The sequence below is a fragment of the Epinephelus moara genome, chromosome 17 (genome assembly GCF_006386435.1).
Source record: "Epinephelus moara isolate mb chromosome 17, YSFRI_EMoa_1.0, whole genome shotgun sequence".
Lineage (NCBI taxonomy): Eukaryota > Metazoa > Chordata > Actinopteri > Perciformes > Serranidae > Epinephelus > Epinephelus moara.
In genome coordinates this window covers 28,087,861-28,150,265 of record NC_065522.1, presented here as the reverse complement: position 1 = coordinate 28,150,265, position 62,405 = coordinate 28,087,861, and the positions used below count along the sequence as shown (strand labels likewise).

The 62,405-nt window shown below is 42.3% G+C and overlaps 1 protein-coding gene across 1 annotated transcript; it reads left to right on the top strand.

Annotated features, from left to right (window-relative positions):
• The first annotated feature begins 35,370 nt into the window (after positions 1–35,370).
• LOC126404579 (GRB2-associated-binding protein 1-like) lies at positions 35,371–61,316 on the top strand. The gene is made up of 13 exons (XM_050067924.1): positions 35,371–35,908; positions 45,563–45,691; positions 46,054–46,219; positions 46,715–46,901; positions 48,686–49,344; positions 54,139–54,221; positions 54,317–54,426; positions 55,117–55,412; positions 55,784–55,855; positions 57,580–57,676; positions 58,214–58,346; positions 58,669–58,803; positions 59,138–61,316. Exons 1-13 carry the CDS (start codon positions 35,834–35,836, stop codon positions 59,321–59,323), a joined length of 2,328 nt encoding a protein of 775 aa, XP_049923881.1. The 5' UTR covers positions 35,371–35,833; the 3' UTR covers positions 59,324–61,316.
• The last annotated feature ends 1,089 nt before the right edge of the window (positions 61,317–62,405 follow it).

Sequence of the window (62,405 nt, the reverse complement as noted above, 5' to 3'; positions counted from 1 at the left end):
GGGGGGGGGGGGGGTGTAGAAAGAGAGACAGGTGAGGTGGAGCTTCTATTTAAAGTCAGTACTGTACATTTGGATCAGATACTCAGACACAGCAGTCCACAGGGGAGTACGATCGGAGACAAACACTGATAAGGTTGGTGTTCTTTTTTGTATCGTCATGCCATCGTCTTCTTAAATCCACATTAGTGTGGACAACTGCAGCAGAGGCGTTATCCCTCCTCTAGGATTGATAGTCATGTATTAAATGTAGTTTATACATTTTCTCCATTTGATTGCCTTCATCTTTTCCAGACATGGCTGTAAACTCTTCCTCCTCCAATGACTCCCTTCTTCCTTCTAACGCCACTTGGGACAGCTATTGCCTCTTCATCAGACCAGTCTCTTTTATCTTCACTGGGTTCAACATCACGAGGTTTCTCCTCCTCCTCCCTCTCTGCATCTTCGTCCTCTACCTGGGTCTCCAACGATGGCAGCGACAGCGCTCCACCTCCACAGCAGCAATGAGTCACTCAGACATCTTCACCTACCACATGGTCGCCGTGGAGCTGGTTGGTCTCTTAGGGTGCATCTTAAGCTGCTGTGGTGTTTTTTGGGAACATCTTGATGTATTTACTGTGGGGTACTATCTTTGGGCCTTCACCTGGTACGGGGAGATGTTCTTCCACATCCTGACCTGTGTGGAGCGCTACCTGGCTGTCGTTCATCCCATCACCTACCTGAGCCTGAGAGGAGAGAGAGGGATCAGAATCAGAAATATCAGCATTGGGTGTGTGTGGCTGCTTTGTGTTGGAGCAACAGGTCTGGTAACTTTAGAAGATATTGCTATATTGTGGGATTTCTGCCTCTTAGGTTTCTCCTTGATCATCGTGTCCTTCTGCAGCCTCTCTGTTCTGTACGTTCTGATTCGTCCAGGGCCAGGGGAACAGGGTGGGGACAGGGAAAGAGTTGACCAATCAAAGCGGAGAGCTTTCTACACCATCGTGGCCATACTGGGAGTGCTGCTGTTGAGGTGCTGTGGGAATATGATGTGGGCTGCTCTTATTGCGTTGGAGAAAAGTGATGAGTGTGCGGTAATGTTAGGTGACATCTGGTTTAATGTCCCCAGCAGTCTGGTGTTACCTCTGCTGTTTCTGCACAGAGCAGGAAAATTACTGTGTTGTAAGACAACACCTAATGAGAATAAGAATTAGATTTCCATGTGGGAAAAATCCGGGAAGTAAAAATATTGAGGAAGAGTACACTTGCAAGATAAATGTGACACTTTCTAACGTCACAATGGAGGGACAACTACAGTTTCAAAACGAGGTGTGGCTCCAACTAGAAAATGATGTCCTGAATGTGCATATTAAGGCAGTACAGGAGGAGGTGCACATTAATAATCCTCCAGGACTGTAACATGCTCATGTTTAACCCAAACAATGTGTCATGTGACTGCAGTTGGTTCAGATCGAGTTCAGATTCTCACCACAAACGAACCTCACCAGAGTTCATTTGTAACCGGACCGAGACCACCTCTTCAAGAAGGTCTCGGTCTGGTTGCTTTGGTGCGCACCCAAGTGCGATTGTTGTGTTCACACCTGCCCAAATGAACCGCACTGAGGGGGCAAACGAACTTGAGTTTGATCGACCCTGAACCAAACCAAACAGGGCAGGTGTGAAGGCACCCTTAGAGGCTGGGCAGAGCTGCAGAGTTTGGTGACAATCCTCTCGGAGAAATTTTAATCATTGTTAATATTTAATTTGTTAGTATTGCCTTAATATTTCATATATCAAATCAGAGGGCTTGCTCTAGTGCTGTGCAATTATTGCTGAAATCAAATTTTCCTAGCTTTTGCTCAACTTCCTGCTATCTGTATCTATACCAGAATTTTTAATCTTAGCTTCTAAAATTTGGTCTTTATCTTTATATGTAGTTTCATGAATGTGGATGAGCAATGACCATGGCAGAGTGGAATATGTCTCTGGATATTTACACCAGTTTATATTAAAATATTTTGTGTGTTTTTTGTTATGTCTGTTGGGATTCACAGGACCACAGATAATTTATCATTTGGTAAAATCTAAACTGTAGATTTAAAGGCTTTTTCCTCTGCATGCTCTTTGTTCTCCAAACAAAGAGAGCTATACCGACTCAAGGATCGGTAATGTAACCAAAGAGAGCTATACCGACTCAAGGATCGGTAATGTAACAACTGGGCATAGCTTATCACAGCTTTATAGGCTAAGCAAGACTGTTTAACTTGTTGTACGTGATTTGGCTAAGCAAGANGCCAAAGCTAAGTGTTTAGTTTGCTAATACTGTTCACAAACAGATTCTTGCACACAACTAAACAATCTCTGCACTAATTCAGACTGTTTGCAACACACGTCACATTGACACAGACTCATTAACAAACAGGCTTTCAACAGAGCTACACCCAAACAGGCATTTCAAAGTTCCCGCTTCTTTTCCTTTCTCTTTGTCCTGACCACAAGGTCAGACAAACACCTCCCCCGAAAACTGAAGCAGCCTTGATTCTGCCATTTTGGTAGTTCTCTGTTGTCAGCCATTTTGTTTTGTAGGCCAAACGCCTCTTCGATCACCACACCCACACACACACATACACTCACCAAGCTTGTACATAGTTAGTTATTTGTGTGTTTTGGTTTGCTTTGCTAATTTGTGAATAAATATGATTCCTTGGAATCATGCCTGCTGTTTGTTTAATGTTACACAAGAGTGAATGAATAGTCAACCTCTGCTGCGTCAAGAACTCCTAAATCCTTCAGGCATTACTGTTAATTTTGGTTGTTGTCATTAATTTATTTATTAATCAAACTCCAAATGAATAGTTTAGCGTATTTTATGAGACTGATATCTTTAACTGGCTATCATTTTTCCCTTTACGGGAATGGTGCCCCACGAGGTGATTTAATGTTAATGAAGTCACATTATTTAACATGATTATTAATTATTGATAATAATTATTAATTATTTCCGATAGCCAATTAAATCCCAACATATTTGGTGCCGCCGTGTGAAGCCCGAATTTATGTTCCCAACATTTTTGGTGCCTCCGTGTGAAGCTTAATGTGTTGACCCCAACATGTCTATCTGATAAGTTACCATAAAACTTCAATTAAAAACCTAGTCCCATTTAAAGGGCCAGTCCCGTTTACTAGCCCAGTGTGGCTACACATTTTGACAAATAAAGGCCTGTCTCAATAGAAGCCTGGTCTGGTTGCCAGGCAGCTCATTTCTATAGAAGTTCTTTGGATGCATAAAACAGGTTGTTGACTACCCACTTGAGCAAACATTAGTTAGCTGTTTGGATCGCACATATAAATATAAATGTTTAAACTTTTGTTAATATGGAGATGCTACACATCATTAGCTTGGATAGATTCTCCACAATTCAATCATCCATTCCTTTTAGTCCCTAAGAGTCCTCAGATGAAAAGAATCAAAGGGATTTTTCATAAAATATGATCCAAGTTGTGAGTATTGTTTTAATAGGGTAAAGTGCTGTGTCATCATGCCAGTTGCCGCAGTCCTCGAGTGCCACAAAACAAGTGTCACAACGTTGACTCTCTCTGATGCGCTGTCTGATAAATGATTCATGACTGATATGTTATTTGAAGCCTAATTTTTATACAAGTAATATTCATACTGGTTCAAATAAACACTTTGATTGTATTTCCCATCTTTGCTGAGCAACAGTTTTGTGGAAAAGGAATTACAGGCCTGTCCCAAATATAAGCCTGTTGAGTGTGATTAGGAAAATAATAGCCCAGGTAACTAATTGGATTTTTACGGTAACATGTTGTTTTCTCTTTAATCAATTCAAGTTGCTGTATATCTTGGATTTCCAGTTTTTAAAAAAATCAGTATAATGTTATTTTACCTCTGTTTTTCACTAAATAATCTTGATTAAACCAAATTTTAATGTGGTTTACATGGTTTTCTTTACATTTCTTACCACACGCCAGGCAGAACACAACTAGCTATTTGCACTCTTCTATGATTTTATATTGTTTGACTGGTTGTTGACAGTTTACATTGGTTTTTGGAGTTGTTCCTTTTTGTGTATTGCAGAACAGCTCTCCAAACAATGTGATGGATAGTTAACATGGTGTACCAAGTGATGAGCTGCTGAAAAAAAACAATTATAATGACTGCCTGAATGAATGAGCAGCAGTAATGTACCCAAATCCAAAGATATCATTCGGGAAAGCACAGATAATGTGGTAGAAACAGATATTAATTCTACCCAAAGTTGTCCGTCATTGTTCAGGGAAAAAAAGAAATCATGATTGACATTTTTGTGTTTGTCTGGTTGTAGATTAAGATTTTTAAATGTTTTCTGTGATGTACTTGTAATTATTGGATATAAAGTTATAGATTTAGAGCTGTGCATTAACTTTATCTCCAAGTACTTCACGAAATACTTTTGTGTTTTAACATTTCTGAATATGGTGAATTAAAAAATGTATATGATACTGAGATGCGGTAGAATGTGTGATGATGTTGTCGTTTGTTTTGATGACATGTGACTGGCTGTAGATCCTGATAGCGTCTTGGTTTGTTTCGGGCCTTGAAAGTGTTTTTTGCTCAACCTAATGCTGTGGCATGATTATCTAACCACTGTCAGCTGTGTGACTGTGTATGTAACTGTGACTCGTCAACCTGGTGTGGCATGATCATCTCATCGTTGTCAGCTGTGTGACAAAGGCGTGGGCTCTTTAACAGATCAGTGTAGCTATGTCTCAATATGTTTGTTGATCTCAAGGCCGAAATGTCATCAGAATAAAAGAAATGCATATGGAGCCAGAGTTTTCTACAAACATGTTGGTGTTTCAGCCATTATTATCATTGCGGATGACCACAAGGTGACTCATTCTGTTTGCAACAAAGGACTCTGATTACAATTTCCAGTTATTTAATTTACTACACATCTGTTACGGCCTCCATACAAACAGACAAAAACCCGGCTCAATAGGGGCAGGAGGCTGCAACATATAAAAGAGGGCGCCACACCAAATAACAGTTTTACCCACCAGCTTTATTTTGTAACCCCAAAGCATTAAACAAAAGCACAAACTAAAGGCAAACAAAAGGGACTGGAGACCCCGGCCAAAAGGAACAAAAGGAGGGAAGATGCTTGGTCAACCACACAGTGGGCCATCGCTCCCAGCATCTCCCCCTAAACTACCTAAAACATGAATTAAACTTAAAGAAAACAAAAGAGATGAATAACGTAACTACACAACATACTAAGACAACAAAAACCCCTAAATGAGCATGGGGGGAAAGAACCTGCTTGGGGAGAGTAAAAACAAAGGAGGAAGAACTATTGCATGCAGTCTTTTTGTACAGTTTTATTTACTGGAAATGCTGCTTTGTCACTTTTGTACCCCAGGACTGGCAGGTAGGTTGACCCACAGTGCATCATAGTTCCTGACTGTCACTCGAGAAAACTTGAGAGAATCTACACAAAAAGCCTGGTGTGACAGCTACATTTCTTTCAAACCACCACAACCAATACAGCAAAATGAAGCTTTTAAGCTTCAAAAACTATGGATTTTAACTTGTAGTCTTTAGCTACAGTCTGTGTTCATTTCCTCTGCTTAAAAAACCCAAATAAGTAACTATAATAAAGTAAATAAATAAGTAAAGTTTATTTATTTAGCGCTTTTCTCAGACATAGGTCATAGGTTGAAAGGGTAACAGAAATTAAATTTCTCGGAGTAATAATTGACAGTAAATTAAACTGGAAGCCACACATAAAGCACATTAATGCCAAAATATCCAAATCACTTGCAATAATGAATAAAGTCAAATACCTATTAAATCAAGCCTCACTATATACATTGTACTGTTCCTTCATACTTCCATACATCAGTTACTGTGTGGAGGTATGGGGGAACACTTACAAAGCAAACACACATCCAGTATTCATCCTGCAAAAAAGAGCAATTCGAATCATTAACAAAACCACATACAGAGAACCTACAAATTCACTTTTTATCAAATTAAAACACTAAAATTCCAAGATCTGGTTGACTATAAAATTATTCAAATCATGCACAAAGCAATAAATCATCAATTACCTGTCAGTGTCCGAGAGTTCTTCCAACTGAGAGAAAGTAAACATAACATCAGAGGAATCCACATATTCAAGAAATCACCAATCAGAACAACTGCAAAACTTCACTGTCTTTCAACCAAGGGTATAAACTTATGAAACAGCAGTAACAATGAGATAAAAACATGTGAAACCTTAACTAAACTAAAAAACCTTTTCAGAAAGAAAGTATTGCGCAAATATGAGATGGAACAGTGATTTTTGTCTTGTTATGTTAATTGTGTTTTGTCCTGCTGGAGGGTTGTTTGAAAATTCTGGTGTATTTGTCTATTATTGTATTATATCTTGAAATTCAAACTTTAAGTTTGGGGTTTTTTTTGTTTGTTTTGTTTTTTGTATTTTTTTTTAACTTAAATTGCACACATAAAATATAAGGGGGTAGGACTAGAAAAGTGTTTTTTTTTACTTCTTCTTACCCCTTTTGAATATGACCAATATCATTTATGTTGGTTATTATTTGATTCTGCTTTGCTTGTTTTGTTTTGTTTTATGTCGTATGCTTTATTTTGTTTGATTTTTTGTTTCTTTTAACATGTTCAATAAAATCGTTCAAATCAAAAGGTGCTTCACAACGGCAATATACAGCAAGAAAGAAATCGCAAAGACAAAGCAACTATGTGAGCCGTGTAGTAAAAAGAGCACAACTAGCTTAATTATGTGCACACACACAAGAAAAGTGAATGGATTTTAGAATAGGGGTATTACGAGTGTTTATTTGATCTAGTTAGTCGTCTGGCAGAAGCATTCTGGATTACTTGCAGTCGAGCAAGAGCAGACATATTCAGTGAGCAGACACAGTACATTACAGTAGACAGTGCAATAAATAAATAATGCAAAAACAATGTAATAATTAAATGCAAACATAGCATCCATGGAATTTAAGATTGTTACCTTCAACAGACAGATATATTTTTAGGCAGGCCACAATATGGAGATGTAGAAATATAATTATATACACACCAATATGAAATCAATTTGACACATTGAAGGCACCAAAATTACATTGCCAATACATACTAGGTTTAAAAATACAGCATTTGCCTGATATAACATGACTTCTGATATAAACCACGCCCACTTCTAGTCTTCTATCCACATGCTGATACAGAGACAGATGATCATGTCTCAGTACACCTAATTGGCAGTTTGCTGAAACGAACATTCTTGATAACTTCAATGTCTCAACCCGGTCTCACTCTGAAATAACTCAGTGCTAATTTCTTATTTGTCGTATCTAATACAGGGAAGTTTTTCTACTCTGTGCAGAAACAGCAGCGGCAGCACGTAACTGCTGGGCAGACAGAACCAGATCCCTGTTATACGCACCACACAGCCGGCCCTAGAGCTCAACACAGACGAGGTAAACAGAGACATGCAAACCAGATTCCCCCCAAACCTCACCAGCAGCACCGCCATGATGGCTGTGATGGTGACGAACGCCTTCTGCTTTGATTTGTCAATCTTCCCCCTGTTCCCGCCATCATCCCCCGGCCCTGGGCGAATCAGGATGCGGAGAACAGAGAGGCTGCAGAAAGAGCTGACAATCAAGGACAAAGCCAAATTGCAGAAAAACAGGATCATGTTGAAGTTTTCATTGACAAGAAGCCTTAAGGCAATCAATCCGGCGCACAGCAGCCAAACACACCCGATGCTGATATTTCTGATCAGGACCCCGCCTGTCTTGCTCAGGCTCATGTAGGTGATGGGGTGAACGACAGCCGTGTAGCGCTCCACGCAGGTGAGGGAGTGAAAGAACATTTTCACACACGAGATGATGGCAAACATGTTACACCCCACCCTGGTCATTTTCACGTCATCAGTGAAGCCACCACAGCAGCAGACAATGGATCCACAGATGCCAATCAACTCCATGGCAACCATGTGGTAGGTGAACACGTCAATGGGATTCATGGTTTCGCTGCGGCGCTGTTGGCACCAGTGCTGAAAACCAAAGTAAAGGATGTAGATGGAGAGAGGGAAGAGAAGGAGGATGTTGGTGACGGTGAAGGTGATGAAGATGGAGGAACCGGGAGGGGAGGTGAAGCAGTTGCTAGAGACATTTTGGGAGACATTTTGGGAGGAAGAGGTGTTGGCATTCATGTCCATGGGTCTGAAGACAAGAGAAACACAAGGAAGGAGAGAGGAAGTGACATAATCATGAAAACTGTGAGAGAAGTATAGAAGCAGTGCCAGACATTTGGCGCCCTCGGCAATGATAGGAAGGCAATCCAGGTACTATGAAAAAAACTATATAATCATGAGGAAGGAGAAAAAAAAGCTTTTACCATAATGGCTAAATCATTAAAAGAGCCAACATGTTTCGACCATTGCAGGTCTTTCTCAGGGCTTTTAAAACATACAACAATGACCTCATGTATATAGTGGCAGGAACCAATCAGAGGCCATCACATGACCCAGATAATGGCATGACAGGTGAATTCAATAATGCAAAAATAACAAGTAATTAAAAACACAGAGTGACATGAGATAAGATACCCAGAAAAAATAAATTTAAATACATACACACTTATCTTAACCCTGAGGCTGTGAGAAAAATGGGAAAGCTTGTAGAGAGTAATGACAAATCACAAATACCATGTGAAGTCTTTATCTGCATTGAGACCAGCATCCAGTCAATGGATCCAAAAAGCTTCCCTTTGATTGAGTTTCTGTAGTCTGTCGTCCCCCCGACCAAAGGGGGACATGTCCCCCTCAACATTTAGATCATGTTCATTTTTACCCCCCAATAAAAACATTAAGTAGCAAAAGACATTTACTTTCACAAAATTAAAGACATTTATGCCATAAATTGATGCAGAACTGGCACAAATTGGAGCATTAAACTTCAGCAGAAGGCAGAAAATTAAGTGTTCGATGCTCAAAATTCTCTGGCAGAGGCCCCCCAACCCACAACTCAGAAATATGAAAATGCCTATCTTGGTTCAGTTAGACAATCTGTGGGGAAAACTAACACAGTTTATAGGATCTGAAGTTTAAATTAAAAAACATTAATGACTAAGAGTGTCATAACATTATAAGGGTGCCAACCTTCTAAGGAGCGTTTGTCTCTGGTCCTCTTCTCTGTGTCTCTTCAGAATCACTCACTGCTCAACACTGGCGTCTTGTCCAAATATTTAAACTTGTGTGCGTGTGTGTACACGTATTTGGTATGTGAATGTGTGTGTGTGCACGCACATATGTGTGTGTGTGCACGCACATATGTGTGTGTGCGTGTTTCTTACATGGCGTTTTCCTGTGGGCTTTTTGCATGTTTGAAAACTAATGTGGTATTTACTTTGTCAGCATTTAGAAGGCAAATTTGGGTTCAGGCTCATCTGCAGAACAGCAGCACTAGTAATGATTCAGTGTCCTGCTCAAGGACATTCCGGCAAAGCAAGGAGAGGCAAATTTATTTGTATGCACCTTTTAATAACAAGACAATTCAAAGTACTTTACATAAGGCACAGGCATTAAGACAGGCATTAAGACACAGGCATTAAGAGAAGATACAAAAGAAATACAGGGCAAAGACAAGATAAAAAAACACATACATATGAATTGAAAAAATTCTGTTGTCGTAAGCCCTGATTTAAAAGAGCTGAGAGTTGTAGTAGACTTCAAATTTCCTGTAAGATTACAGTACAGTCAGTCTGAAGCTGAGCACTGACTTCAAATCAGATTTTAACACATTCAATTGTTGATGTGTTTGATTCACTTACTCAGTGTTTGTATGGGGTCAGAGTCACCCGGTGATTTCATTATATAAAGATGTGTGTCATCTGCATAATTATGACAAGACATTGTATTTTTTTCTATATTCTGAGCTAGTTTGAGCATGTACATGTACAACAGAAGAGGCCTGAGAATAGAGCCTTGGGGTACTCCACATGTCCTTTTCATATGCTCAGATAAATTAAAGTCACTCAGTAGTGAAAAAAGGTTGAAAAGATAAAGATAAAAGCTAAGGCCTACAGCTCACAGTGTAAAGGTGAACCATCATATCACCTGGTGACAGGCCAGCCATCAGCAAATAGGGACAGGGGGACAACATTTTTCTGTGTATCTGTGTGTCATCCACATACATATGCTTGTGTGAGTGTGCCTTTGTTTTGCATGTTTTGTATGGTTATTATTGTGGTGTACTATTAGGTACCTCATTGTATTTGCTTGTTTATTTCTATTGACCTGTTCAGCACTTTGGTCAACCTTGGTTGTTTAAAATGTGCTTTATAAATAAAGTTTGAGTTGAGTTGAGTTGAGTTGAGTTGAGTTGAGTTGAGTTGAGTATAACCAATGATGACTCATTTATTTTGCGGTGCATTACACATGACATGTTATGGCTGCAGCTCAAGGACACTTCAGCAGGGCAGACTGTCATTGACATGGGGGTTTGAATTGAAATGGAGCTGTTTATGGAACCACTGGGTGTCACAAAATGATGCATCCTTTTAATGTTTTAAGCAGGGGTGTGTTCTTCTTCACTGCCGCTTAGTGAGATATATTGTACTTTTTACTCCGCTACATTTATCTGACAACTGAAGCTGATCAAATATTTTTACTCCTTGTCCTGAAAAAAGAACCAAGCATGTTTCATCCTGACAACGTTTGTTGTTCAGACCGATTCAGTTCAGACCGATTTCTTCCTCTGAGACATGTCAGTGAATTCAGGCTCAGTGTCTGTATAACACAGATGGGTTCGTTAGGCTCATTCAAGACAGGCTTGTCACAATTAGAGACCCACTGTGAAACAGTCCTCTGAGGGCTGACAGAAGGAAAACACAAAAAGCACAGGAGAAATTTGAAGTTAGATCCTTCGGCCTGTGGAGAAGTTTCACATCCAGCTGAGCTCTCAGGACTATGAGATGACATGTTTAAATTAAGGTGCAAATTTAAAGGGTGGCTCCACATATTAATTAATTAATTTGAATTATATGTTAAAGCTTCATCATATGGTGTTTATGTTGTTCCCCATCTTCATGTCATAGTCATACAGACACATTTTTGTAGTTATTTTGAATTTAGGACAGGGTCTATGCCATCCTAACACTGGAATGTAAGGATGGTTCTGTCAAAGCTAAATTCCTAAATGAGATTCTTTAATACCAAAAATCCTAAATGTTATCCTAAACTGAGAAAATGTTGAGCTTAAAAAGTATCTGTAATGATGCATTAGAAAATGTCCTATTATTCCCTGTCTCTGTCACAGATTTGCACACAAGAAAACTGTATTGCTTTATGAAAATATTTAATTTACTTGCAGAAAATACTTTTGAAGCGACTGTATAAAAAGCGGCTTTTTGGCACCAAATGCGAGTGTTTTGTAGGGACTTGTCACTGTGTGTCTAGCTGCTTTCTAAACATTAAATTTGTATGTTTTGTTGTGATCCCTCGCTGTTTTTTCAGCAGATTTTTAGGAATGGAAAATGGGTGTTTTGTAGCAAAGGCTCTGTGTTTCCAGCAGCTGTTTAGGCACCAAACGTATGTGTTGTGTTGCAATCTTTGGCCGTTTTACCAACTGTTTTTAGGCACTAAAAATGGGTGTTTTGTAGCAACCAGTCACTGTGTTTACAGTGGCTTTTTGGGCACCAATCGTGGGTGTTTTGTAGCAACCAGGCACTGTGTTTCCAACAGCTTTTTATGCACCAAACATACATGTTTTGTTGCAATCCTTGGCTGTGTTTCAACTGTTTTTAGGAACTAAAAATGGGTGTTTTGTAGCAACCAGTCACTGTGTTTCCAGCGGCTTTTTAGGGACCAGTTATATGTTTTGTAGCAACCAGTCACTGTGTTTCCAGCTGCTTTTTAGGCACCAATCGTGGGTGTTTTGTAGCAACCAGTCACTGTGTTTCCAGTGGCTTTTTAGGGACCCGTCATGTGTTTTGTAGCAACCAGTCACTGTGTTTCCAGCTGCTTTTTAGGCACCAATCGTAGGTGTTTTGTAGCAACCAGTCACTGTGTTTCCAGTGGCTTTTTAGGCACCAATCATGGGTGTTTTGTAGCAACCAGCTACTGTGTTCACAGAAGCTTTTTAGGCACCAAACTTGTGTTTTGTCGCAATCCCTGGCTGTTTTTCCAGCTGCCTTTAAGGGAACCAGAAATGGGTGTTTTGTAACAACCAGTCACTGGTCACCTAACCATACATTAAACACAGTGTTTTTTAAACGTAAATTTTCAACATTTCCACTACATAACAACACGCAAATGTAACTTATCTGTAGTTTGCAGGCACATATATTGCCAAAAAAAAATTCTGGTGATTGTGTTGAGTATTAACAGTCCAGTAATATCATTTATAAAACAAAGTGGTAGCGATATTACTATTCTACTTTTACTTAGTAGGGTTTTTTAGAGGTTTTTTTTACTATGAATAAATATATGTGTGTATAAACCATCATTGTAGTGAAGAAACATCAGCACCCTTCATTAGTCCTCTCTGTCCATAAAGTGGATAAAAGTAGATTCAAATGAGCTGTAACTTAAAACTGGTGCTTATTCAAATCCAGCAGAGTCACTAAGGCCAGGACACAAATCTGTCTGCTTCACTGTGTCCTTTGTCATTTTCATACCTGAACAATTTGCAAATCAGACCCAGTCATAATTTGACAGTCTAGGCCGCAGTTTGCCACCATCATTCTTTTGCTAAAACCATTCCACTTTAATTATCATGCAAGGATTCACATTTTGTACTTTAATTTTCTTGCTGTTTTTATATGTGCAGACTTTACACTAAAAAGAGAAAATAAAGCTGGATGCACTGACAAAATGTTTTAGTGTAAGGACTTGTTTTGATCTTAATCTTAATTTTGTCCGCTCTGATGTCTTTCTACCTTCAAGAAATCTGGCAACTTCGAATTTTAAAAATTTGAAAATAAGAACAAATATGCAAATACATAAATCTCAGTAAAAATCAAATTAAATTAATCTTTAATCTTTACCTTACAGGATTCACATTTTTTCTTGACTTTCTATGACATGACATAACAACCCAGTCTCACCCCAACTCATCAAATACCAACTCTTGGTCAGTGGCCCTTGGCGTCGGATACCAACACATTGAATCATCCTTTGGCAGCGGAATAAGTCACAAAGGATGGCTGTATAAATAATGAGAAAGTCCATATAATGGGTGGGTCAAATAAACTCTGGACTTTCGCACAGGAGACCACTGTGTGTGTCCCATGTAAAACCAAAATTCAGTTGAGATATTTCAATTACAACCTATTGTGCAGAAGTTAAATTTGCAAAGACACAGCGCGTGTTATGAGTGGGTGCGTATCATGCCGCTGCTAAAGGATGCCCCTGTGCATCACGATCTGAAGCCGATGGCCACTGACAAAGCGCAGGTATTTGGCGAGTTGGGAGTGAGAATGCGTTAGACATAATTTGTGCTTATGTTGAGACAACCACGTTTACTGTAAACATTTGAGTTTGTGACACAAATTCAGGACAACCAACCAGTTTATAAACATCATTAAAAGTTAACAATGAGAATTTTATATAGTACACAAAATAAATAAATAATGATGATTAATAATAGGTAATTAACTCAAACAACAATAAATTACAGAATGTATGCTACTTTACAATAACCACCTGTTAGTTTACAGACTGATTTACTTTATCTAACCCAATTGTCCAACAGCCTGTTATCCCGAAAACAAATGTCCAGTGCTTCAGAGGAGCATCCCTTTGAAATACACACTTCCAAACAGGTTATCTGACCTTCCTGGGTGCCTTTTTTACCTACACTGGCGAAGGCATGACCATCCCTACTCTGCCTCTGATTGGCCAGTATTCACTGCCTTCGTTGGTTGGGTTAGTTAGGTTTAGGCGAGAGAAGTGAGATTGGTTAGGGTTAGGGTAAGAATATCAGGGTAAGCCAATCAGAGGCAGAGTCAGGCAGGTCATGCCTTCGCCATAGCAGGAAAAAAATAATGTGGCAGGGTCAACTGATTACAGGCCATGAATCTTTCGAACTGACGGTAAAGTATTTTCAGAATAAAGGGCCTCCCAGGGCAATGGGCAATTGTTTTCGGTATAACGGGCTGTCGGACAAAGGGCTTTTTGGTCCAGTGGGAATTGTTTTTGGACTATTGGGGTGTCAAAATAAAAGATTGTTATTCCTTCTCCTCTACTCTGATCCTTGTCCTGATTCAGTGTTGTATTTAAAGCATGGCAGTTTTCTTGCTTGTTTTAGAAACAGCAGTGGTAGAACATAACTGCTGGGCAGAGACGACCCCACCCCAGACACCAGCATCAAGCATCTGTCTCTGTAGCTCACTGCTGCTAAGGCATCCACCAAAACACTAATCAGCTGCCCCACAAACCTCAACAACAGAGCTCCTGTTATGGCAATGATGGTTTGGAATGCCCTTCTCTTCAACTGGTCCATCATGTCTCTGTCCCCACCCCCTTCCCCTGGCCCTGGACGAATCAGAGAGAACGGAAAGGCTGCAGAAAGAGGTGACAATAACGGAAAAAGCCAAGACAACAGCAAACGGGGTTGTGGGGAACACTGGGCTGTACAGAACTGTTATCCCCACCCATCCAAAGGAAATAACCCAAACACACCCAATGCTGATGTTGCTGATTATGACCCCACCTGCCTTTCTCAAACCCAGGTAGATGACTGGATGAATGACAGCAAGGTAACGCTCCACGCAGGTGAGGGAGTGAAAAAACATCTGTCCGGGTGTGACTATGGTGAAACCATAGACCCCCACCAGCCTCATCTGTGGTGCATCAGCATAGGTGCCATAACAGAAGAAGCAGCTCCCGAGTATGCCAATCAGCTCCATGGCAACAATGTTGTAGGTCAAAAGATCCAAGTTGCTTGTCCCTGCAGCAGAGATGGAGTGCCGTTTGCGCCACTGTTGATGACCCAGGTGGAGGGTGAAGAGGCAGAGAGGGAGGAGGAAGAGGATGTAGGAGCAGAGTAAAGCGGTGAAGATGTGAGAGACTAGTATAACATCAAAGCACTGGTAGATGGGGAGGGTGGAAGAGGAGTTTAATGAGGAGGGGGGAGGATGGAGTGATTGGTTAGAGGAGGAGGATGAGAAGCTGCTTGCCAACATGTCTGGTTGAAGTCAAGTCTGAGGAAGTGGCTACAAGAGGGGGACAGAAAGAGAGGATAAGAAAAGTTAAACACAGTAAAAGCTAATGTGCATGTTAGCCTGCTTAAGGTCCCTGAATACCAATATTCAGCTAACTTTTTTAAAAAGGTAACTTGGGTATTTTAAAACCTGGACCCTTCTTCTTCTTTAATGCATTGTTAGTGGATCGCACCCACCACACCGGAATATATAAACCAGGATTTAGCTTAGGTTATTGCAACCTTCCAGTTTTGTGTCTACTTAACAGGAACAACAATTATTGGAAATGCACCAGTATTGATCGCAAAACAGGCTGCAATATAACCACTCAGGGCAATATGTAAATTTTTGTCCTCAACATTGTTTTTGCCACTGACAGGCTCAGGAATCCTACAGGATCTAGAGAAATCCTATAGAGACAGACCTATCTCAGAGTGAGATCGATTTTTTGTTTAGCCTAAGGCCACGCTAAACCCAATGGACTCAATTGAGGTGGTGGTGTGGTGGTTAGCACAGTCGCCTCAGAACAAGAGGGTTCCCGATCCCGGGTGTGGGAGCCCTTTTGTGCGGAGTGTGCATGTTCTGACACGTGTCAGCGTGGGTTTTATCTGGGTACTCCGGCTTCCTCCCACAGTCCAAAGAAAGACTGGGGATAGGTAAATTGATGACTCTAAATTGTCCGTAGGTGTGAATGTGAGCGTGAATGGTTGTCTGTCTCTATGTGTCAGCCCGCCTCTCACCCAATGTCAGCTGAGACAGGCTCCAGCCCCCCCGCGACCCTCAAGAGGATAAGCGGTTAGAAAATGGATGGATGCATCATCATGAAACCATAGTCTGTAAAAAATAATGGATGTAGCCACTGTGATGTCACCCATTTGTTTTTGGACACCCATTTTTAAGTCTTGTGTTTGGCATTTCGGCCACCTCCATCTTGGTTTTTTTGGAGCCAGAAGAATTGGCATACTCAAAGTGGCCCACCCTTATTTATATGTAATTTTAAGCCTGCCCCAGCTGCCACTGGGCAAAAGGCGGACTACACCCTGGACAGGTTGCCAGACTACCAAAGCTGCCACATTCACGCTCAAGTTTACACCTACAGGCAATCTGGAGTCTCCAGTTAACTGCATGGTTTTGGATTGTGGGAGGAAGCCAGAGTACCCGGAGAAAACCCATGCTGAAATGGAAAGAACATGCAAACTGCAGTTGCAGTCTTTGAACCTGGAGCCCTGTTGGTGTTTATTTAAATGGAGTCTGGTGGATTTCACATTAGCAATTTTGGGGTTGGTTCTGATTGCACAAAAAGGTTCTCACTCTTTAATATAAAAGGTCTACCTTTGGAGGAGTTCTTTTCATAATGTTGTCATTACATAATATAACATTCTGAGCCTTTTAGTGAACATACATTGATGGTGTATAATTGTCCCAAGTTGTTAGATAGTAACCTGTTTCACCCCCACTGGCTGCTGCCCTCTTACTCAGTACTAAACCAGTTTTTAAAAACTGTTGTTCCCATTCGATATTTAGGGTGCTTTCAGAACTAGAGTCGTCTCCTTTAGTCTGAATCAGGGACTGATTTTGTTCCAAAGTTGTAGAACTGCCTAGAGTTGGTTCATGTTCTCACGGCAGCATTTACAATCAGACCAGATCAAATGCCTTGCGCAAGAAAGTTGCTCTTGATTGGTCAGAATTTCCATGCGGGAAAAATCCAGGAAGTAAAGCAAACGTTGAAGAAGAGTACACTTGCAAGATAAATGTGACGCTTTCTAATGTCACAATGGAGGGACAACTACGCAGGTTGATTTTAGCGCTGCTCATCGTGGACTATATTGCTGTGATTGTTCGTTTTAGTCAAACCATACAGTTTGAAAATGAGGCGCGGCTCCAACTAGAAAACAATGTTTTGATGCATTGGATGTGCTGAATGTGCATATTAAGGCAGTACAGGAGGAGGTGCACATTAATAATCCTCCAGGACTGTAACATGCTCATGTTTAACCCAAACAATGTGTCATGTGACTGCAGTTGGTTCACATCCAGGTCGGAACACGTTCTCACCACAAACTAACCGCACCAGAGTTCGTTTGTAACTGGACCAAGAACTTCTTGAAGAGGTGGTCTCGGTCTGGTTGTTTTGGTGCGATTGCTGTGTTCACACCTGCCCAAACGAACCGCACTTAGAACTTGAGTTTGATTGAACAGAACCAAACAGGGCAGGTGTGAAAGCACCCAAAAGCATGGTAAAAGGAATCTAACTTGAACAATACTAAAGTCACACTGTAATCATTACTCTAAGTCAGTGGTTCCAACCTTTTTGTGACCATTTAAAACAAAACTTATTCAATTTGCAACCTGTCGTCATCAGTCGCAAGGCTCGACTTTTTCATGTTAATTCAACAAAAATAGCAGAAAATTCTGTTTTGCATTTATAGAAGAAATGTAACAAAGTGCTTTAGACAAAATACAGCAACACATCATATGAAAATCCAACATTAAAAAATTGATAGCAACCTCTGTTGGCATGCTATAATCACAACAGTACGATATAATGTCTTAAGATATTAGTTACTAAACAGGTTAAAGTTGATTAAAGATGCTCACTTTTCCAGGAGTGTTGATTCTGATCTTTCTTCTCTTGTGTGTCTAAAGCCACTGGACTGTGCAGGAATCTCCGCTTGAAATATTACATGAATATCAGTTTGTGTATTGTCCTCTGTGTTTATGTGTGTGAAAGACAGATGAGAGTAGACATTGTGAGCTATTTGCATTTTGCAAAATACATACTGATACACTATCCTGCTGATTGTGCTATGCAAATTATGTTTGATTGATGCCCGATTCCCTTTCTCTATTGATGTCTGAGCACACGGTCAGCTGCACAGCAGTAGCACTGGTAGGGATTCAGTGTTTTACCTTGAACATATGAACCAGCCAGAAATATAACATCCAGCTTAAACAACATGAATACATCTTAAGAGTCACAAATTAAAACACTGACCCTGTAAAGTTTACATGCAGATTTTAATGTTTTTTGAAGCTGTTCAGCTTTACACACCAAACATTCTACTGTAACAGCATAGATACAAGAAGCATTTACAAATGATGAAATTATTAGAAAAAGAGTTACACATATTGCATTCCAAGGCAACAGCTGATGTCATTCCAATACACGAGTAAGATAGCAGAAGTAGCAGTAAGCTAGTTAGTCCCACTGGCTACTCTTGGTGGCTAACGGCCAACGCTGGTTCTTTTCCAAAGTAATTTGCCTTCAGTTTAGCAATCTGGGCCATTTTTGGGGGATAAAGACATAAAGACAAGGAAATCCAGATGCCGCGTCCCTAGCAAATTCAAATTTGCACTGCACGGGAATCTGGCCCCGATGAGCCCTAGAAGCCTTCGTTTCCAGGAAGGATATTTTTGCCATTTTGCCAACGGGATACGGCAAAAGTATAATACCAGTAAAACCAATGGGGCTTAGTGCAATGAATACGTCACCTTGTTTTTTGCTCTGATTGGCCATCGTGCAAGAAAAAAATAACTAAACACTGAATAAGATTCAAAACACAAAATGTACTATCAGACACAAAGGTGGGCGAACGTTATGTGTGCATGTCATTTTCACAGATACGGGTAGATTAAGTATTAATGATTAGCGTAAGCTGTGTAAGCATTCAGTTAGCATCACATTAGCTTAGTTTGTAGATCTAAAGGTGCTGTACCCACCTGTTTATAAACCCAAACCCAACCACGTGCGTTTGTTGTTGAAGGGAAAAAAGCGATGCATGTAACCAGCAGAACTTGACATGGCGTCCCAGAACGCCAGCAACCAATGCACCCAGGGTACCTTGCTCGTCATATCTCGATGTGGAAAGTCCATGACAAAACATCAATATGTGACGAGGTTGGAGTGAGAATGTGCTAACGTATGCTATTCTCCAAAAATGGCAGTGCTGCCCCAGAATGTTCTAAAATTTCCATCTCAATAAACGTTAACATGTCCGGGCACCTTCGATGGTAACTTAACAATTCCTCCAAGGCCAGGGAGCATATCATTAACTAACTAGGTTGAGTGCAGAAATAAAAGGGATAAAGGGATTAATCAAAAAAAATCTGTTCAACTGTAACCCTTGATTAATGTTTAATCAATTACAAAGTAGGATTCTCTTCTCCAATCCTTGTCCTGATTAACTTCTGTTCTTACAACACAGTGGTTTTCCTGCTCTGTGTAGAAAGAGCAGAGGCAACACCAGGCTGCTGGGCAGACTGAACCAGACGGCAGCCAACCACACAACGCACCCGGCATCAGCCTCAGTCCGTTGTGGTGAGGCATACACAGCAGAAATAATCACGGTCCCCCCAAACCTCACTAACAGCACTCCTAGTATGGCCATGATGGTATAGAATGCTCTCAGCTTTGATTGGTCAACCTGTTGTCTGCCTCCACCCCCTTCCCCTGGCTTTGGACGAATCAGAACACAGAGAACAGAGAGGCTGCAGAAAGAGATGACCATCAAGGTGAAGGCTAGCGTACAAACAACTAAGATGCTGATGGAATTTTGGTCTCCCACTGACATGACACCTATCACTAAAATGCACAGCAGCCAAACACAGCCAACAGTAATATTTCTCATTCGGATCCCTCTCTCTCCTCTCAGGCTCAGGTAGGTGACGGGACGAACGACAGCCAGGTAGCGCTCCACGCAGGTCAGGATTTGAAAAAACGTCTGTCCAGTTAAGTTGATAGAGAAGAGGTAAATACTCAGCTCCATCATTCCTGGGAGATCAGTGAGGACACTACAAGTGGAGAGGATGAACCCTACGACACTCATCAGCTCAAAGACGGCCGTGTTGTAGGTAAAGAAGTCGGAGAGGCTCAATGCTGTCATGGAGCCCTGCTGCCGCCATCGTTGGAGACCCATGTAGATGACGAAGATGCAGAGAGGAAGGATGAAAAGGATGCTGATGATGGTGAAGGCGGTCATGTTGAGAGCGCCGACTGTGGAGGTGACGCACCTGCACATGAGATTAAAGGGGCTGAAGCAGGAAGTGAGGGAAGGGCAAGGAAAAGAGGCATTGGGGGAGGAAGAAGAGTTGACTGACATAACTACGGGCAAGGATCAGGAGCAGGGTGAGAGAGAGAAAAATACGGAGAGTGAAAAACAAAGTCATAGTGAAATTATGTCGGCTTTATTTTATCACTACCAGCAGTTCCCAATTTGCACAGCCTTGGGGTCCAGATTTAGTCATTAGATCAAGGTCCATACAGTTAAATATATTCAGCGTCATACTCGCATGTGGCCATGTCGTCGAACTGTCTGTCTGTTGGTCACTCACTCTACAGCAAGCACCTCGAAATAAAAGCTCTGTGCCGGAAATTAACGGTGCTTCGAAATAAAGTGTGTTTTTTTACAAACTTGCAAATCACTTGTGGTTTGAGAATGGATCTGCAACCCACTTTTGGACCTTGACCCACCGGTTTTGTTTGTTTGTTTTTTGTTTTTGTTTTTTTCACTGATTAAAACTGCACTAAAGATCTGCCTTCTTGTTGTTTATAAAAAAAAAATGCTACAAAGAAAGCAATAAATGTTAACTTTTCTTCTGTATAGTCCAAGTTATTAAAAATCACTTGAGGGTCAACCTGGGCAACAGTTTTGTCTTTTATACACCGGACATGTAACATCTGTGCAATCTATTGCTTTAAGGTTACCTTGACAACCCTTTTTAATATCCCACAAGAATAATAATAACTAGTTCTTTTTTAATTATATGTCACTTTAATATGTAAGATTACATCTCTCATAAGATCATTAAATGCACTCACCTTTTCCGTAGTGTTTAGGCTCTGATCTCTCTGATCTCCTGTCTGTGAGTTTTTGTTTTGCATGTTACATCACCACTAAATATGGCTTCAATACTTTGCATTGCTTGTGATTAGCAGCTTTGGAGTGCAGTTCATCACCTGTCTCCTTCACAGATGCAGAATAGCACCATTTCATTGCCGTGCTGTCTCAGAGTCATTATTCATTACATTTACTCCATCATCATCATTTAAAGCCAAATATACACTGGACAAATATATAAAAGCAACACTTTTGTTCGCGCTCCTATTTTTCACCAGTCAAAGATTCCAGACTATTCTTATGCACACAAAAGGCTTTTTTTTCTTTTTTGCATGTTAAAATCTGTGTTAGTGAGCACTTTTCCAAGATAATCCATTCACTTGACAGGTGTGACTCGGGATCCTCACAGTAACAGGCCGCTAAAACAAATGCGAACAAAGGAGAGTGAGATGGATCGGCGGTTTGTCAGTGATGCAGGCGCTGAGCCAGACTGTCATGGTGAAGAGAGAGCTGAGCCAAAAAGCAAAGCTTTCGATCTCCAGGTAATGACTCAAAGAATGAGATCGCAGAGATGCAAACGGCTGAAATGAGATTCCTCCATGGGGTGACTGGGCTCAGCCTTAGAGATAGGGAAGGAGTTCGGACATCCGGAGGGAGCTCGGAGTAGAGCCGCTGCTCCTTCGCGTCGAAAGGTTTAGTTGAGGTTGGTAGGGGCTGGCATAAGCATTAGCTAATACAGGTGCATTTTATTGATGGAGATTTTGACAATATGACAATATCCTGAGAGCTATTATCGTGCCATTCATCCACCACCATGACCTCACGTTGCAAGGATCTGTACACAGTTCCTGGAATTCATGTGAAATCCTGATAAAAATTTCCTGCCCATTGCGGTTTTGCTAGCTCCCTTGTAAACAATGTAACAATATGGCCGTCTTACTTTTGATATTGTCCTCTTTTGCTATTGAAGTTCCTTGACATGTGTAGGTTGTTTATAAGTGAAGTAAAATGATAAATAGCGAAATGTGCTAAAGGGGTTGTGGAAAGTTATGTGATTGTCTCCAGTCGCTCATTCAGGTCTTGGTCAAAGTCAGAGTTAAAGACGTACATATGTTGTAATGGTATTTTGGTAATTTAGAATAACCGAATGTGTCGTGCAATTACTGTATGTATGGTTTATGTTTTGTAATGTGTTAGTGAAAGCAGGTTCAATTACAGTGTCAAGGCCAATGGTTAGATACAACAAAACCTTGAGACTGTATTTGCTGACGTAGATACTTCTGGGTAAAGGCAGATTTGTACATTTATAAGCAGTTATGTTATTTCAGTGGTGTACTTCAAGGACCTATGTGTGTTTTAATGTAAACACCGAAGTGTGAAACTGTAAATATGAAGGATTATTTTGAACTGAAAGACAAAGTTTGGGAAACAGGTTATTGAAACAAAGGCAGGAAAGAAAAGAGATACATTTTGTTAATAAAGACGGAGAACAATGTCTCCTGTCTGCCAGATGGATTATCATGCAAGGATACGACTTCTCATGATAACAATTTTAACAAATTTGTGCACACAATTTGAGAGAAATAATAATTTTTTGTGCATATAAAAAGTCTTCTTTAACTTAAACTCATGAGAAATGGGCACAAAAACAAGTGTTGCATTTTGACTGATTAATGTACATACAAACATTATCGTATGAAGATGAAACAGTAAAAAGTTTATTTCATGCTTGCACATTTCTCATACTGTACAACTATTATGCCATCAGAGGGCCTTAAATAATCAACAAACAACACAATAAATAAATAAATAAATAAATAAACCACTTTGGTCTGTGATGTATGTATGTACAAAGTATCTCCAGGTTTGTTGGCTTTTACATTTTCAGCTGAAGAGAAGGTTTACGATATGTGCTAAATAATGTCCTTACAAAATCAGCTAGATCAAATTATCAAATTAAAAATGCTTATTCACCTCATCTGTCAAAACACTGTCACTCCTAACTAGTCAACTACTGACGCTTAGTCAGTGGCCCTACACGTCAAACTAGGACGCTCTAGATACCCCACTAGCATCACTTTTGGACGCTTAGGGATGGCGTATCAATCCTGCTTGTCACATGCATTTTCGTTACAAATTAAACTTCTGTGTTTACAGTTTCTAATCCCTAAATGCTTTCTCTTTTTAAAATAAAATTCCAGTGTAAGTTTTTAGGTTTCATTCTTTCGGTTTCGGCAACAAAAGTACATGATCAGGTTTGGAATAAAGATCATGGTTTTGGTTAAAATAAGTACGTCCTACTAATGTCACACAGGCTGTTCTCATGCAGTGGGGGTGTGTATACCTTCAAAAAGTACCGCACCACAATTTATACACAGCGCACATAATCATGAGTCAGTAATTCTTGTATAACCCACGTAATGACCAATGTGCTGACGGGAGTAAAGAAGAAAGTGGTATAAAGAGTGAAATTCTACATAAGGAAGTAGGTTGGGCTTGTAGATGGATCGAAGACAGGACTAGTGTTGGGGACAACACATTCTCACGCCAGCCTCATCACATATTGACGTTTTGGTCATGGACTTTCCACGTCCACATACGACGTGTAAGGTACAATGGGTGCGTTGGTTGTTGATAATCTGAGACACCATGTCAAGTTCCGTTTTCACAGGAAATTAACATTTACATACAGTCTCTTTCAAAATTAACGCACTACGTTGGTACGACACCATTTTTTTCCTTCAACAACAAAAACATGTGGTTGGGTCTAGGAAAAAAAAAAGGGTTTGGCTTTAGAATTCTACAGAACATGAACACTGCTCTCCCGGGTGAAAGTCTATGGTTGTTGGCTCCATCTACCACCCCTCCCGCCTGCCCGCCCCAGTTGGAATTTTGTTGCCTTAACTTTAATCTTTGTCCCATCGCGTCTTCCCCATGACACCGCCAGGCACCATTAAACTATAAAAGCAACCTGCCGCGTATCATGCCGACGTTAAAGGACGCCTTTTTTCGCTGGTTTCTGACGCCGAAAGTCACTGCTTAAGAGTCGGATTTTGATGACTTCGGAGTGAGACCAGGCTCTTCAGGACCATACGTTACATTTCACTGTGTTTCTTTTCCTAAACCCAGCCCACGTAACTTTATGTTAAGTACTTAATGTGACGATAGCATTTGTGGGGCGCTAGTTTGTTTATGAAAATACGCAGTGTAACGTATCACATACGTCACGTGAAATACTACGCTTTGTGGTTAAAATAACTCACCATTCATTCTTGTTTTCAAGAGGACACACGCTTCTGGGTGAAAGTCCTCAGTTTATTTGACCCATCACCACTCCTCCAGCTCTCCCTACTTGGACTCTCTCACTCTTCATACTACAGCAGTTGCACAGATCAGATTATGAAGCGACCTGATGCATCACATGCAGACACTAAAGGGTGCCTCTGTGCATCACTTCTGATGCCAAGGGCCACTGACCAGGGGTCAGTATGACAAGTTGGGAGTGAGGATGAGTTCCATCTGTGATCAAGTGGATGCTTGACAGGATTCAAATGATCTGTAACTTAAACCGGTGCCTATTCAAATCAAACACCTGTCTGTCTCTGTGTCCTTTGTTATTTTGATGCCCAAACAATCTGTAGAGCAGACTTTAGTCCAGTCTCTATGTAATAAATGTGGCTTTATTATTTCATACTGCAGTTTGTCCATCACCTTGACCTTTTTGTTTTAGTATTTCTCTGATATTGGTCATTGAAAGATACAAACAACACACACGCACACAAGCACATATATAAGATGCAGATGTGGAGCCTTAGGACGCAAAAGCAGAACGGGATACAGTGTAGGTATATGAATAGAAACACACTGGACATGATAACGCACACGATCACCGGCACCCTTCTATATGGTAGCGTATAATGAATGACATGACAATGTGTTACTTTTTTAACGTGTTACCCCCAACACCGTAGATGAAGAGGTTTCTGTACAACTCTACTTAAAGCCAATCTATTAGCTGTAACTTTTTGTTCAGCGAGTTTAATCAAACTGAACTTGTCGTGCTCTATTCTGATCCTTGTCCTGATTCAGTGTTGCTCTTACAACACAGTAGTTTTCCAGCTCTGTGTAGAAACAGCAGAGGTAACACCAGACTGCTGGGCAGACCAAACCAGACTGCAGACATCACCAGCCCACAGCTGACACGCTCACTCACCACTGAGGAGGAGTGGATCGCTTGAACAACCAGCTGTCCCCCGAACCTCATCACCAGAGCTCCCATTATGGCCATGATGGTGTAAAACGCCCTCATCTTTGACTGGTCGACCCTGTGCCTGCCCCCGCCCCCTTCCCCCGGCCCTGAACGAATCAGAGCGCAGAGCACAGAAAGGCTGCAGAAAGAGACGACAGCTATGGAGGCGCCCAAGGTAAAAAGATAGGGGACGCTGCTGTTTGAAAACACAATGATTAGACCAAACAGTCCAAGAAAATGCAGCCAAACACACCCGATGGTGACATTTCTGATTATGGCCCCGCCCCTCTTCCTCAGTCCCAAGTAGGTGATTGGATGAATGACAGCCAGGTAGCGCTCCACACAGGTGAGCATGTGAAAGGGAATCTGTCCATATGTGGCAACTGAGAAAAAGTACACACCCACCATCATGAACCACGGGTCCTGAATAGAGACGGCGTAACAGTAGAGGCCAGACCCAAAGATCCCGATGATCTCCATGGTGACCATGTGGTAGGTGAAAATGTCAGAGTGACTTGCGGCTGTGGCTCGCTGTTGCCGCCATTTTTGGAAACCAAGGCAGAGGACGAGGATGCAGAGAGGGAGGAGGAGGACGATGCTGGTGACGGAGAAGCTGGTGAAGATTAAAAGACTGGGTCTGTAGGTAAAGCAGACGGCCGAGTCAGGGAAAGGGGAGGAACTGGAGGAGAGGTGAAGGGAGGCGTTAGAGGAGGATGAGGCGTTGAAGGACATGACTGTCTAGATGAAGATGGGACGAGGAGGTGAGGAGGAGGGAGGAGATGAAAATGAAAAAATGAGATGATGGATGAGGAGAGAGGATAAAATGACAAAATCTTAATGAGACATGAGGAAAATATCAGAAAAATGCAGAAAAATAAAACTTAAAATGATCATAAATTACATGAGAAAAGGTTTGAGTGCAGTCGGATTATGTTCATAAAGGTGTAATATCATTTATATATATAATTTACAAAGTCATAAATACAGAGATATGATAACAGTAAGTTTTAAAAAATAGACATTCACCTTGTTGCAGAGTCTCTCCTTGAACTTGTCTGCTGTGTCTCTGAACTGGACTACAGAGCTCCAGTATCTCCTCTCTATATATATATTAACGCTTGTGGCATGTATTTGTTTTTTGTCATGTAGAATGACAGACTTTCTTTGCATGTCAGAAGTCATTGTAAGTATCATGTTTATGTATAATGAAACTCTATACTGTAAATCTCAGTAGGCAAATGTCCCGTTCAGGTTTTCCTCCCACAGGCTGACTGTATGCCGTGCAAAACTAGATCATACACACTACCACACAGAGACACGCTAAAGCTTGAAAGATCGTCAGCTTTTTTTAATGAACGCACACTGTTGAAGATAGAACTTTACACCAAGAGTTCTACTTCACAACATTTACAAACACAGTCAGTGTATATGTCTCGTCTTCTTTCAAAACACACTTCCGTTTTCACAGGAAATGTATTGATTACATACAGATAAACGCAGGTGAAAGCTGGTGTTTGTTGAACCCATCCACCACCCCTCCCACCCGCCTTAATCGGACTATCGCCGCCTTGACTTTCATTCTTGTCCTGCCACGTTTCCCAAACGCTGCGCTGTTAAACTATAATGGCAACCAGCTGCGTATCATGCCAATGTTAAAGGATCTGACGCAACAAGTTAATGCCCAAGCGCTGGATTTCAACGACTTCGGAGTGAAAGAGGCAACAGATAGGATTTGTTTATTTTTAGCCTGGCACAACCTAGAGTCAGTGGTGTTGTGTCGCACTGTCGCAACAACCAAATTGGCCGTGGGGATCAGAGATTATCAATAAAATGTAGGCTGTAAAGCCACCAGTATACCTCTATGTTTATGTAGAATGAGAAGGTGTGTGGACACCATACTAAATAAATGAGTAAAGAGACCGAGCAACAATTATCAGATTTATCTGAAGAAAAAACAAATAGTAATGCAAATAATTATACCAGAATGCACAGTACCAGTACAAACAGCTCACAGTAAATTATACCAATATGCACATGTAAACAGTCCTGAAAATTCAGTGTTCAGTGTTTAGCTGGGCGATGTCCGTGGATAGCTGCCTCCGTGAGAAGAGAACAGAAGGAAGGGAGGGGCGTATCACTGTCCGAGGGCTGCCGTAGAATGGCAACGAGGATGTCAGCCGACCAGCACTCGCTACCCGATCCCTGGTTGCGGCGATTTGCGATGCTGGCCAGCTAGGAATGAACTAGCAGCCAGTACAGTACAGTCCTCTCCGGTCTAGCTAACATTTAGCCGTGTTACTTACTGATCCATTAGAAAGAAAGCTAGCTGGACGTGGGTTTTGAAGCCTCTTTGGTCACGGAGCTCCCTCCATCTCTTGAACGCCTGACTGAGGTTTACTCTTGTTGTTCCTCTTCTTTTATCACTCTCCTTTTTGCTCTTCTTTGCCTCCTCACACAGAGGAGCTTGTTTTCTTTCGCTAGGCCGTTTTTCACGTCTCCAAACTTTGTCCGTCTGCCAGTGTGCTCGTGACTCAACTATCTCATGCCCAGCTCCTCATAAGGACCAGCTCCAGTCCCTGATTGGCTGGCAGACCAATTTCGCAATACATGACGCGTTTCCTGCCGTAAAGCAGATTTTTTTTCTGTGAAATTTCAACACCGGTGGCAGAAGCTTATTACAAAGATTGCAAAGCCACTAAGTAACCTATGTAAACGCTGATAGTCTGATTTTACTGCCACTACCCTGTGCAACCCACATTATTTTCATAATGATATATTTAGGAAAAGATTAATCTGACCTGGGCCCTGCTGTTCAGACATAGTGTGATCGGATTTCGGCTATCGGATAGGATCAAATCCTGAAAATGAGAACGTGTTGGATATGTAGTCCCATCTACAGCAGTAGTTAACTGGATTTGGTATTCTCGAAAAGTTTGTATCTGGTTCAGGATGATTCAGTCCAGAGCACGTAGGATTCTGAGCCAGATTATATTTGGAATTATACCCAAACCTCAGACATGGGACTATTTCATTTTAACTCTCCATTTATATGACAGGATTTGACACTAACGTGAAGCTGCTTAACTGGTTTTAATCATGAAGAAAAGACCTCTGCAGATTGTTCAGCTCCTGGTAAAAACCTCCTGAACAATGAACACAAAAGGAATTCTAACCTAACCTTTAGACAGTGTGACAACAGTGATCACATAAGTTTATGTCCACTTAAGTTGTATTCATTTTACTCAGCCTGCCCCTCTGTCCCTGTCTGCTGACACTTCTCACTTCCCCCAGGCCCACCATGCACGTCCAATGAACTCCCTGGACTTGCCATTCCCCATCCGTCCACCAGATGTCCTCAGACTTTGCTACCAGTCCCATTAACCTGACTCTCTCTATCACCTCCTCACCTGTTTCCACTTCCCCTCATCAGCCCTGCAGTGTATAACAGGCCCTTTTTTCCTCGGTGTTGCTGTGCGCCTTTGCTTTATAGCCTCTGAGCACTGTTACCTGACCCTAGACCCTTGTGTTTGCCTGCCTTCCTACGCTTTTCCCAGCCATCCTGCTCCCTGTAGACTACTTCTGTTTGGACTTGCCGTTAAGCTTATACAAGTAATGCCTAAACTGGCTTGCATTATCTATATTTTTCTGCACTTCTTCTACAATTATAGGATATTAGCTTCAATATTTATCTTGATGCACCAGCTCCTAATATCTAACACGTCCCAGTCACCAGAATAAGTTATTGATGTTGCACATTTCTGCAAACCACAACTACATTATATTTGCACATTTTATACGTCATATTAGCGTCAAGTGATGTAGTACATGAGCTGGCTTCGTCATCAGGAAAAGGTATGTCACCTTGATAAGTCATTTGTCAAGCTGCAGACGATTGTTTGAAACCAACAAACAAAACCAGTTGCCGGATTCTTTTTAGCCAGAAAATGTAGGTAATTTGTAATGACCCATCCCTGTTTTTCCAGCTGCCGTAGTGCCACAAATGCACTTGTCTTTTCACAAAGACATTACTCCGCCGTGTTGGTCTTACAACATGGTAGTTTCCCTGCTCTGTGTAGAAACAGCAGAGGTAGAACCAGACTGCTGGGCAGACCGAAAAAGTAACTCGACTCAGCCACCACACACCGATCACTGTTGCTGATCAGCGATGAGGAGTATAACCCAGCACAAACTATACTCCCCACAGACCTCAACAACAGGCTTCCAAATATGGCTGTGATGGTGTAGAACGCCCTCTGCTTTGACTTGTCAACCCTCGATCTGTCCCCGTCCCCTCCCGCTGGCCCTGGACGTTTTAAAACTGCGAGCACAGACAGGCTGCAGAAAGAGACAACGACTAAAGAGAAAACCTGATGCATGAAATACACCACGAAGATAGCATAAATAGTCTTTTCAGCCAGAAGACCCATCTCTGCACAACCCAGCAGCCAAACACACCAAATGCTGATATTTCTGATAGTGATCCCACTTCCGCGCTTCAGGTGCATGTAGGTGACAGGGTGAACGACAGCCAGGTAGCGCTCCACACAGGTGAGGACGTGAAAGGATATCTGTCCGCACACAGTGATTAAAATAACATAACACGTTACCACCATCATCCTTTTGAGGTTAAAACCGACACCAATGCAGTAGGAGATGGATCCAAATACACAGATCATCTCCATGACGACCATGTGGTAGGTGATGATGTCTGAGTGACTTGTCGAAGCTGAGCGCTGCCGCCGCCATCGCTGGTAGCCCAGACTGAGGATGGTGGTGCAGAGAGGGAGGAGGAGGACGATGTTGGTGACGGTGAAGGAGGCGAAGATGATACTGCTGTCTCTGTGGCCGAAGCAGATGGAAGAGAAAGGCTGAGGAAGATCAAGGGAGGAAGAGGAGTTGGCTGACATGTTGGAGGCCTGGAGAAGAGAGAGAGAGAGGAAGAAAGTTAAAAGTCATGTGGCGGTCAATTGTGTCACATGATGACAACTAAACGTTATTAAGGAAAATCAAAAATTGAAAGCATTGACGGTGTCCCTTCTTGTAACACACTGAAGGCAGCAACCCTAGGAAGGCCAAACGTATAACTGCTGACGCCTCACATCTATGACACTGAGAGTTTGAGCTGCTTCCATATGGGCGTCAATTAAGGACCGGATTAACGCCCGGCGACACGAAGAAGAAATAACAATGGCAAAACTTTTTGAAGAAAGGAATTCTCCGTCCTCCAGTCGCGATGTATTTAACGGCCTCACCGACCATCGCCTCCTACAACGCTGCCTCTGTTTTTGTCTTTTATGCAAGAGGTGCATTATCAATATCTCCTCCACAGTCGCCATGTTTGTTTTTGAGTTTGTTGTTGTCATAAACTTTTGACTCTGGGCTGCCTCCTGGTGGATATATTGGTTAACATCCATGCTAACGTAAAGGACGCATGGAAGTATGTGGGCAGTGACGGTAACATCGTTTGAAACGGACGTATACATTTTCATACATAAAGGGTGCATAAATGGGCCTTTAAATAGTTTTAAAAAAAAATAATTAGCAAATCATACGATTATATCTTATGTAAGTCAAAGGTTTCGATCGTCCTCTGTCATGGCACCAGATATGTTTGCTTGGTGTTTTTGGTGCCATTAATCTCAGTTTCTATAACCTAGAGTAGAGATGCACCGATCCAGCTTTTTCAGTTTCGATACCAATCCCGTTGCTGTGGCTTTGAGTATCAGCCGATACCCGATACCGATCCGATACCATGGTTGACCTAAAAAGCTATATACCTTTACAAATGAAACAAGTTGAAACAGATTAATGCAATGATGAACTATTTATTTTTAACAAAAATAAACAATTGACCTATGGCTAAGTCCCGCCCTCAAACGCGATGAGCCAATCACAGTGCGTGTAGCCATTCCCATACACTGGGACATTCTCTGCCTGGACGTTCATTGAAATGCATTACAGAAAGGCAGTTTTGTTCGGTTTTATGAGCTTTTTCTGAGATTTGAAGTTTAAAAATGTTCAAACAGTGTGCATGGGGTACATGCAACTCTGACACAAGGTATCCTGAGAGGCTGGGTGACCAGGTGTATTTTTTACACTTTAAACCACATCTCAACCGAGAAAAGTGTCTCCTTTGGATAAAGTTGTGTGGTAACGTTAGACCACAACATCAACTCAACGTGAATAAGATTAACAATGATGTCTACATCTGTTCTAAGGTAAGTCAACATTGTGTTTGAGGCAACATATTGTCACTTTGCTGGAAAGAAATATAAAGTTATCTTTAACATCTCTAGCTAACGTTAGCTAAAGTTAGCCTAACGTTAGCTCCTAGCTGCGTTGTTCATCATGTCACCTTGTTTGCTGGGAGTTCATTAGCCTATTTTGTTCTAGTTTTGTACTTTGGTGATCGTACATCATTGTTAGCTGTTGTCCAAAGGGCTCTAGTTAAGCTAACGTTAACTTCTGGAGCTTAGCTTCATTAACTTATCTGTAATGGCAGAGATAACAAAGGTTGGCAAACGTTATGCTGAATGATTCAGTGTAAATACTGTAGCACCAAACTAACGGAGAGACACTCTTGGTAAAGATGGTAAAAAGGCCGTTATCCTTTTCTCATATTCTGAGCCAAAAACCTTAACTTCAGTGGCACTTTAACTTGTTGTCTTTGATGGTGACGGCAACCAGATGCGGTTCACAAGCGTACACTGTGACCTGTAAATTTTGGCTTGTAATTTAAGCTTTTCATCGACCTTCTCAACAATAAAATGATGAATATATCCCTCCAATGCGTAGTTTAGGCCCTTTTGGTTACTTCTCAATGACATCTGATCGTTATGTCTCCAAAAATCATCAATTGCCTCCTGTGAAATGCCGTGTACTGTGACACCTGCCATAGCGCCGGTCACTGAATGTTGATAGTTTGTCCGAGTGAGTGGAGGGGGGCGTGGCTTAGCCATAGGTCAATTGTGCAACAGCAGTTGAAATAGTGTGAAATACCTCCACACAGCAGATTCTCTCCTTCGCTCCATGACGCATGACGATTTATAGGGAAAGGATCGCCTCAGGTAGAGGTCGCCTCACGTATAGGTTGCATTTTTCGATACCCGATCCATCTATTTTGATGATATCGGGGCCGATATTCAATCCAGATATCGGATTGGTGCATCCCTAACCTAGAGCAGGGGTTGGCAACCTGTGGCTCTTCAACTCGTCAACTAAAATGGGAGTCATAGCGATGTCTACAGCCTGGCGCCTTCTCTCTAAATATTGCCAGACATTCAAGAGTGGTGGCTAGACTTGAGTGTCCTTAGCGAAACTAGCCGTGGATTCCAAATCCAGAAAGGAAAAGTCTTAGAGTAGTGCGTTACTTCTCCCTCCCTTGCAGATCTGCCCAGGTGTGCTGCATTAGTTAACGTGGTGCAGCACACCTGCCATGGAGGAGGTGCTGAAGAGCTCCTGTGCCAGCAGCAGAGGAGAGAGTTCTCGGGTGTGTGGACTGCTGGTCCTGCTGCCTCTCACAGTTTCCATTCTAATAAATCCCATGGATTATTTTGGGTCAGTGTTGGAGTCTTGTTCGCCCCATAGGGCCGCCTAAGGGTGGGGTGTAACAAGTGCATAGACAGATTTGTTTGCTTTCGCTGCAAGGTACCACATTTTTATGAATCCCTGAGACCTGTTATTTTGATATGCTCATTTAGACTTACTCAGGCTGTGTTACCTTTATTATAATGCTCAAATATATGTTCAGACAGATTTAATTAATTTTTGGGGACCCAAAATGACTCTTCTAGCAGTAAAGGTTGCTGACCCCTGACGTAGGCTAACAAAATTTCATTATAGAATTAAATATGTATCAAGGAAGTACTTTTGGGGCAATAACTCAATGTGTTTTATTAAGAGGAAATATAGAACTTATTACATTAACACAACACAAACAACAGTAAGAACACTGCTCACTGATTGTATAATTTCATTGATATAAATTAGAAAGCACTATTGATTAGTTTGGTAGGTACAATGTAACTTTAAATATTTAAATAGCTAGCTTAGCAACAGAATTCTGATTTAAAAGTAAAGTACAGTAAAACATAAAAGGACAGTGATTTTCAAAACTATTTATAGAGCTGAAACAATTAGTCAAATAACAATCAGCAGCTATTTTTATAACCAATTAATAGTTTGTTATTTTTCAAGCAAAAATAGAGTGTTATTTCAAAAACATTTGAAGACTTTTTCTTGGGTTCTGCAAAGTTTTGACACATTATGGACTAAACAATTAATCGATTTGTCAAGGCAATAATAGGCAGATTAATCGATAATGCAGATAATCATTAGTTGTAGCCCTACACATTAATAAGTCAAACATTTCAGGATATTTTTAAAAGGACACCTACCTTGTTAGTCAGGTTTATTTCTCACCTTCGTCCTGCAGTGTTTCAGCGTCGGCTCCAAACTGATATCTGATCCAAGTATGCAGTATATTAACATATGCGTGCTTATGTACAGGTGTGAAGCAGGGCTGCGAGGGGTTTTTATTTGCATGTCGCGAACCAAATCTAGACTTTGTGAGAGTTTTTATACGGTTCATTTCTGTAGGCAAATTTCCTCGTCACGTTCTATTTTTCCACGGACACCAGAGCACAAACTGTGCTGCAACATGAGCTCCAATGTCACAACTTAAACACAGATAAATTCATTCAGTCATTGTACTAGAACTTCAGTGATTGGCCAGTCATTCATCACCAGCTCAAGTGTTCTTATCACAACCTAAATTCAGATACATTAATGATTTATTTAGTACCTGAGGTGACATTCGTGCTAGTGTCCAGTTTCATGATAAACCAATGCAAATGTAACTCATTGTATTTGACAGTGCTGTGTTTGTCATGACAATGGAACCCACCGATTGTTCAATAACTGGTCACTAGAGGGAGCTTTAACATAGTATATTCATTGATTCAGACTGAAGGGAGAGAGTTAGGAAACAATGTCTTGGAGTTCCTACATGCAGTGTGCCAGGAGGTTTTTTTACCGTTTTTATGGGGATGAATCTCTGAATCTCCAGTGAGTCATTCTACTGTGTTAGCACAGTAAGATAGTGATTAACGGCACATAAACGTCAAAATGTTGTTACCTTTTAGACCACTGCATCATTTCTTTTCTTCTTGAATATCATAAATCAATCTGGGATGTCTTTAAAGTGAAGAAATGGCTTTCTATGTTTACTATTTTTGTTTTGCTGTAAGGATATGAAAGCCCATTTTCACACGTGTGATTAAAGCCATCATGACAAACTTTCTCCAAACAATGACAAATGTACGGAAGTGTATTGCATTTACTTGACAAATAAAAAAAGCCCTGTTTTTGGGAGGTTTTTTTCAGTTTTTCGGAGTAATTTATTTATCTTTGTTTTTCTGAGTAATTTTTTTCCCTGTTTTCCGTGGTAATTTTTTTCTATTTTTCGGGGTATTTGTTTTTCTGTTTTTCGTAGTAATTTTTTTTCCTGAACGAGGAGACAAGATACTTCAAAATCTCGCGAGAAGCTCCCACCTGGCACCTGCAAGTGACCCCTGCATCCATGGTGACTCCTGCTCATGGATGTATTTTGCATCCGTGCTCCTGCTCCTAGACAGTTTCCGTGCCTCACCCTTATTGATCCTGTAGTTGAAATTGTCTAGGAGCAGGAGCACAGATGCAAAAGTTAAGCACTTTGTAACTTTGTTTTGAAAAGTGTATACAAATACAGTTATTATTATTTGGTTCTTCAAGTATACTTTGATGTAAAACTCTAAATATATAAATGCAGGACTTTTACTTGTAATTTATCGAGTCAAATATCTGAGCACTTCTTCTTCCGCTGCACAGTCACACACATAATATCCACAGGGGGAGTTTCCTGTTATCCTGAGCAGGAGCAGAAGGGGAGGAGTGAGGAAGCAGAAGGAGGAGGAGGAGGAGGAGGAGGGAAAAGTGGGAGGAGAGGAGCGAAGGAATGTCCGAGCTGAGGCATTGTGTTCAGTTATCTCACAACCAGAGAGAGAGAGGGAGGAGGGAGGGAGGGAAGGGAGAGAGACTCTGCTGGGAAGTAGAAACCCTTTGAGAAGGAGGTGTGACTCAGCCGTGGACGGAGGAGCGGCTCCTTCACGTGTGGATGGAAACTGCTGGAGTTGTGGATCACTCAGCCGAGTTTATTGATTACAGCAGCAGTTCGTAGACTGACCTTATCAGCTGATTTAAACTCTCTTCACATGACCGGGAGTCTGCTCTGATTGGATCAGTTGGAGGATTGGAAGCTTTGGTGACGAATTTGAAGCCAGATCAAGTGATTTCAGGTCTGATCAGACGCCTGATTGGGTGAAGCCTGATTGAAAGGTCTTCCTGATTTGACACCTGGTTGTCTGATGTCACACTTGATTGGCTAGTGGAATCCTGGTTGATTAAGTGAAGTGCTCTCAGCTTTGACACCTGACTGGAGGCCCAGGTGATTGATTGAAAGTCTGTCTTGGAGTCTGTTTGGTTGGTGCCAGGATGAGCGGAGCAGGGGAGGTGGTGTGTGAGGGCTGGCTGAGAAAATCACCACCAGAGAAGAAGCTACGCCGCTATGTGAGTACTTCACTTTTGGCAAAAATAAACCTCAGATTAAGTTTTAAAAACACTCATTAAACCCTGTATGTGTATGTTTGTTCATACACATCCATCTGACATGCACCAGCAGAGCACACACACGCTCCTGAGTACTTTTAATAAGCCTGAAGATTAGCTCTTGATTTCATCACTGTTTACTTACTGAGTCATGTCCTAAAGATACAGAGTCATAATCATAAACTGATAAAACACTCAGCAGAACAAAGCTGTCTGAAACCATGACTGGACAGAAAGTAATGTCATGTTTCAGGTTAACTTTGGTCTATCAGAATATGCATTTTCTATCTGCTTTATTTTTTATTTCTACTAAATTAAAGCACAAACACTTAGCCTAGGTAGCATGCAGGCTAGCTGTGGTAAAAACCATGTCAATGTAGAGACTTTATTAATACATTGGCATGTGTCATGGCAGCCAGAAAATGTAATTTCTTAATAGACAGCAGTGAAATATCTGATGATACGGAGAACATTATTAAAGGAATGCTTCACCCCCCAAATGAATATTTGTATATCAGTTACACACCTCGTGTTACATTGAATTCATGAAGAAAACACTGTTTTTTCCTCGCATGCCTCGATGGTGAACGAAGAATCCAAAAACTAAAAATTCTGTATGAATTGAAGTCACTGGGGTCCACGTTTACCAACAGTGAAACTATATGAAAACATCTGTTTACCAACTCTCACACAGCTCCCGCAGTATAATCCAAGTCTCGTATAACAGACAGCCTCTTTCATCGGAAAACTTCGCTCTCTACGAAGCCAGGCTCCATTGACAAAAGTGCTAATTTTATTTCGCTGAATGTGGGAGTTGATGGTCTACTGCTGCTGCAGTCAGTTAGTTAGTTTGTGTTTTTGGTGTTTTAAAAGGTTAGTTCTGCTTCACCAAAGTCGCACAATTACACAAACAAACTACCAATCGAGGCATCGGTAGATCAGCAACTCCTGCGTTCGGCGAGGTAAAATTATCGTTTTTGTTACTGGAATCTTGCTTTGAACAGAGCGCCGATTAGTTTCGCTTTTAGTCCCTTCCCCGTTAGAAAGGACCATCTGTAGAGAAGTACTGAACATACAACTGGATAAACAAGACTTGGATTACACTGCACGAATTCTGTGAGAGTTTGCAAACGGATGTTTTGACAAAGTTTTCCTGTTGGTCAACACGGACCAAACGAGCTACTTGTTACACGTGCTTTTGTTTTGCAAAATATATCCACACAGCTTATTTGTAGCCGGTGCCAAGGAACACAACATGATCTGTCAGAGAAACAAGTGTTTCTAACTGGCTGATGTACAAAAATGTTAAGATGCTTTAGCATCTTTCCAATCCCGAAACTGACAGCCTGGCTGTGTGCCTGGAATGGAGAGTTGGATACGTTTGCACATTTTATGGTGCAATTTATGTTCCAGTGTACATGGGTGCAGTAAGTGGTTGAAATTGTCATTTTGGGGGTGAGATAGTACCTTAATCTGCCTGATTCCAATTCAGATAGACAGATAGATGATGTTACTTTAAAAGGAAATGCTATATAAAAAGTTAGATATACTGTATACAAATCCAATACATTTGGGAATAATCCAAATCAGCATGCAAGCACGCTTGTCCAAGGGTAGCACGGCTCGCTTTTCCATTAAAGAAGCGGCTTAGGCAGTTATTCACACACACACACACACACACACACACACACACACACACACTGCATATCTGGCATGCCTTGCCAGTGAGTTGAGCTAATCTCATCTCTCCTCTACATATTTTCCCTTAATCTCTCTCTCTCTCTCTCTCTCTCTCTCTCTCTCTCTCTCTCTCTCTCTCTCTCTCCAGAGAAAGACTTTGCTCTCTTATCTTTTTTCCAGTCCCTTTCTCTTTCATTCATTTACTCTCTCTTCCTGTTTTCGAGTCACTTTCTTTTCCTCGGAGTGAGGGACAGAATAAATGGGTGAGAGGCAAAGTCATTGTCTGGAAACAAGAAGAGCAACTTTTTTTATGTGGAGAAAGTGGGTTTTCATTCCCACAACATGATGACAGACACTGACACAAATGTCGGCTGAATGAAGTGAATGGAAAAGAGGTTTATCTGTTATTATAACGGGGACTTCATTACCCACATTCCCCGTTACTAAATGTCATGATCCTCCCCAGTAAAAGCTTTTAAGAGGGAACAAACTGCACAGACAATGTGCTTGGAAGCAAAGACGGAAATGTGGAAGACAAGGGAGAAAAGAAGAGAGAGAAGAAGAGGAACTGCCCATTGTATATGCATTCAGCCATGATGGTATCCACAGCCCAGTGTGTACACACACACACACCGTCTGGCCAGCTGTGTGTCTACTGTCAACACACACACTAACACAATGCAGCATATAATGGCTGCAGCAGGCAAAGTTTGTGTTCATGTGTTCACGTTATACGTGCTGGGCCAGAGTTCGTGGAGTGTACCTCATCGTACATACACTCCCTGTTCTGAAAGCTGTGTGTGTGTGTGTGTGTGTGTGTGTGTTATGTAATAAACTAATCGCTCTCATCTGGGTCTGGTTGGAAGAGGGGGCCTCCCTGAAGATTTAGAAGATTTGGAAACACTCATACACATGGACTGGAACAAAACCAACGAGAATGATAAATTCTGCAACCTTCAGTAACAAAACACACACACACACACACACACACACACACACACACACACATACACACACATCAGGTCAAACACAGTTTAAGGAAAGTCGTATCTTTAAAGGTAACAGACTGTCCCGTGTGACAGATCTCACAGCTTGGATGGCTGCGTCAGCCATGTTTTTCCATCAGAGTTTATTTGTGGAAGAACACTGATGCTCCACAGACGGTGAACTAAAATGATTAAGAAGTCATTTGGGGTCAATTAAACAGAAAGGAAACTGTGGCGTATCACAACTTCAGTCTTATTCAGGTCATAATTCCTATCAGGAATATGTCCCCAGTGACAGAGAAAGGAATCAGATCTTTTACTCAAACAGTAATACCACAGTGTTGAAATGCTACAAGCAAAAGTCTTGCATTTAAATTTTTACTTGAGTAAAAATACAAAATTATTAGCATCATAAAACGCTTCAATTTTCACAGGAAATTTACCGTTTGCATACAGTCTCTTTTAAAATACGCACTATGTCGTAACAACGGCATGAATTGCCAGGGTTTTTTTGCCTTCACACGTGGTTAGGTTCAGGAAAAAACAGCAGGGTTTGGCTTTATAATCTTACAGGACAAGAACACCACTGTCTTGGGTGAAAGTCCACCACCGCTCCCGCCCTCCCCACTCGGACCTTCGCCACCTTAACTTTCATTCTTGTCCTGCCGTGTTTTCCCGACACCGCGCTGTTAAAGTATAACAGCAACCGGCCACGTATCATGACGATGTTAAAGGATGCTTTTATTGTCACTGCCCAAGCGCCGGATTTCGACCACTTCAGAGTGAAACCGGGTTGGTTCCCTCGTGGATCTGACCTTGGCACGGCTGTTCAGAAGTAGTTTGATCGGATTTCGGCTATCGGATAGGATCAAATCCTGAAAATGGGTTGTTTAGAAGAAAAAAGGAATTTTGAAATCACGTAATCCAGTCATTTTCGCCGCCGGGCACAGTTAAACTATAACAGCAATCGGCCACGTATCATGCTGATGTTAAAGGACGCCTTTTTTTTCCGCTTGAGTCTGATGTCGCAAGTCGCTGCCCAAGCGCAGGATTTCGACTTTGGAGTAAGACCGTGTTGTTTTAGACAACCTGTATGATTGTCTGACTTAGTTGCAGCAATGTTGCTGTGTTCCCAGATCTTAGCAAGTCACTTATTAATTGGAAAATCAACATGACATGATATAATTGATGGACAAAACTACTCAGAAAGTAGTCGTCGAAAGCCGAAATTATCATTTAAACAGGAATTTGAAAACTATTTTGATGCTTTTCAGTGCCATATGGGAGTTTTAAGGAAGCAATAAGACACAGCGTGGTGCACATGAAAATAACAGACGAGGTAAAAGTGAAAACTACATTCATTTCAACTGAAAACATTTAATTTCAGTTTCTTCACAGTGTTTACAGCGAATTCCATCAAACTGAAAGTGTTGTTGAGGGGCACGTCTGCAGTTCTGAGAACTCAGCGTTAACCGTGATGGGTAGAGGAGGAACAGATCTGTAAATGAGGAAGTGAACAGTGGGACAGTGTTGTTATTCAGGTCGGGTGTTAATTTTGGTTTGGAGACAGGATGGAGGAAGTGTTATTTTAGATCCATTGTGCCCTCTTCCTGTCAGGGTCAGAGGTCACAGGAGGAAAACAAACGAGTGAGACTAGGTGGACGAGAGATTAGAGAAAGTGTTTAAGGAAAAGAGATTATCTTCTGATCTAGTATTACTTTGTGCAGGCAGAGGAAAGGTACAGTGTAAGGTGAGATTTTTCAAGCAGCAACCACCACAGCTGATTTACACATTACTCAAATCTTTACTAGCTGAGACATTCCTGAAAGGATAACTTGGGTGTTTTTCAACCTGGACCCTATTTTCCCAAGTTTTTATATCTAAGTGATTAATGGGAACAACAGTTTTTAAAAACTCCTCTAGTATTGAAAGAGAGTGCTGCAGCCATCAGCCGCGAAAAAAGGCTTCAAAGTAACCACTTGGGGCATGTGCACTCAATAATGTACGTCTGCTAGAAGTGCTTGTTTTTGCCACTGACAGGCTCAGATTGTTATTTTAAGTGTCTGACACTTTATGGAAAGGATCCCTACAGATATGAGCCATTTTGTTAAAGAGTAAGATTCTTGTTTAACCGGAAACGGACTGAAAATCGCTATATTTCCATAATGTCAGACACTGAGGCCCAATCCCAATACCCCCCCCCTTGCCCACTACCCCTAGCCCTTGCCCACTACCCCTTGGCCCTCGAAATAAATCAAGGAGGGGTAGGGGTTGAAATCTTTCCCTAGGAATTGGGACACCACTCACTACGTCACCGCGTCGGTTACGTTCACGCTAGTCTCTATATACAGACTCTACATTCAGTGAATGTAGAGTCTGTAGGCAAACCCCGGAGATCTTGCCTCCGGAAGAAGAGTGGAAGAGCCCTGGTTTCCAGTTGTAGGCTGTTCGTAGTCCGTGTGATATTGACCAATCACGTTTGAGCCAGCTGCAGTTGTTGCCAGGTTAAGCGGTCCGTGCGGTGAACTAACGAGGCGGAACATAATTGGTGTCACTGCAAACTCTGAATCCATCGCAGTGGTGCAGCATATTTACTTATATATAAACGGAAGTCGGAAACGGAAATTCGCCTCCTCCCCCCAAATCAAACAGGAATGCCAAAAAATCGTGTCGGTCTGCCGGAAGTCAGATGCCGAATACAGCCGATGGGTTCCAAGAATGCGTTCACGCATACATAACTATTTTAAACAGGAAGCTGCGAGCCATCTACATTTCCAACCGGCATCTACAGTGGAGTCTCCAGTTGAGTTCATCCTACCGATCGCTTTTGCTGTATTCATCATGCTTCGTTTGATGAACGACAGACGACAGGGGACTTCTGCTAGCTAGCTAGCTAACCAGCTAACATTACGAGGCACCATAGTTATACTAGCTGGCGTGTTATCGTAATGTGAAAAATCCAACAATTTTGCAGAACAGGACAGATGACAGATGCTAGATAGTGCAAGCTAGCTAGCTAGCTAGCAAGCAACCTGACAACGGTAACATTAGCTATGTATGAACTTTTTTCCCCGTCTCTTGCTCAGTGGTAGCCATGGCGATGTCTACCCCTCGCTGGCATGTCAGCATCTGAAATCCCTCGCTCCAAAGGGTTAGTTTCATACCCACTACCCCTCATTATGCCCCCTACCCCTACACGCAAAAAGGAATTGGGACACCCCTACCCCTCGCGGGAACGCGCAAATGTAGGAGTAGGGCCAAGGGGCAAAATAAGCACTTTAGCTCCAAGTGGTTACACTGCAGCCTGTCTCATTCAATACTGCACCAGTTTCCAAAACTGTTGTTGACATTTGTCACTTCGACACAAAAACACGGGGAAATGGGTCCAGTTTAGCAAAAATACTGAGTTACCCTTCAAAGGTCCAGTGTGTAGGGTTTAGGGACATCTACTGGCAGAAATGGTGTATTACATAACTGTTTTCATTAGTTTATCATCACCTGAAAAGAAGAATCATTGTGTTTTTGTTACCTTACAATGAGCTGTTTACATCTACATATGGAGCAGGTCCTCTTCCATGTCGTTCTACAGTGGAAACACTAGAGTCTAGGTACCATGTCTGAAGGGTTACTTTTGGTTCCAAAGGTACCATATCGAAAGCGTTTGGTGGAAACAGGGCTTAAATCTTACTGGACGTTTAACAAATCTTGTATGAGTCTGCATGGATTTGAACGTTTGGATCAGCCAAATTCTCTTGCTATATATGTTGACCTGTCCCGAATGGGTAGCAGCTGCTGCACCAACTATAGAAGCAGAAGTCTAGCTAACTGTAGCCAAATTTATTAAATCATTAGCTTGAAACTAGCTGTGAGTGATTAGGAGGGACTTTACCCACAAACTTAGTGATGGATTTTAAGGTGCAACTCAGTCCTGTTCCTTTTAAGGGAAGAGTTCCCCCAGAAACAATATCGTACTCGCACCCTTGGTTCTCCATGGCCCCAGAAAAATCTTTCTAGCCAATGGTGTTACGGGGAGCAGTGCGCCTGTGAGTGTAAACACACAGCAAAAGTACAAGCGAGTTAACACGAGCACAACAAATTCCTTCATGGGAGGATAATCTAGCAGTTGCTTTGTAATAGTTAAGTTGTGTTTAGATATTCACGAGTCCATGAATGGACACAAGAGACTTTGTTGAAGCTGCAGAGGAATTCACAGAAATTTTCCCAGACTTTTTACTGACATTTTTGTCATCTCTTCTTCGGGCTCCATTGAAGTCTGTTTGCACTGATAAGCTTTCATTTTGCACACACTCCTCCTAACACCATGGGATAGGAAAAAAATGTCTGGGACCACAGAAAGCCTTGAAAGGTGAATGCTGCATACAGTTTTTATTGTTTCATAAGACGTAGAAAAATATTTTCATTCTTGTCGCTGCCACCCTGCTGCCTTTATTTGTGCAGCAGCCTGAAGATGACAGAGTGACGGGGGCAAACAAACACACACACACACACACACATCTACTGCCATCTCTTACTGGCATTTCCTGTTCGGCTACTTCCTCTTCCTGTCTGTGTTTGGAGAGAGCGAGGGGGGGGAAATGTGGTGCTCGACAGTATTTAATTGCTGTGCACTTTGATCACAAACACAGAGGCATGCCTCTGGAGTCACGTTGGTTTTGTTGAGGAACACAAACAGGGATCGGAAGAGATGGATTTGGTTTGTTGGAGTGGACTGGTGGAAAGTCACTGGCAAACACACACACACACACACACACACACACACACACACACACACACACACACACACACACACACGCTGAATTTAGCCACGTTAGGTGGATCCTAAAGCTCAGTCTTATGTTTAGAGTCACTCTTGTTCACCACTTCTGTGTCCTTTTAGGTTTTTGTCTGATTCCCTTAAACAGAAAAACACTGACATCATCATTTGTGCAGATTGTGTGTGTGTTATTAAATTAAAATCCCTCTTCATGCTCTGCTTCTCACGTTTAAATAATCATGATGTGCCGTTCACCCACACTACCTACACACTAACAGGAACCCCGCAAACACACACACGCACATGCACGCACACGAGGACAGTGAGTCATGTCTGAAATATGAGGTGTCATCCCGCGGATCGCTCATGGGAGATGGACCCTACCCACAATGCTCAGCGCATGACGGCAACAACCTGAGAGAAGTGTCAAGCATTTAGCAAGTCACTGTGCATGTGTGTGTGCGGGATGTTTAGTTAACATTCATGTGCACTGGAGTGTTAAACTTCTGACATGGGAGAGAGACACCAGAGTTGGTCTAAATGTTGGAGAGGGAGAGGGGCGTGAAGGAAAGGAAAACATTATCTGAACTGATTTCAACCATCTACAGCCGAGAATACTTTATCTTGCAAAAAGTCTCACATATGATGCTGTATGTGATGATCTTATATAATATAAGGGACTTTCTGTTGATTAAACTACCCAACAGTAAATTAAGGAGTTAAAATGCCTTAAACATCGACTGCAGCAAACTGCAGCAGTAATATCAATCCAGAAACGTCAGATATGATAGTGAAACACTCACTTTACTGCACAATGACTGCTTTTACTTTGACTATTTTAAAGGTCCAGTGTGCAGGATTTAGGGGGATATATTGCCAGAAATTAAATACAATATAATAAGTATTCTTTAGTGTAAAATCACCTGAAAAGTGTTGTGTTTTTGTTACCTTAGAATGAGCAGTTTGTATCTACATAAGGAGTGCGTTCTTGTCTACAGAGATCGTCACGTTTCACCACCGTGTTTCTACAATAGCCTAGAACACACAAACACAACACTGGCCCTAGAGAGGGCCATTCACGTGTTCGCATCGGACATTGTAGTTGGTAGCCCCACCGCAATGAGCCGAACAGCATCGGGCAAGCACAAATTTTTAACGTGAAACTGCTTTAGTATTCTGTTTGTTTTGGAGAGGAAGAGACCTCTACTCGGCCCTCGGATTTTCCCCTTTGAGTTAAGACCAGGCCTTTGTAAAGATAAAAGATCTCAGAGCTTAAAAGAGCTCCAAAGGTAACAAACTGTTTGGAGCAGTGACCAGGACTTTTAAGAGGTTTAAGAGTTTCTGAATCAGAGGAGAAAATGGAGGAAACACAAAGAGGTCAGAGAAATGTTCTCCAAACTCTGGATGACAGTGAGTCAATAAAATACAACAGATTAGATCATGCGGGGAGAATATTTGTGGTTGATGTCATCAGGGATACGCACACATGCCCTACCTAACGCTATAACACCAGAAATAAAATGATCGCAGTCGTAAGATATTTGGAAAACTGGAAAAATGCCACAATGCAGCTGTGATGACTTGGGTCTGTCCCAACCTTCCATCAGCGGAGTGATCCCAGCAGTTCATTTCATGTCCACTGGGTGTCCACACCTTGCAGGCTCACGAAAGGGTGTGTCTGTGACAACCAATCACATCTGTTAAAAGAATGCATCGCACCGAGCAACGGGGTCAACCACACCTCCTCACTAAGACAAAAGTTTCTGTCTCGACCTTGCTCAGAGAACTTTCCTAAACCACTCCTGGGATAGGAGTCCTTGCTAAAAAAAAATTTGGCTAAGTTATGATCTGTCTAGGAGCGTTCTCAGAATGTTTGTGAATATGGCCCTTGGCTCTCCGACATGCCAAACAGTGTCAGAGAAACACTGTTTAGCAATGTGAAACTCTTTTATTCAGTGCGGTTTTACTCATAAGGTCCATCTGTTTTGCAGAGGAAGAGACTTCTGCTGACAGTTTGGCTCCTGGTAAAAACCTCCTATCCCGTGTAATACAGTTGTTTCTAAAGAAATTCAAACATCAGTACTGAAGGTTTTTCATGCTCAGCTGGTATTTAGTTTTGTGTCAGTAAGGAAAGAAAAGACTAAAATGTCTGATAATTTTTCTCCCTCTCTCCAGGCGTGGAAGAGACGATGGTTTGTGCTGCGAAGTGGTCGGCTGAGCGGAGAGCCAGACGTCCTGCAGTACTTCAAGAACCAGCAGTCCCGGCGGCCAATCAGGACCATCAACTTGAACCTGTGTGAACAGGTAAACAGACGCCATGTTGAAGAACTACTGAATGGCTAGTGGAAGTCAAGCCAGTGGTGGTGTTCCAATTCCTAGGGAAAGATTTCAACCCCTACCAATCGTTCATTCATCTTCATTTCGAGGGCCAAGGGGTAGTGGGCAGGGGGGGTATTGGGATTGGGCCAAAATTGTCCGTAGGTGTGAATGTGAGCATGAATGGTTGTCTGTTTCTATGTGTCAGCCCTGTGATAGTCTGGCGACCTGTCCAGGGTGTACTCCGCCTCTCGCCCAATCTCAGCTGGGGTAGGCTCAGAAGTTTCAGACATTCTCCAACATTCATTCACCAGTCAGCCTCTCTTCCTTGTCTGTATCCTCTTCTTCAGGTTGATGCCGGCCTGACGTTCACAAAGAAGGAGCTGGAGAGCAGCTTTGTGTTCGACCTGAGGACGGAGGAGAGGACGTGGTACTTGGTGGCCGAGTCTGAGGAGGACATGAACCGCTGGGTGTCCTCCATCTGCCTGCTCTGCGGATTCAACCCGACTGATGACGGTACGGCAGAGAGAGGGACAGAAGGAAGTTAGGAGGGATAGACTGACCCCAAGAGGGACGAAGGGGAGCTCAGCTTTCGGATAGACACATCGCACCTCTCTTGTTTTGCATTTGAAATGGATACATGTGTGGGTTGAGGCTGACTAAGTGTGAAAATTAGTGGGAGGAGAGAAGAGAGAGAACATGTAGAGAGAAAAGATAGACAGAAATGTCTCTAGGACGTAGGTGACTCAGATGTGTACATGGTAATATAAAATATCATGACACATGGTTTCATGTATAACAGCTTCACCATCTGCAGTCATTTGAACCTTGTCGAGGTTTTGTAATAATAGCGAGGAATTTAAAACCAACTTAAAATCAAGATGCATCACTTTGATGTTTTAAATTAGTCTGGATTCACGCAATAACACAAACACTCCAACACAAACAATGCCCCGTGCAGACACACAGAAACTTGCTTCTTCCTCATTTGGGGGACTTTTCTGTCTACAGTTCCAGAGAGACCTCCTGTCTCCGGCTCGTCCATCATCCCAGCGATGACTCCGACCAGCGGCACTGTCACCACAGTAATGGGGTCTCTCCCACCTCCCTATGATCCTGTGGGTGTGCGAAACCTCGAGCACGACGGAAATGCAGAAGAAGATTACCTGTGGTTGTCGCACTGCCAGAGTCACATTAGGTAAACACACACACACACAGAGCGGAATACAGGAAACAAGACTTAATTTTGGGATGTGAAACTGTTTTCAGTCTCTTTACACCCATGATTTCAAGAGTTTGAAGAGTTACAGACCTCAGTCCTAGGAAAAGAAAGAAAAAAGACAAAATAAGAAATAAATGTAGGACCCAGAATACTTTGCTCCTGTGTTCAGAGAGCATTTCTGTTCAAATCCCATAAAACTACACTTCCTCAAAGATCTCACAAACATTATTTTGGGATTTAATTGATGTTTGCATGAGCAGCAGAGAAGAGTGCAGACAAATCCATCATGCAAAAGTCCAGAGGACAAAAAGTGTATTTTATTTCTGCCCAAATGTCTGATCCCAAGTGACAACCACCTATTTAAGGTCCAGTGTGTAAGATTTAGTGGCATCTAGTGGTGAAGACTGCATATCACAACCAGCTGAAACTTATCTTGGTTAGAGTTCCTTCAGTAGCTGGGTTTCCATTACAGTTTTGCGCAAAATTAAAGCAAAATTTTGACAGTTTCGATAAAGTATAATTGCCGCTTGCAGGTGTTTCTATTGAAGGGTGTTTGACATCTAAGCCGTAATTCTCGTAAAGCTCCGTCTCGTGAGATTGCGTAATTCTCGTTAAAAAAAAAAAAAAAAAAAAAGAGTCTACTCCGTAAACTTATTGATGTTGGCAATGTTGTTTTGGTTGCATCTACTGCTGTTGCCGTGACCATTTTTAACAAAAGACGAAGGCAGCGGATAATTTTGTTTTGGTTATACGGCACCAGTCCGGTGACGTAGTGGGGTCACTTGACGTGTTAATGCGCTAAAAGTGTTTCCATTACACTTTTGCAACATACATCTGTATCAACACGTCTGAAAAACCACCTCACGAGAGCGTAAAAAAATTTTAGAGATATTTGAGAGGTTTTGCGAAATTCAATTGTTTCCATTACCTGTTTTTGATTGCACTATTTAGATTTTGCGCATTTCTAAGTAAAATGGAAACCCAGCTAGTGTTCATTGGTTTTAGTGTTCAGGAGCTTTTAACTGGGAGCTGAACTATCCACAGAGCTCCTTTTCTCCCCAAAACAAACCAACCAGGTGATTAAAACTGGAGGAGGGACCTCTAACTGTGGTGGCTGACACGAAAACATGAAAAAATGGTCATATTTAAAGCCAGTGTTTGGTTTTTCTTTTTGGGGCTACTGTAGAAACATGGCGGTGCAACATGGTGATCTCCATAGATAAGGAACTGCCTTCTATGTACATATGAGTGGCTCATTCTAAGGTAACGAAAACACAATAATTCTTATTTTCAGGTGATTGTAAACTAAAAAAAAACATACGTATTATATTATATTTTATTTCTGCCAATATATCCCCCTAAATCCTGCACACTGGACCTTTAAAACAAGCAAAACAAATCAGAATTATAAAAAACAGGTGTCAAAAAATATTTAGAAATGCACAAATTCAACTTTTCCACTCAGACGAAAGACAACCAGCTGAAGCTAAATCACCCAGACTAACAGTCAGAGTACAGGTTTAGACGTGTTGAATCAAAGGAAGTGGGATTACAGGCTTATCTTAGCCTGGATCACACCCACACATTTCCAAAAACAGCAAGGGAAAAAACCTTTATGGGACAAGTCATCAGGACAACACAATGAAAAAGAGGTTTTTATTCAGTTTGGAGTTCACCTGGAGCTCTCTGACTCAAAGCACGCAGATAACTTCTTTCTATCGTATAACTCTTTGTTTAATATGTTATGTTTCTGTCTCCAGGCCTCCTTTAGGTTCCTCCACCTCCCTTGAAACCGACTACAACGACAACCTTTACCCACCTCCCTCAGCCACCTCCTCCTCCTCGTCCTCTTCCTCCTCTCCTTCCCTCCTTCCCAACGGCCTCCCACTTCCATCCTCCTCTTCCTCCAACTTTAGGACAGCCCCTTGGACGGGTCCTCTCAGCCAGTCTTTGGATGTCAGCACGACCTCTGACCTCCAGAGACGAGCCGGCAGACCTCGCTGTCACCCTTCTCCTCACCCCAGGAAGCACTCCCTGGATTTCCACCTGCGACCCGTGGCGATACCTCTCAGCGATGATACACACTGCACCGTGCATCCCAATACGCAGTCGTTCACCAACAGTGGTTACCAGATCCCTCGACCGGCGTCCACCACGCAACCCAGACCCCCTCGCCGCCCATCCTCTACCCCGAGTGTGGACTCCCTGACGCAGGCAGAGCTCCACGCCTCCACTCCGACCCCTCCTCCGCGCCCGCCCAAGCCCCAGAGCATCGCAGCCCAGGGAGAGAGCTCAGCTGTAGGCATGTGGCCCGCTACGCTCCCCCGATCCACCTCAGAGCCAGAGAAGAGGGATGGATGCACGGAGGGAGGTCTGCCGAGGAGCAACACTATCACTGCGCCAGGACGCACACAGACAGGTGAGAAGAGAACAGCCATGATTTAGCTCTCGTTAAAGGGTAACAACTTTGGTATTTTTCAACCTGGACCCTATTTTCTCATGTTTCTGTGTTTAAATGACTAACGGAGAAAACTATTTTTGGAACTGGTCCGGTACTGAGCGAGAGTGCTGCAGGCAGCAGCAGCAAGACAGGCTGCAGTATAACATTACTGGGCAATTGTGCATCGTCAATATAAGTCCACTTAAAGTGCTTGTTTTTGCCACTGACAGGCTCAGATTGTGATGATTAGTGTCTGGAAACGTTATGGAAAGGATCCCTACAGAGACAGACCTTTTTATTTATTTGTGTTCAATCAGAAACAGCCCCGAAATCGCTACCGACAAACCCACCAGTCTCCATTGAAATAAACAGTAATTTTATCATCATAAAACACACGTCATTCAAAAAAAGGTCTATCTCTGTCGGGATCCTTTTCATATTGTTGTCAAACACTAGCACCCCTTTTCCAGCAAAATTAGCATGTGTGCGTGAGTTTTTTAAACATGCGTATACGTGTGTACACCACTAAAAATAGGTCTTCTCGGACAGGCCAGAGAACAGGTTAGTAAACAGCTGAAAACAGCATGGAGGCCAGTGACAATTTTGTGGTGATTCGTCTTTTTATATATATCTCTTAATCATCCAGTCTTTCTTTCAGACTTGGTGCACACTAATTTGGAACAGCATTTGAGCGCTGCTTGGGTAGAGACAGACGGTATTTTGTGGCAGTGTGTCAAAGCATCTCGCCGGTAAATTGGCTAAAACTATCACGTTCACCTTAGTGAACTGGCCCAGTTTCAAAATTGTTGTCTCCATTAGTCACTTAGACACAAAAATATGAGAAAATAGGGACCTAAGCTAAGCTAATCGGCCTCATATTTCCCCTCCAGTAAGACAAGAGTGGCATCAATCTTCTCATCTAACTCTCCGAAAGAAAGCGAATCAGTGTATGTCCCAAAATTTTGCATAATTACTTTAATATAGAAAGGAAAAGGAGGAGTTTGATTCAAACAAGTCTGCCAACGTGCCAATTTAAAACATCGAGCAGACAGCAGAGATCTGGGTCCCCACATCTTCTCGGCTTAAGTCAACCAGCCTGCAAATCAGAACAGAAGTGTTGTAGGGCCACCAGGGGGCGGAGAAATCTCTGTAGGAAGTTTTATCATCACTATTAGCCGGCAGAGAGTTTTAAGGAGATCAGAGGGCACTTCATCACATTAAGCAGCTTTATTGTGCAGAACTGGCAGCACTGATGGATTATCCCCACACAGCTCAAACAATTTGTGCCTGTTTGCACCATTATTTGATTGGAATTAGTTTCATTAATAAGATGAGAACTTTGACCCACAGCAGCACAAAGAGGTTTTTTTTTAGCCAGATCTCTGTTTCCAGACTGGTTGGTAAAAACTGACTAAATCTGTACCTTCAGAACATATTCAGGACTTGATGCTTTGCACACAAAAGTTTGCTTTCCAATGCCTACACTAGAAGACTTAGAAAAGCCTTGTGATTACACACTTAAACACCTTTTTGCATGGGAAATGAATAGGTGATGGCTACAAATATAAAACTGGGAGTTGTGTACAAAAATATTATTCAAAACCAAGGTGCAAAGAAGCCCAGTTAGCTTATAATATAGCTGTACTGTATGTGTGAGCTTTAACTCCCATGCTTAATACTTACTCTACTATAGCCCTTTTCTTGTAGCCTGGAAATCCAGACCCAAATCTAGAAAGATTTAGGGTCTGGCCATGAGTAATGAAAATGGCCCAACTCGAGGGGCGGCACCAAGCATGCATTTGAAAATATCACTGCACACAATTGGATAACACTACGACTAATCAGAACAATACACGGGGTGACGTATCCAGAGCACTACCAGCGGAGCTAACTGGTAGATTAGACTCTTGCCATATCCGGTCGACAAAACAGCAAAAACGTCCTTCTTGCAAAGGAAAGACTCGAGCGCCGTCTTCTGTTCCTCTTTTAGAGAAAAAGCCAAGTCTAACTTTGGGTCTAACATTGTAGCGGCCAAAGCCGTTTCAAACAACTGGTGTTCATCCATAGCCATCTTGCAATGTTTACTGACTGATTGCGGCCTTCGTTGGAGCGCTGTCATCAAGGGCATGGGTAATGAGCATCATTACTGATTGCCTAGCCTCGCGTCACCAGGCTCTTCACGTACGGGGAACGGGGAAGAGCCTGGTTTCCATTCACTCTGAATTTTGTCTGGATTCTGGTTCCGGTCTAGAGAGCGGATCCAGAATTCACCAAATTCACCAAAGTAAGAGTGTTCACCAAAGTAAAACTTTAAATTCTGCCGCACCATCAATTTACATTAAAAGAAAAAGGTTAACTTAATGGCTTGGGGCTTTTCTTGTAAATTATATTATTTTAAAAAAAAAGTTTCACCGCATTTTTATTAGCTTGGTGCTTTTATTTTGAAGGAAAGGCGTATCCATCGAATTGCAGACCCTGTCTCTCTCGCCCTGGTTCCGGCTTCTTACCAAAACGGCCACTAAACGGCCCCAGACTACTGATTGCCAGAGTGACTCGCTGAGCAAATTCAAATTGTGTTCTCGCGAGAACATTAAAATTCAAAACCTCAAATGAATATGCTGTTGGAAAACCATAAATGTGCATCATTTTACAGTTCACAATATCTATAACGTTACTCACTCAGAAACTTGTAAATAAACCCAGGCTTCCCACATGCAGCCTGACGCAGGTGTGAAGGCGCAGCTACTCAGCTAACTCAGTTTCACGTGCTAACAGTAGCAGCTAATTTAGCAACAATACTCACTCGAACGTCTCCCAATACGGCTCACACTCCCGCCAGTTAGGTTACACACAGTCACAATCCCACTGGGTCTTACTTCTTACAAAATACTGCATATTATGATGACTATAACGAACTTAAAACAGCATATCATCCTCTCCTTCCTCGCTCCGTCTCGTCTTCTCTGAACTAAGTCCCACCCTTCGCAGAATTCAACAGGTCACAATCCTCACCCTAACTTGATTGATTGACGCCTGTCTATCCAATACACAAAACGGACATGAGAAGTTCAAGGTCTGCTCTAAATGTGGGATATTTGATCACCTCCAAATAAACAAAACTAACAAACAAACCTTAACAAAAATACACATTTTGATAAGTAATAAATGAGGTGGTATTTCACAAAATCAGCGTAAGGATAGAACTACATTACACATATCCAAAACACAAAATAAAAGACGTCATTGGTCAACAGTATTCTTGTCCATTTCACATCAGTATAATCCATAAAGATAAACGTCTTTACGTACAAACTTAACATTGTGGATTTCGTCGCCTCAACTCGCTACCAGCCTCCATTGGTTAGCTGCTGTATTTTAGCGGGAGGAGACGGCGGGATCGAGAGACATTTCAAGAACAAGAGTTCTTACGAACACAAGTGTTGGTTGATGGGTAAGATATGTGCCAAATTGAACACCGACTCTCGTTCACCCCACAACTCCACCGGTTTCTCCTCTTCTTCCACAGCACAAGAGAACCGAGACTTGTTCATGGTCTTGCACCTCCCCAGAATCTCCTTCATGTTAGCTGTCTGCTTGGTTTGCTGCATCTTGTTTGGTGTTGGAGAGAGCGCAGCTATTGGTACCTAACAATTTGCACTGAACTTCAGTATTCGCATGAGCCAAGACTAAAAACGTACTACTTTGTCGGAACGTCAACACAAGAAACAGAATACTTGAGACAGCTCAGACTGAGTTTTATGACCGCCTTAGGGGCCGATCACACCTACAGGTGGCGCTAGAAAGGCGGACGCTTCAAAGACGCTTGAAATGCCTGAAACACCCTTAAAATAAGCGCTCCTTATGAGTAGCGCCTGTAGAGTTGGGGTGCGTGCGCAACCGGGCAATCAAAACATTGAAAATGGACCCAAGACGGAGCTATGGTACTACTGGCACCTGACACCCAATAGTTGAGATTATTTCAACTTTCAGCGTCTACCAACGCGCGTCTAAAAAGACGCCAGAAAAACAATGCACGTCTAAAAAGACGCCAGAAGGACACTCGTTATAAAAAACGCTTGAAAACCAGTCAGATGTGCCGTATCATAGGGAATCAGTTGTTTTACTGGCGTCTCGTTCCTAGCGCTCCTTGCAGGTGTGATCGCCCTCTTACTCCAAAGATCGAGATCACAGGCGCGCACGGCCACTGAAGTACAACTCTCTGCGCCAGTGAAACTTTTGTTGTTTGGTGTGAGGCCAGCATTAGTGTCCATTTACATTCAGATCTGTTGCAGCTCTGTTTCCATCCAGTCAACACAAGTGTCAAAGCTGCACAAATGTTCTGTCATTAAGTCACATGTCATTTTTACATTGTAATAGTGGTTACTATGCTGCATGTGCAAGTTTTGACATTTAGGGAGACTAACATTTTGGCCTTCTTGCTGAGAGTTAGATGAGAGGATTGATACCACTTTCATGTTTGTACGCCAAATTTGAGGCTAGAGCCAACAGACAGTTAGCGTAGCTTAGCATAAAGAGTGGAGGCAGAGGGAAACATCCCCACCTTTTACATTTTTGATTTTGGACGGATTAAACACACGAGACACAACAAAAGTCAGTAGCTTCAGAGGCATTAGTGGGCAGTTTTTTTCAGTGTTTACACGAAGCTAAGCTAACCTCCGGGCTCCAGCTCTACAGGCACAGACATAACTTTGAACTGTTGGTTCTGAGCTACTTTGCTTCAGGTGGTTTATGTCTATACACTCTGTGTTTCAGGTTGTGACCCTTTTCACATCCCTCGGTCTCTGTCCGACCGAGCGAGCATGTTTGAGTTCAGCGAGAGCTTCAACAGTTACTTCGTAAGTTAAAACTTGTAAAACTTAAAAAATAAAATACCGGCTCTGTCTAGCATTTTTATCTCTGTGTCATTTCAAAATGTTTCTCTCTCTCTCAGTTTAATAAAGGCATGGTACCTCTGGGTAGTGTTTGCTCTGAAGATGATGACGTGGACGAAAACTACGTTCCCATGAGCGCCGCCACCACTGAGCCTCCTGTTGCACCGAGGTCAGTCAGAAGAAACGACCAACAGATGTCATATTTTTTAACATTTACATAATAAATATTTATGTTATATGATATGAGAGGCCTGAGAATTAAACCTGGGAGCAAAGATGTTATAGTGAATGAAATAAATCAGGCTAGTCTTAAGTTTTTACCTTTAAATAATGCTGAAACTCCCTAAGAGGTCTCTAGAAAACCCTTAAAAGACTCACGGACCCCTTGAACTCATCTAAACGTTCTTGAAGAACCCTGAAATGCCCTTAAGAGCTTTTTGCAGCTAGCTGCGTCTTCTTTCAATTGTTGCTAGGCAACCGTTGAACGACCCATCCTTATCTTAACCGCGATAGGTAAACCCAACTATCTATACATTAAAATCTGCATAAATAATGGGTACTGGACGCTGGGGAGCAAAGGTTTCTGTGTGTTAGTTACTGGAAACGATATTTATGCGTATCCAGTAAGTCCTGAACCCCTTCAATGACAATCTAAAACCCTGCTGAAGTCCCATGACCTCATCAAGGATCCTAAAAGAACCCTAAATAAGTCTGAAGAGCCCAAGAACCTACTTAATAATTCATGGACTCCCTTCCTGTAGAACCCTCTCAGATTCAGCTTGAACCATTTCAACAACCAGGAGAACAACCCAGCTGATCCTTGAACCCTAAGATTCTAACCTCTTCCTCTTTGTTTTAGGGTGCCTCCACATCCTCCCTCGGACCCCTCTGTCCAGCTGCAGGATGGCAACTACGTCCCCATGACGCCCCTCACCCCGTCCCTTCCCACTCATCCCACCCCTGCCACAGCTGACCTGGCGTCCCTGGGGAGGCAAGTCCCACCACCCGCCCACATGGGTTTCCGCAACTCCGCCCTGACTCCCGTCGCCCCCCTCACCCCGCCGCTCCGAAGGAACACCACGAACACTGCAGGTGGAGTGGAGGTGGAGGCCATGCCGCCTCCGATCCACCGTAACCTGAAACCACAACGTAGAGGTGAGTGGATGGTTATCTGGGATATTTAATGTGTGGCCCCTTCACTCCTCAAAATGTCAGTAACTGAGAACTGAGATGTAGTAGCAGTAGTTCATTCACCAAAGGGCTCCGCCAATGCCATCGTCAATTCAACAGGTTATATGAAAACAAGCCAACAGGGGCTGAAGCGGGGCAACTTAATGGGGGCGACAGATGCTCATCGTCAGCCGAACAATGACCAAAACTGATTCAGGGCCTTCAGTCAAACAATGATTGTTTTGTTTTGCATAGAATTTAGGAAGTAAATTCTTAACGTCAACAGAAGCATTCCCGTTGATAAGTTTGATAAGTTTATGCTTTCAGCTTTCTGATGTTGTTTCTGATCGCTGCAGGAGTTTCTGTCAGTCAGCCTGCAGAGAGAACAGACGCCCAGACTGCTGGAGAGTCGACAAACAAGACAAGAGGTACGAACTGCTGACTGAACTGACAGCACAGACTGAAACTGAAATGAGCGCCACCTCTTTAACGGATCCACTCTTGACCTTGGTTATAGCAGTTTGACAGTCTTGGTTCAAGGCCTACTTACTAGCTTTATCCAGAGCTTTCAACCACATCTTGCAAACTTCATTCCTTGATACAGAATGTCTGCAGTACACTACATGTAGTTTGCGTTCCACCACAAAAATAATTCCTGCCTCTGTTTGACACATTTCTGTCAGTGTTTGTACACTTAATGCCTGAAATGTTTTTGATTTCTGTTCCTGAAATAGTCGATAGTTTATTCTCTCCCAGTGGCTCCTGTTTTTCTTCCCACTTGCTCTCTCCATGTTCCCCCTCTGCGTTACTCTCTGTTTGTCATTCCTCATCTCTCTTGTTCCCCTCTGGCCACTTTTAGTTTTAATTATTTACCTGTTTCCACTTTGCTCAACAAGGCTGCAGTACAAGGGCATGGCAGCCACGGCTCCATATATAGAGCTGCAGCTTATAGAAACTGTCACATTAAATATTAGTAAAGGTTCGCAGTTGGAGAGCTGCCTCTGCAGCACACTGCAAACACTGCTGCCTCTTGAGAGATTTTACTTCCTGTATAGAGCCTTTTATTTTCATATACATAATGAGTCTCATTAGTATTTAATTTTTCTGTTATTTATCCTCTTTATAAACACTGATATCTTGTGATTTCAAGTGTATCCAGATAGGTGCCAGAGGGGACACCCTTTTTTTACACCTAGTCACATATAGACAGCAGACAAAGGAAGACTGATAGCCTCAAACAGCTGTTTCTTGCGCAGGATGTTGGATGTGGACATCTGGAACAGGAACAACATTACCAATAGTTTTTGGCGACCCTTAGCAATTCCCAGCGGTGTTTCTGGCACAGAATCTGACTGTCTTCCACCGCCACATCGCAACGTTTCCCAGCAGTTGCTTGAGCGTCAACAAGTGTTTTTCACCAGCCCGTCCCTGCTTATCCATTGGCTTTTGTGCCAGCAACCATAGGTGTTTTAAAGGCTTAGTGTGTAAGATTTAGGGGGATTTAGTGGCATCTAGTGGTGAGGATCACAGATTGCAATCAGCTGTAACTTCTCCAGGTTAGATCGTTTTTGGTGTTCATTGTTCAGGGGGTTTTAACCAGGAGCCAAATTGTCCACAGAGGTATCCTCCTCTCCAAAACAACGGTACCAGGTGATTTAAACCAGTAAAAACACAGAACAAAGCAGTTTCACATTTAAAAATTGTGTGTTTTTCTGATGCTGCTTGTCCTAGATAGGCGTATTACTGCGGTGTCCAACATGAAAACATGAATGCCCCTATCTGGAGCCAGTGTTTGGTTTGTCTGGCTACTGTAGAAACATGGCGGTGCAACATGACGATCTTGTTTGCAGAAACGTACAGTGCCAACATTTTTTCAGATGGTGTCCAAATGCACCATCTCCACACTGGTGCTTCTTGTGACCCTCCCAGCAGCTAATAACAAGTCAGACCCCCGTTACCTCAAGTGACATGTCAGTGCAGACCCTCCAGTCTCCTCTCTACACACTCCCAGATTTACCCAACTAAAAGTCCAATCAGTGCTTGCATTAGAAAATGAATGGGACTTCATTTCCCACTGCAAGCTCCCTCAGTCTGCAGTTATCTGTTTCCAAAAAACAGTCACAAGTAAGAAGTCTTTCTCTCCCCCTCCTAGTGAAACCAGCTCCTCTGGACATCACTCCAGCGCAGCAGGACTGGCAGGAGGTCCCGCCCCCTGTGCGCTCGCCTGTCACTCGAACCTTCACGCGAGAGTAAGTGTGTGTGTGTTTGTGTGTGTGCTGGCTTATTGCAGCGTCAACGGAAAACTATAAAACACATCAATATTTAATGTTTACTACAGAGCCAGTGAGGCATGATGTGTGGATATCTGAGCAGTTACATTAGGCTGTGTTGCACTCCGCTGCCCCCCTGTGGTGATGAAGAAGCACTGCAGGTTATTACCACTAACCAGAGAGTATAGCTGTGGTCATGGAAGTAGAAGTAATAGAGATTAAAACAGAAACAGCTGAGCTTGTGCAGAGTGAAGACTTTATAGCCTGTTGTTTTCTGTGTCAGAGTTGCCAAGCTCGCATTACGTCAGCCACCAGTGGAAGCCTTTAACAGTCCAGTGCAGCACAGTGCATTCTGGTAGTTGTAGGTTTTCTACATCTTAAACTCCTTTCCAGCAGTGAAATGCTTCTTTAAAAATGATTTAGAGAATTAATTGATAGTTAAAATAGTCGATCAACTAATCAGTTAATTGAATAATCGTGTGTGTGTGTGTGTGTGTGTGTGTGTGTGTGTGTCAGTCCATCCAGTCGTCGGTCAGTCAGGCCGACCTCCGCTCACAGCTCCTCCCCCTCCTCTGACTCTGATGACCCCGATGACAGCTACGTCGCCATGACGCCAACCTCAGGCCTCAGCTTCAGCGCCGGGGAGCAGGTAAAGCACTTCCTTCCTTCCTTCCTACAGTACTTCCTTTCTTTATTCCTCGCTTCCTTTTCTCCTTCCATCTTTACCATTTTTGTTTTTCTTCTGTCCTATTTTCCTCACTTCTTCACATCCTCGTTTCCATCTGTCCTCTTCTGTTTATCCATCCTTACTGGATTTCTTCCTTCCCTCCTGATGTTTTGGCTTCATTACTACTTTTCGAACATTATTTCCTTCCTTATATTTCTTCCTTAAATTGTTTTTTTTGTCACCCCCGTCTGTCTCTACTGTCCCCTTTCAATCATATGCTTAACTAAACTTTGTGTGTGTGCAGTCTCTGAGGCTCATGCTGCACCGGGCCTCAGAGGGCGGAGTCAGCAGCCCGTTGCTACGGCGAGCCAGAGGCGACAAACAGGTGGAGTACCTGGACCTTGACCTCCACACTGGGCGGGCAACACCAACAAGACAGGTAGCACTCTTTTGTCATGTCACACAAATCAGGAAATCTAACAAAAACATTGTTTATTTTTCATACTGTTAAAGTTAGTGTTCAGCTCTGTTGTTTTTTTAAATAATTTTCCAATAATTGATCAACTGAGAAATAAATAATCATTCATGTCTGGCTGGAGTTTATCCACTAGAGAGCGCCAAGTGAACACTCTTCTTTCTTTGTATGCTTTTTCAATGTGTGTGACACATTTATAATTTCTAGTCTATATTTTATTGCATCACACCCTTTTCCTCTTGAAACTCTCCCTGCATCAATCATTATGATGAAATGTATATTTTTATGTGCATAACAGAAACGCTGCACGGCAGATGGAGCAGGTGGCGACGGCGAGCAGGCCGCAGCCGGCGAGGAGCGTGCACGCGGCGAGCGTACACGTGTGGACTATGTGGTGGTGGACCCCAAAAGAACCAAGGCCCTGAGGAACACCAGAGAAGCATGGCATGACGGGAGGATGTCCACGGAGAAAGAGAAATGCTAGAGATGTACACACACACACACACACAGGCGCACTGTTTGAAACCAGCAATCAGAGTTACTTCTCACTTTGCTTTAAAGTCATAAATCCTCTAAGTCTTGTTTCTAAACATCCTAAAATGTCGGTTTAAAACTCAAATGCAGTCATTTGACAACAAAAACAATGCCAGTGATAACAGCTGTATAGAGAATGGATCGGCGATCATGCATCTGCATAATTAAATAATTGACATTTTCAGATGTGGTCACTGAGGAAAGAGATTTTGCAAAGTACAGTTTTTGTTTATGGAACGAAATAGAGGAAAGTTTGTGTGCCAATAGATTCATCCAGAGCATGATGAACATGGTTCTACATCAGCATATCGTTAGTAAACATTAGCTTTAATCCAGCTTCAGTCGCCAGAGGAGAGCGTCGGCATTGTGTGTTTCTGCAAACCTTGGATACTTTACATTTGTTTCTAAAGTGACATAGAGCATGAGCTGACTTTGTTATCCACAGGTGGAGGGGACGGTGGATGGCGTGACACCTACGTGAGACGCCTGCCAAGCTGTAGACTACTTTAATTGTCATGTTTCCAGTGGCATTGTAGTGGGTGATTTTTAGCGACTCAATGCTGTTTTCCCGCCAGGAATAATGCCACAAAACGTGGTTGTGTTTTACCAAAACATTGCTCCATTTCAAGCCGAGATAGTGCCACAAAAAAGTGTTTTGCTTTTATTTTTTACATTAAGACATTGCTGTGTTTCCAGCCAGGATAGTGCCATGGAAATTGAGTTGTTTTTTACAGAGGCATCGTCGCGTTTCCAGCCAAGATTGTGACACAAAGCACAATTCATTTTTATAGCGGCGTTACTCGTTTCTAGCCGGGAAAGTGCCACGAAAAGTGGTTGCTTCTTACTGAGACATCACTGCGTTTCTAGATGGAATATTGACTAAAAGCATGGTTCGTTTTTACAGAGACACCGTTCATTTCTCGCTAGGATAGTGCCACAAAAAGCGTTTTTTTTACCAAGACATTGTTGTGTTTTTAGCCAGGATGGTGCCATGGAGAAGGAATTGTTTTTTAATGAGGCATCGCTGCATTTCCAGCCAAGATAGTGACACAAAGCCTGCTTCATTTTTACAGCGACATCGCTCGTTTCTAGCTGGGACAGTGCCACAAAATGCTGTTTTTTTTTAACCAAGACGTTGCTGCATTTCAGGCCGGGATAGTACCGCAAAAGGTACGCTGTTTTACAGAGACATTGCTCATTTCTAGCAGGAATAGAGCCACAAAACGTTGGGGTTTTTGCCGAGACGTTGCTGTGTTTCAGGTCAGGATAGTACCACAAAAAGCCTGTATTTCAGGCTGGGGAAATGCCATGAAAAAGCAGGGTATTTTAAGCCGAAACATGATCTTTTCCTAACCATAACCAAGTGGATTTTGTGCCTAGACCTAACCACGTTAACCACTGCATTGTTGAAATACAAAGTGACGTAAAGTTTCAGCATATTCTCTACATTATAATGTACAAATGTGACATATACGTGGGTTTGCAGAAACAAACAGTGGCGACATTTTTGCTGGTAATTGGGTTGTAGCCAAAGAGGATTTCAACTCCACTTGCTGAGATTTGATTTAACCAGCTAGATTATTTCTTCTGTCAGAGCATCTTTGCCTCTAAGAAATGTTGTAGAAATTAAATATCACAGGTTTGACACTAGTTTCTAAGAAATGACAGTCAGTACAGGTAAATCCAGCATCAGTTAGAGCTCTGAACATCATGTTTCCTGCTGAAGTAGTGAAAAGATGGGCGACTGTGGGACGAATGAGATCTTCTGATGATTAACAAATCAGAATAATTATCAGTGATAATTTTCTTGTGTAATCATCCCAGCCGCTTCATGTGCAGTGAGTGATTGTGTCAAATCGAATCTGTGATGTCGCTGCTGAATCATGTCATTGATTCTGTGATTACAGTCAGGACTGTTCAAAAGTAAATAAATGAATAAACACTTGACGACACTCTGTGGGCTTCCAGTTTGTTTCTGACTGATTGTTACATGACACACTGCTGCTTGAATCCAAGTTATCAGCACCATAAACTTTAACATGCAGTTCGTCTACTGGCCACTAGGTGCTGCAAATTGTTCTTGTGAATCAGCAAACTACAGCTGCCTTCAGAGCTGTTGACAGGCCTAGACACACCAAACTGTCATCAAAGAGCTACTGGCGACGAAGGGCGACTGTTGCGATGCCTCACATCACCTGCGTCTCGGCCAAAAGTTGCCCTTGAACATACTGCAAAGACTACAGCCAATGACCAACCAGCACGTACGTTCTAAACCTACATGGGAGGAAATATTTCCCAGTAGCAGCAGGAGGCAGTAGTCTGTATTTGTTATTCTAAAATGGAAAACAAAATACTGACAGAACAGATTTAAGTCCGTCAGCCAGTTATCACGTTGACATAAGAACCTGATGCTGAAGGAGCAAAGGATATTTACCGTGCACTAGCTAACAATAACACAAACTATTGCAGACTGTTTCCACTAAAGAGCTCGATGACTAAAAAAAACTTACCTTTTACCTAATATAATACATTTGTTTTGATCTCACCAAATAGATTTGTTGCATTGACCTAACCAGGTAGATTTGGTTGCCTTAACCTTACCAGGTAGATTTGTTGCCTTGACCTTACCAGGTAGATTTGTTACATTAGCCTTACCAGGTAATTTTGTTGCCTTAACCTAACCAGGTAGATTTGTTGCCTTAAAGTGATAGTTCAGGTTTTTGGACATGAAGTTGTGTGAGACGCTGACCATCTGTAGCTCTGATGTGACGGTGTCCCTACTCTCAACGAGCCTCCTGCTCTGAGAAATCAACCGTAGCTTACCAGAGAAAAAGTAGTTCTGAAGATGTACGGGGACACGTAACCAAAAGGTTTTAAGCTACAAAAAAGTATGCATGTGTTTTGTTAGACTATTTCAACAATTTTAAAACATCCCCACATTACGTCAGACCTTGCTATCAATTGGGACTATTTTCTGGCCAGTATCACTCCGCCGTGCAGGCCCGCAAGACAGCACGCCAACAGAAATCAAT

Excerpts from the sequence above, each read along its gene's own strand:
- LOC126404579 (XM_050067924.1), top strand. The coding sequence starts at position 35,834 with ATGAGCGGAGCAGGGGAGGTGGTGTGTGAGGGCTGGCTGAGAAAATCA. Across the intron at positions 35,909-45,562 it reads AGAAGAAGCTACGCCGCTAT|GCGTGGAAGAGACGATGGTT; the intron begins GTGAGTACTTCA and ends CCCTCTCTCCAG. Across the intron at positions 49,345-54,138 it reads GCCAGGACGCACACAGACAG|GTTGTGACCCTTTTCACATC; the intron begins GTGAGAAGAGAA and ends TCTGTGTTTCAG.